This window comes from Falco peregrinus, chromosome 3 (genome assembly GCF_023634155.1).
Source record: "Falco peregrinus isolate bFalPer1 chromosome 3, bFalPer1.pri, whole genome shotgun sequence".
Classification (NCBI taxonomy): domain Eukaryota; kingdom Metazoa; phylum Chordata; class Aves; order Falconiformes; family Falconidae; genus Falco; species Falco peregrinus.
The window spans coordinates 17,611,965-17,684,053 of NC_073723.1; positions in this window are offsets into that span (position 1 = coordinate 17,611,965).

The following is a 72,089-nucleotide window of genomic DNA, read 5'->3' on the forward strand; positions in this document are numbered from 1 at the left end:
ATGTTTCGTGGCTATTTAAAAAATATTGTCATTCAGAAAACATCTCTTATTACTTAGGTAGGAATTGATTCCTTCTCTACAACTTCTAAAAATGACTTCTTTTTTTTTAAATGTCAACATCTGCCCAGCCAAATGCTGAAGCATGTACAGTGTTGTGTGGGCAAAGGTGAAACTGGCCAATAGCATCAATGTTGACTAGAGGACTATCAGTCCCTCCAAGTCCTCTTAAAAAAAAATGAGAATGTCATAGAATGGTTTGGGTTGGAAAGGACCTTTAAAGGTCATCCAGTCCAACCCACTGCAGTGAGCAGGGACATCTTCAACTCGACCAGACTGCTCAGAGCCCCGTCCAACCCGACCTTGAGTGTTTCCAGGGATGGGCCATCTATAACCTCCCTGGGTAACTTGTTCTGGTGTTTCACCACCCTCACTGTAAAAAATCTCTTCCTTAGAGCTGGTCTAAATATACCCGCTTTTACTTTAAAACATTAGCCCTCCTCCTATCGGAACAGGCCCTGCTAAAAAGTCTGTTCCCATCTTTCTTACAAGCCCCCTTTTAAGTTCTTAAAGGCTTAAGACTAAGGTGTCCCCAGAGCATTCTCTTTCTCTCCAGGCTGAGCAACCCAAACTCTCTCAGGCTTTCCTTATAGGAGAGGTGACCCAGCCCTCTACTCATCTTTGTGCCCCTCCTCTGGACTCACTCCAACAGGTTCAGGTCTTTATTAAGGTAGAGGCCCTATAGCTGGATGCAGTACTCCAGGTGGCATCTCATGAGAGCGGAGTAGAGGGGCAAAATCACCTCCCTCAACCAGCTGGCCACGCTTCCTTTGATGCAGGCCAGGACACGTTGGCTTTCTGGGCTGCAGGTGCACGTTGTCTGGCTCATGTCCAGCTTTTCATTCACCAATACCTCCAAGCTCTTCTCCACAGGGTTGCTCTTAATCTCTTCATCCCTTGGCCTATGTTCATACTGGAGGTTGCCCCAACCCAGGTGCAGGACATTGCACTTGGCCTTGTTGAACCTCATGAGGCTCACATGGGCCCGCTTCTTGAGCTTATCCAGGTCCACCTCTAGATGGCCTCCCATCCATCAGGTGTGTCAACCACACCACTCAGCTTGGTGCTGTCTGCAGGCTTGCTGAGGGTGCACTTGATCCCACTATCCATGTCATTGATGAAGATACTGAACATTACTGGTCCCAATACTGCTCCCTGAGAGACACCACTGGTCACTGATCTCCACTTGAACATTGAGCTGTTGACCACTACCCTCTGGATGCAACCATCCAACCAGTTCCTTATCCATGACACAGTCAATCCACCAAATCCATATCTCTCCAATTTAGAGAGAACAATGTTGTGGAGGACTGTGTCAAAGGACTTATGGAAGTCCAGAAAAATGACATCTGTATCTCTTGCCTTGTCCACTGACACAGTTACTGCATCATAGAAGGCCATTGGATTGGTCAGGCAAGACTTGCCCTTGGTGAAGCCATGTTGGATGTCTCAAATCACCTCTCTGTCCCCCATGTGTCTTAGCATAGCTTCTAGGAGGAGCTGTTCCATGTTCTTCCTAGGCAAAGAGTTGAGGCTGACAGGTTGTTAGTTCCCAGGGCCTTCCTTTCTACCCTAAAATAGGTGCAATGTTTCCCTTTTTCCAACCACCAGGGTCTTCACCTGACTCCCACGACTTTTCAAATATCACAGAAACTGTCTTGGCAACTGCATTAGCCATTCCCTCAGAGTTCTGTGAGGCATCTTGTCAGGTCCCACAGACTTAGGGGTTCAGGTTCCTCAGGTGGTCACGAACCTGATCTTCTTTTCCAGTGGGAGGAACTTTGCTCCCTCAGTCCCTGCCTTGCAGTCGATCTATCTACCTGGCAGCATAACTGGTCTGTGAAATCTACAGCCATCTTTCAACTGTGTGTCTGGGAGTATATTAGTGAGTCTGGCACTTGCTGTTGGGCTTCTTGGTGAAAGTCAGGATGGCTTTTAGAACAGTTGTATTGGATGGTGCTGGGTCAGTGGGAGAAATTGTTTCCAGCACAGTGCTTACCAAAAATAACTGCACAGTCCTGGCTACTGTTTCAGCCTGGGTTTCTGTAATTCAATTATCTGAAACAGTCCAGAAAAGGTGACCCATGCGATGACCCAACACAAACGTTGTCACCCTGCACTGGTGATTCAAATCCCACCTTGCTAACAGGCAGCTTGGATCTGTTACAAGTCCTAAGAAGGAAGCAAAGGGTAAAGGATAGTTGTGTCAGTCCTCCCATTTGAAAGAAAACTTACGGTTCTCCACAACTTTGATTGGCTGCAACTTTGATGGAGATGCAAAAATGGCCTTGGTTACTTAGGTTCTGGTCATTAGGAAGTATTGGAATCAAGAGAGGCTTTCCAAGCAAAGGCTTGACAAGCAGACATTTAAGACCTTCAGTCCTCTTCCCATCTTTTAAAGGAGAAGGGATATCTCTGTGAGGGATGATTTTACAAAAAATAATAATAAGAAGAAAAAAATGGAGCTGTAGAATGATTAAAAGGAAAAATAGCCATGAATCATCAGGAAAAACAAACAAATTACTTTTACTGTGTGTGGTCACTGCTGAACATCTACAACACAGTGTAGACCACTGTCCAATACATCATGTCCTGTCCTGAGCCATAAAAAGCTTTGAATTATCCTAGTTAGTTTTCTTCCTCCGAGTTCTCTATGGCCTCTATTAAGGCAAACTCATGTTGTGGAGGATGAGATATTTTTCCATGAGCCACCTCTCTCCTCTATAGGATCCTCTCAGGGCATCTGTAACTCATCCTGCAAAGGCTGAATATATAAGCTCTGATGTCAGAGTATATTCACAGAAGTGTTTAGCAACATAAAATCATCTGAAGATGTTATACAAGAATAATAAGTTGTGATAATATTTTCCAAATAAGACCATTCAGGATAAAAATAACTGGTTTTTTTACAATGTCAAATTAAAGGACGAGCATTGCATCAGCAGACTTTCACAACACATTAAAAATCCCAGAGAAACGATACATCATACATGAAGAGCTTCCTACCAGATTCATGCAGCTAATGAAATTCTATGCAACTTCTTCCAGGAAAATAGCTTGCGTACTCTGAAGCTATATCCAGGATTTTTACAAACTGTTCTTCATGATTCATTCAGTGCTCAGTAGATTAGATGTTATTGAATTCACATGAGTTCACATTAAATAAATAAAGTGAAATACAACAGCTGGGGCTACTCATCACTCAAGCACATGACATCCATTGCCAAACCCAGGAGAGACTCAGTAGTGTTGTAATTACCAAACTGGGTCAGTGGTGAAATAGAAAGGGGGACTGTTATAACACCAACTCCTTGGATTACCTGTGGTCAGAACAAAATGTCAGAGATGTATGTAGTATATTGCAAGCAGCAGTGACCTGGGCCTGTGCACAAGGAGTCTCTACATGAAGGACCAGCATTTCACCATGTAAAATTCCATTACGTGGAAAAGGGTAAGCTGGAGCCGTCTCATGCCACACATCACACTGGATTGAATCATCTATGTTGCAATTGCCACGCGTGCAGCAATCCAACAGAGATCAGGGAGCACAGGTTTCTCTGCTTTAAACTTCCAGCAATTTCTCCTCAGAAGGCTGTTCACAGGGCTCTGCTTGCTCTGTTTCACCAAGGCCAGGCACAGGAGCAGAAGCAGAGGCAGTGAAAAAAGAGGAGGTATGACTACAGAGTAAGTCTCTGTCAAGGAAGAGCAAGGGCTTGAGATCGATGTGTGCCAGGCACAAGCAGGACTCAGTTCACACTACAGGAGGGAGAGAGACTGCAGCTCTGGGCTTTTCAAAGTCATTTTATTCACGTTAGCTCAGCCTCTGTGACAAAGGTCTCAAGCCTATACACAATGCAGGCTAGAAATATTAATGTACATCAAGAGGAGTCAGGGGAACTATGCGACTAGCTCAGCATCTGGCTTGTTTGAACTTTTCTATCCTGAAAGTCCAATAACAGCTAGGGAAAAGAAGAGAGTAGCCTTTGGCATGAGCCTGCTGCAAGACTCAGACTCAGAGTTTCCATTCCACAAGACACCTTCACCACTCAGCACCCCACCCCTGGCATGTGCATACTCATTCTTTGTTTTGATAAGCAAATCAGTACGTACTTTAATGTATCATACCTGGGGGAATTTAACTCAGTACGCTGTGCTGAGTTTCCAAGAGGATGTAGTTATTTTTGACGCCAGTAATTTGTTTTTTGTTTCTTTTCCAAATAGGACAAAAAAAAAAAGAAAAAAAAAGCTAGGTCTGGATTTTTGCCTGGTTTCCAGTTCTAAATCACCATTCATCCCCTTGCTCAGCTGACATCAGTGGAAACGTTAGAAAATCTTCCTCTTCCAAACTATCATAAGAAGTACAGATACACAGAAAACAAAGATAACTGAAGAGGACACAGGAATCACTACTCAGCTCTTGCTTTCATCCTTGTCACTGCATTCTGCAATGCCCAAACATTTGCCTTCAGGAATGGCAGATAGCCCTGCCTCACAGCCACCAAAGGATGCATAGACCGGATCCCACCTAGGGGTCAGTTCACACCCTCTGCTCAGCTGTCATCCACCTAGGAGCATCTAAAACTATACATGCCTCAATTTTGACCTAGGAAGTCACTTAAAATCAGCTTTTGTACGTACGGAAATGCACCCTTCTTTCAAGAGATAAGCAGCGAGGGGTTATAAATACTTCAGAAATTACTTGATTCTCACTTAAGTGAGTAAAAAGTCTCATTCAGAAATCTGAATTGTGCCCAAAATGAAGTAACGGCCACGCATTCTTGTAAGACTCTCCCATGGGATGCTGAGCTTTGGTGTGGGTGAATGTGACAGGGGAATTAAAGAAGCTGGGTGACAATGTCAATATAAGCAGTCTCTCATAGTTCAAGTCAGTAGCTAATAGTTGACATTAGCAGTCGTACAGAAACACTGAGACCCATTTTCCTACCTCCCAGACTCTCTTAATGCTTCTTAAACTTACCTGCTGTTATAGTACAGGCTTGAGGCCACTCCCAGCTCTCATTTCCAGTTACTCACCCCCTAAGAACACAATGCCAAAAGGAAGACTTCATCAGGTTCTTTTAGGCAAAATCTTAGAAATTTTGATGGCAAGGAGATTTAGGGGCACAGATGTCAAATGTTATCTGTGACACCTTTCTTGGGGAGCTATTTTTAATGCAACCAACTCAGCTGGCATGAGTGGGACAGAGCCACAGAATAGAAAGGTCCACTTAATGCTGAGCCTGTCACTTTATAAGGCCACACCAGGTCAGGAAAGAGGGAGAGAGAGCCTCCACAAACAGCAAAAGTCTCACGGCTTAAAAATCGTGACAAGTCTTGCATTTGAAGCAACTGCAAGGAGGGTGCTGAGAAGACTGAAACTCTGAATATCCCTTGTTCAGCAAGCTGCCTTGCTGGGCTAGGGACGTGTTGGAGCTTGCAGTCTTGGAGTTTAACATGCTCCTTCTCTTCGTCTGCTCAGTCTTCCATGATTTTATAGCTGCCTTATATAACAAGCACACAGGCACCTTACGCTGCTGGGTGTGTGCAGTAGTAAGATTTTAGCTGCCACACCACACGGCAGCTGGTATTTTTTAAAAAGTTGCAACTTTTTCCTCTCAGTTTTCACTATCCCTCGAGGCTAATTCTGGCATTGCCGGGGCAAAAGAAGCTGCAGAGCACCCAGATGAAGCATTTTTGAGTGCTCTTGATTTTACAGAAGAGCATTTGTGCCACACCCCAGAAGATTTTCACCAGAGCCAAGCAGTGTCCTCAGATATGTCATATACAGGCAGCATTCAGCTCCCTTCAAGATCTGCCAAGACTCATGTGCCAAGTGTGAGATTCACACAGCCAGATCCTCCTCCCCCAGATATTGTTGCCTCTTGGCATCTCTGTCTGTGCCTCCTGCGTTTACAGCACAGCACCTCTCTCTCAGTGCCTCTCTCCTGCTTCAGGACCCGGTTAGTCCAGTTTGTGGACTATCCAGTCTGCTCCAGCTCAGTGATGGGGCCCCGCTGCCTGAGTGCATGTTCTGCAGTGATTTATTTATTTTTTCCCACTCTGAGTAGTCATTCACTCATCAGTGAGCCTTTCCCTGTGATTTGACAACAGATAGCACTGCCTTGTGCGTCAAAGGCGAGCTCTGCATTTGGTTGCTGGAAATGACAGCTAGCATGACAGCTAGATTACAGCTTTCTCTACGTGTGCTGTTACTAATCCAGTTTCATTCAGGTCAGTATTTGGCCAATTTTGTCAGGTCCAGCTGTCCTAGCATGAGGTACAAGCCTTACATGTGAAGCTAAGGTGTGCAAGGGCCTCAGAGCTCCTTTGACTGAGCCTTGCATCCCAAACGACTCTGCAGATTTAAGGGCAGAGGGGTGGCTTTGGCCATCAGGTCTGACTTGAATGAAGGAAGACATAGAAATTCATGTGGTCATTTCCTCATTCAGCACTGTCATGAATCATCTGTCTGTGCAAGAAGTGAAAAGCAAACGGTATAGATCGGATGACTGGACCATGGAGAGGTATCAACACAGCAGAGAACAGTGTGATCCATTGCTTCCACCCCTCTAGCTTTTGCCCTCTGAGACTGCAGTTAATTGAGTTTAATGCCCTTGGATCTAAGCAGCTGCTGTAAGACACATTCCCCCAGCCCTCAGAGTTCAGGGGGGAATTCAGGATGGCTCCTGTGTGATCCTGCTTTTGGCAGCCACTTCTGATAGACTGGAGGGTGGCAGCAGATGAGGAAGCAAGGGGCAGGCTGGACTACTGCCCAGGGGCAGAAGAGAGCATTCCTTCATGTTGTTATAAGCACAAATGGTAATTACAGGATGATTTGGATTGGCTTTCAAACTGCACTAAAACCCCTTTCTGTGGCTTTGGCAACATAAGGTGACCTGGATGAGGGGACAGAAACAGCTTGCAAGAAGATGGCTGTGGCAAGGGCATGGGCAAGGAAGAATATACTGACCCTTTCAATGCCTGGCTAAAGGGCAGGGTTAGGACCAATATACCCAAGTGCTGCTGGCTGCTGCTATCTCCTGGCAGCAAAACAGGTTTGCTGTGTGCTCTGGGATGACAGGTTGAGTTGTGGTCACTCGTGCGCAAAAAAGTGCCAGTGCCAGCTACAAGGGGGGAATGAGGGGTAGCTGACGCAGGTCCTGCCCAGCACAGCACTCCTGTTGTAGGGTGCTGAGTGACCCAAGGACAGAGCTGATGCTAGGCAGTTTTGCTCCTCGCCTCACGTTGGGAAGGCCCGGAGGCAGGCTGGGGGCAGAGGGAGCTGCAGCTGCAGCGCGGCCTGCTCTGCCTAATCTCCCCTCAGAGCTCCCCTGCGATCTGGGCAGCCCCGGGCCGCCTAAGAGCAAGGGGAGAGGAAAGGTTACAGCAAGGCCTGTGTGTTCTCTTCCCTCCTTCTTGCCCCAAGCGCAAGAAGGAGACTCAGGCCTGCTGGGTTGCTACAAGCAGGGCACATTTCTTTTGGAGCAACCCTGGCCCTCCGCTCCATAGCAGGGTTTAGGAGAACAGCCATCCCCGCTGGCGCCGGCGTGCCGGGGCAGGGGGCTGCGTGGCAGGCTCACCCCACTCCCGCAAGCTCAGGGGCTGCGAGCGATGGGGGAGCAACCACAGGAGACCCCAGCCGGGGCTGGGGGGGTGCCGTGACCAAAGATCTGCCACATGCGTTGGCTCTTTTGTTTCATGATACTTAACACTGATTGCCTAAAAAAAAAAAAAAAAAAAAAAAAAGAAAAAGATAATTAAAAAATAAATTAGATATCTAGAGCAATTATCTTTCCGTTCTGCTTTTAAGGAGGACTTTGGCAAAGGAAGGCACTCACTTTTGCCTTTTTTATTCCTTCCCCCTCCTTCCCGCCTCCCCGGCCGGCGGTGGGAGGGAGGAGGGCGGGCGGCCCGGCCGCGGCCGGCGGGGCCATGCTGCCATCCAGCGGCCCCGGCGGGGCCGACCCCGCACCCCGCGGCCCCGCGCCGCCGCCCCTGCCGCTCCCTTCGCGGGGCGGGACGGCTGCGGGGAGGCGGGAGGCGCCGAGGGGCCGGCGGAGGCCGCGGGGACCCCCCACCTCCGCAGCACCCCGGCAGGCGGCGGCGGGCGCGGTGCCCACCGGCCTAGCGGGACCCTCTGCGGCCTGTGTCGCCCCTTCGTGCCCGATGCAGCCTCCCGCCCAGCTGCCCTCACAGCAGAAGGGAAAGGGCAGCACGCCTTTCCTGCCTGTATCCCCTTATCTGCTTCTTTTTCCTCCTGCCCCTCTGGCAAGGATGAGCAAGCTATTTCAGGTGATGCCAACTCCTCCTCTTCAGAGCTGCTGACCCCCCCAAATCAGCAGGAGTTTAGCAGCGGTGGAGGACATACACGAAGGATAGCTGGGGCGTTTAAATAAAATACCTGCAGAATCATGGCCTCAAACATTCATCCACAACTGTGGATGTGGGCATAAGCATCCCCCCGTTTATGCCTTTCCTGCAGAATGGAGGTCACTATGCAGGACAAGCTTGCCAGTACCCGGCACCATGGAACCATGTGCATCCCATCACCGGAGCTGGTGACACCGACTCAGGCATTCCGGCCCCACTTGATCCAGCCCTTTCTGCTTCCCTGTCTGCAGCCTGACCCTTAGGTGTGTCAATCTGTTTTATTTGCAAACAGGTTTCTTCCTGAATCTGGGTCACCAGGTAACTGCACTGGGAGCGATGCCAGCTTGACTGAAGAGGTAACAGGATGTATCAGGGCAGGAACCAAACCGTATCCTGTGACACACAGTGTTGGGGATGCATTTGCTACGTTGGCTTACATGGGAACTCATGGTGAGGTATAGGATGGTGTCCTGCAACAGGGATCTTAGGTACAAGGACCTTTAAAGTGGCAGACGTCCAGCATCAGCTAGGTAGATTGAGCTATCTCCAACTTCATGATCAAATTTGCTGTCCAACAGAGCATGACATAGGAGTAGATGCCATATTGCCTTGCTGGGAAGATGTGAGGTGGTGCCTTACCTGCAAGTGTGAGGTAATAGTCAGATGGATCTTGCATGTCCATTGCAAGAGGGCATTCCTGACAGTCCTGCATGACACAATGGATGTCAGTGTTCCCTGTAACTGTACATACACATGAAAACAAACCTTCTTGATGAGCCAAGATCTCAAACGAAATGCAAAGTGCAGGTAACGGAGGTCAGGAATTTTCTGTGACTGCTGAATAAAGAAAGGGGTTTTTTTCCCCCATCTGTGAGCTCTGAACAGTTTTCAGAGCAAGACTAAACCTGGAGACAGTGACAAACTACTAATTGTGAACTCCAGCTAATATGCTGGCAGATTCCATCCTGCAGCTCTGTGCGTGTATGTCAGGGAGGAAAGCAGAGTGTGCCTCACCCAGACCAGACCACCCAGCAAGTAGCAAACCCGTTGCAACACAATGGGAAGGAAGCCTCTACTGAGGGGAGTAAGAGGCAAGGTGGGACAAAGGGATTTGGGGCCATCAGTTGTGCCGTGGGGTGTGCTGGTGTTTCATGGAGTGGAATTTGCTGGAGGTGAGCTGTGCTCATTCCATATTCCAGGTGGGTATTGTGTAGCCCTACACAGGAGGAATGCTCCCCAGTGCAGGAAATTGTACCTTATTTTTAAAATCCTTCATCAGGAAGGAATCTTGAATGCCTCCTCTGAAGGACTCAGTTGTCCAAACACTGGGTTCTCTGTGTTAAAGGATCCATTGAGCTGCAGTCTGAGATGGTCTTTCTGTTCTGCATTTTCCTTTGCTTGTCAGGGCGTGGTGATGAGGGGCTTCAAGGTCGAGGACTGAAGACTCACAGGAACTTCAAAATGCAAACAAATTTGTATGGAGAGTTTCCAGCTAGGTTGACTTATGGTTTGCCCTTTTTTTAATGAGAACCCTCAAAACTGCTGCCCGGCTCCACAATGTCTCTGGGGGTTTAAAAGCAGGCCCGTTGTCCTTTAGGGCTCTCAAATGAGTGGGGAAGATGGAGGACACAGGAAGACCCTGTTCACGGTGGCTAAATTAGACTCATCCTCCCACAGCAGTTCTCCTGGGCAGAGTGGGACTTTCAGGGAGAAAGTGGGGAATGCCTCGAAGCAAGCGGAGATCTGATGGGATCATTTCTTTTCACAGACAGTGTTGATGGGAATGAAGAAACCAGGAGCTGAGTTATCTCCTCACTATCTAATCCTATCTGATCCTTGGGGACGACCACACAGAAATGTATGGAAACCTCTAACCCTGCTGAACTCAAAAGTAAGAGTGAGGGCTGGGGGATTTCAGCAGTTTACAGACGGGTGATGATTGTCTTTCAGTTTCTGCTCATTTTCAAATGCATGTATCTGAAAATCTGCTGATCCCGGTTCTATTAGTTTTCTCTCTGAGGAATAACACTGTCACGTTTGGGAACAGGAGAACAGGACACCCTACACCGCCTCAAAAGGGCAGAGGGAGGGGGCTGTTTTCGCCACCAATTTTTTCTCCTCCAGCCAGTTTAACGGGGGTGCTGATGGGCCTGGTGATCAAAAGAGAAGTTAATTCTCTGGCTTTATGTCAAAAATCACCTCCCTCTGTTGTATCACCCCCTCTGCCTCTCCCCACCTCACTGTGTATCTGAATCCGTTTGCAAGCCCTTTCCACCCCACTTAATCCCCCCTCTTCTTCTCATGGTAAAATCAGCCCTCCACACTAGGCTTCAGCTGTTTTTCAGAGCTTGTCTGTTCACATCACTGAGCAAGGGATGAAGTAATGAAAATTACAAGCTGTGGAAATTTGATCTCTCTATTCTGTAATTACTGCTCTCTGAAATCTGAGAATATATATTTACTTTAATATTCTTGCAGAGGAGGGGAAGTATCCCCAAGGCATAAAGCAAAGAGACAGAGTGCTAGGAAGAAGGAATAGCATGAACCCATTTGTACTTGATTAAATGTTATATACAGTAGTGAGTGGATCTTGCCTTTAAGGCTGACACAAAATCACAGCATTCAACTCATCTTGGTATTTAGAAGCAGTTAACACTTCCTTTTTTGCAACGTGCGTTTATATATAGTAATTTGAAGGTGAGGAGTCCCCATCTGCTTTCCCAATGCGTAATTACCAGTGTTTGCCATTTCATGATGATATATTGGCATCTTGCTTAATTGCTTAATACCATAGATCCTGGAGTCCTGTGAACACAGTAAGAGTTGTAATCATCATTCATAAAATGAAGTGGAAGAAACTCAATTTATTGCTTTTGAAATTGTCACAAAAAGCTGGAAAATATGAATAGAATAAACCCTAAAGGGTCAAAACCTGAAATAAATCAAAAGAACTGCAAGCATTTGTTTTAAGCTTGTCAAGAACTTCTAAAAATGACATGATTTGGGGAAAGCAAGCTGGCACATGCTATGTCAACACTACTATTGTTGTTACAGTAATTTCTAAAAAAGTCCAAAAGTAGCTGATTTGGTACGTCCTGTATAAAGTGAAGTCAGTCTCTGCCCTGAAAAGCTTAGACACTATCTTCTATGAGTTTACTGTTCAAATAAACCATGGAATAAACATGAAAGTCAAGTTCATTGATGACTAAAGGCCTAAAGAAACTCTGGTCTTCACTGGTGTAAATCTTCAACGTTTTCCTTTGCCGTGCCTAAAAAAGCTGTAAAGGAAAAGGTCCAGCAGTTGCCTTTCCAGAACTGTGTGGTTTTCCTTTCCCATAACATTCTTCCACGTATGTGTCCATTATGTCTATTGTCTTCCTGGATCTATTGTTCCTTGGATGTCTTTAATGAAGGGAAAAAAATTAAAATTAATTGCATAATCAAAAAACATACTGCTAGCAACTATCTTGCATGAAGTGTTCCAGAGCTATCTCAATGACAAGACCTTTTTTTTTCCTGATCCAATGTAGTCCAAGAGTAATTGCCTTCATCCACTTCATATACTTACAATAAATACAATCCTTGCTGAAGTATCCGTTGAGCAACTACAAAAGTCTGGCAGCTGAGTTAGTTTCAGAAGGGCAGTCAAATCAACCTCCCAAGGTTTTTTCTACTTTTTTTTCCCCTCCAGGAAAAGTATGTCATGAAGTCATATATCTTGCAGGATTTCAGAACCATACTTAAGCCCTATTGTTCCTGGTAACCTGGTATCACAAAGGCATGAGAATCAAAATAGGGAACGTTCTACGAGCACCAAGATGTCTACTGAATACAGGTTTCTGATTGTCAGATGGCGGTGACTGATGTATTTCTGGGATAAACACATTGTTCAAGCTATTCTGTAATTCTCTTACGCTTCTGCTTGGCATACTATGAGGGGTAGGGGCCTGAACAGATGCTGTCTGTCCTCTGTCATGTCCTTATTACTTTTTTAAGTGCTGAGAAGACTTCCTGAAGAAGTTTCTATGAAGAAAAGTGTGATTTTCTCATTTTTTCCCCCATAGATTATTAATTATATGAAAGAAGAATCTGTTATCTGTTTCCCACCATCCTTTTTCTCACTGTTCTCAGGACATTGATGGACCTAGCCAAGTTAATTAACACATGCAGTTGATTTAATTTCATGTTTGTTTGCTGCCTGAAACAAATTTACCCCCGTCAGCAGTAGGCCATCCCTAGAGGATATAGCTTATGCTACAGTTTTTGCTTTTATAATCTTCTGATGCTATTGAAAAGAAGGAATTTCTAAGTTATTAATTAAAGTTTTACAGACCAAAAGTAAGGTGCTCTAAGCATACTTCAAAGTATTCTGCCTAACTAAGGTCAGCCCACTCCCCACCCCCACCCCCCAACTGCTGCAGGGAATTCGGCCAATTGAACTACTAAGCTCAAAATCTAAAAAGAAGCAAACTTTTAAAAGTTTTAATTATCTAGCCAACAAAGCTGTAAGAAATTTAGGATTTCCCAGTATCTTAGCTTGCCTATGCTTGAAAGTTATCTGGAATTTGCCTGAACATTTTTTATAGCCTTGTGCTTAAACATATTTCTTGTGCCTCATCCCACCCTCTTCCACCTCAAAACAGGAAGCAAATTACTTTAAATGCAATATGCTTCTATCGGGTTGTGGCAACATCTTTTTAGTTTGAGTTATTAAAATCTATCATTGACTTTTCAATTAAGGCTAAAACCAGATGCCTAATCTCTCTCTGTCATCAGTGCAGAGAAAACAGACACCTCCAGAGAGAGGTTCTTGTCACCAGCCCTAGCTACCTGTCTCAGAAGGTCTGCAGGGAGTCTAGATGACTAACAAATTAGATGTTTAACTTGCAGATGGCTTAAATCAGGTGAGATGAGTCATATCATAAGAGTTCCCTAGACTTTTGATGGCTCATACCTAAATCCAAGCTAGGCTATATCCACTTCCACACATCCAGCTTTTTAACTGTTCAAGTAACGGTTCAAATAATTGGTCCTGTTAGGAGTAATACAAAAACCTATTCGTACCCGTATGCATCTAGCATTTTTCTTCAGCTGTGGACTGATGGAAATAAAACCATTTGTGAGATCTTTCCTAGAGCTCTCATCTGCTTCTGAAGTTCTTCAGGTGGACATGACAACAGTAAGCTAAAGAAATCCAAAGCACCCCAACAGCCCTAAGGATTTTGCTTTCACTGACTAATCCATGATAAAATGTCTAGAATAATACAGTGAAGAACAAGTTTATTATAAAAAGCTTAATACATTCTCCTGCCACTCCAGCGACAATGCACACCCAAGATGAACCCGAGAGATAAAAGGGCAAAACAGCCGTAGGCCACTTTTCTACCTCCTAGCTCTGTCCTTGTTTCTGACAGAAGTTAGGTGACAGTGCAAGTTAAAGCCAACATCACTGCAAGTTGCCTCCCTGTTTCAGGGAACCAGATACACTTCTTTTGCAGCTGCTCTGGTCCATCAGAGCAGGGCAGAACAATTGGGGTCTGTATCTGATATATGGATCCCTTTGTAAGGAAAGTCACGGTTAATAGAATCTTTTTTTGCGCATAAGACTCAATACTTTCTTCTGACCTTATTTATATTAGTCCAACAACTGATAGTGCTTCTACCTTCAGTGAAGCTGAATCTGGTTTTAATCCATACACGTGATCTCACAGTCATTGAAATCAGACGTAAAATACACCAAATAAATCACTTTCCTGACTAATTAGTATTACACTTTACTGTATATTCCAGTGCTCAGGCTGAATGCCTCTCTTCCACAAAGATCTAGTGTATATTAAAAGCTCAAGAGAAGTCATTCCAATCAATTGGATCAATGGCACACCAACTAAAACTACATTAAGTAGGGCCTTGATACAATAAACTATGACAACTAGGAAAGGAGTTGTTTGATTTTATTGGGACATTGATTCGTGAACTAAAGTTTCCCTAAGTTATCTGCTTTAATAGATTCTAACAGCTACTTTAGAGGCATTGCAAAGCTATTCTGGGTCAGTGATCTAAAAAGGCGTCTCTAAGCTGTAACCTTAAAAGAATATCCTTTCGTCACACAGCCACAGAAAAAAAGGTGTATTTAGTGGACTGCCTTCAGTTGTAATTGTTACTTTTCTTGAATTTACATGTGTTCCAGTTGAATAGGTCACTGTCTTCATACTGAATATTCTTCAAACACTATTCAGTATTTTTTGATCATCCTTCTTCAGGAGATCTAATACCCTAAAGCTGGTTGCCTAATCAAAGCTAATTGTCAAGGCTCCCACTATTTTAAAGAGAAAGTGAAGAACATCTACAGGGTGATTCATTTCACCTGCCTTATGGGCTGAATTGCTTTCTGGAAGTGGATTTCTATAAGAAAAGATAAGTGCTACCTTGGAGTGAATGCCTGCCTTTATATCTTCAGTTGCTTTTATCTCTTTATAGTCCTTCAATCTATTAACTCACAGCCTTGGCATTAACTTTGGGTCGTGAGTCATTGCCCTATTACTGTCCTCAAGTGCATATTAGGGTGTTGTTTATCTAAAGCATTGAGTTGCCTTCTTGCTTGGTACACTGTCCCTTTTTCTTCTACACAATCAATGCAGTGAACACAATACTTCCAACGGGCTTCAGAAAACCAGATTCCGTAACATTTGCTGAGTCACATAGCATATTCATTATATTATTATAGATCCATTTTCTTAGCTAGCAGCTCTGTGCATATAATGAGGGATCTCATCTGCATGGTCATAATGGATTTTGCAAGCTATCTTACACACCATGGTGACCAGGCCTTCAGTACCGACTGAATAGCAGTTCCTTGGATAATAAACCATAGCTGCTTGAAATGCATACAATTCTGCTTAGGTGTTAAAGTCAAATGAGACAGAGGACCTATATTTTGCCATATTTTCACAGATGAGTGAAAGAAAGGCTGGGCAGGGAAGTCTAGAATTATATTTTTCTTTCTCCCCCTCTGATTTCTTCAGTAAACACCAGGCCTATCTCTTGCTTGTAGCTGGTGGCAAATTCCCATAGGTGCATAACACATGGATTTGTTAAAGCAACAACATGGTGTGCGTTCAGGAGCACACCTGCATTTATTGATCAGTGGGCATCAGAGCAATAAGGAGGAGATGAGACAGTTCAGTGCAAGAGAATGCCCACCCATTAGTTGTGCTGACATGTGCCCCCAGGCAATGAGTAATAAGGCCTTTGAAAAGTCCACCTTAAGGGAATAGAGGGACTTTTAAAAAATAAATAAGGTTCATTACATATGTTATACCATGATCATTTCCACAACAGTTATTTTTCATCCTGAATAGTGTAGGGGACTCAGAAAGGGGGTATAAAAGAGTGACAGGAAGGGAAAGCTGCATGATAAATGGTTAGAAACAGCACAAATGTTTCCTACAGATCAGCAAGGATAGTTCACACCTTATGACTCTATGATGATAAAGCCTCACTCGTTACATAAACCACAGAGAATGATACTATCCTTAGATGAATATCCAGTCATAGCTTGTTTCATTGGCTTTGCCAAAAGGGGACAAAACTTTTCCAGCCACTTCGTTGTTCTATCAATCTCACAAGAAAAATCAAATGCTTTCGGATAAAGGACCCTGCAACAAAACTGGAATCTAAATATCCAATAACTGACAGCATCCTACTGTTTCCCTGATAATGCATCCCTCTCTGCAGGAAATGATACATAAACTGCTGAGAAAGAGACTTTAATAAAGTAATCTGGAGAAGAACAGGTGAATCTCTAGACGTAAAGAAGATGACACAGGATTCATGACTGAACTCTTCTCTCAATTGTGGTAACAGAAATAAATAATCTAGACAAATTCCAGTCAATCAATACAAACTGTAATAAAGTCACTTCACTGAACTGAGTTATCTTAGACTTATTTTTGTACATACAAGACCCAGAGTGCCCTGCAGGCTTCAAAAAACTAAGAGGACCTTGGTGTAAGCTTTATCCTCAGGCCTGTTCACCAGTTGGAGGACAGTGTTACAAATGCAGGGGTATCCATTGCAACTGTCTCTGAAGAAAGATTGAAGCAGAAAGGGGTTTAATCTGGTGATAGAGGGACATTTAATCATGGTGCATCAAAAAGACTTGTGCAAACATTATTTTAGTATTCAGCTTCTCTGCCTCAGTTTCAGGTTAGAAATAGAAAGGCAATAACCAGCAGCATCCACAGGAAAAGAGCAGCTGGACAACCTGTGCCCATGTAGCTAGTACTGTTAAATATATTTAATTCAGAGAGGCTATTGTTATTTTATTGTTGCTATTGTATTACAGGAGTGCCCACATATTTCCTCTGAGATTTGTCTACAGCTGTGTTAGATGATGTATATATAGGATAAGGTAGTCTCTGCTGAAATCAACAGAAAGATGCTTTGATAGAATTTAGATCAAACCACAGATGTGTTAAAGTTTCCAAGCAGTAGCTATTCATAATTCCTTTCTGTCTCTCTCTTTAAATTCACATGGGGGGAACTGACAAACAAAAATACCAATACAAGGGTTTACATGATGTGAGAGACATTAGAAAAGATGGTGGAAGAAGGAGGACAAAGGCAGGTGTATCCTGCAAAGACTGCTAGTAAGCCAGATGCTGCTTTTCGGTTTTAATGTATTTAACAGCCTGTGGAGCATCCACTTAGCCGGCAAGGTCACTCCATCTTTGAACTCATGTCAGCTCAAACACGGGAGTATTGCTTAGTTAAATTTCCATGTTCTTTTGTACTAATAGTGTAAACATTCTCCGCCCTCAAAACAGCCCCCAATGTTTGTCTTTATCATCTTCATATAAATGTCAGACGCTATTTGTTTACATTTGCATAGAGCCTCTCTGCTTGTCACTATGATTAAAGATCTGGTATCACAGCTGCACAGCACAACCTGAGGGGGAAGGAGGAAGAGTCAGTCTTTTCCACTCAGGCAGAAAATGTTGTGGAATTGTTGGCACGTTGGGTAGGTGCACTTGTTCTGGGGAAAGAAGGGAAAACGTGTTCATCAGATGAGTAAATTAAATAAAAGCAAGTTTAACAATAAACTATACTTAACAACCAAGGGTAGGAATCTGCACATCCTTTTGCTTTCTCTGTCACTGACTGATTTTGTAATTAGGCAAGTCACTTCACCCTCCTCCCCAGTGTTTCCTCTTCCATAATTTATTTTAGTCTGTTTACATCTTGATGTCTTCCAAGAAGAGCTTGCCTCCGAGTCTGTTTTCACATTGCACCTAGCACAAAGTGACAGCAGTCATTGTTTCAGTGTCTATTTGCTGTAATAAGAAATGATCTAGAAGGTTATTAAGAGAAGGAAGTTAAGATGCTTGTGGGAATAGATCCGTAATTAGGAAGGATATGAATACTTTGTATAAAGAATAGAATAGATGTTTCAGGATCCCTGTAATTGCTAGGTAAGGTCACTGAGTAGCAAAGGGAAGCTTATCTTCAAGTCTGTTACATTCCCCTTGCTTCTTGAAACACTCAGAGGGACAGTACTTGCACAGCCCAGTAACAGCTGAACTGTCAACGTTTTGACAAGTCTCCATCTTTTTGCTAACACCTTGCATTTATACAGTGCTTCTTATCAGTAAACTTCAAGTGCTTCCCATTCTGTGCTTAATACTTGAATACACTGAGGCTCAGACAGCTGGTGTGTGACTCCGCATGCCACAGCCAGCTAGCAAGGCAGCAAGGCCGTGCTGGTAATGGAGCACTGAGTAAGAGGTAACGAACTAGTAGCAAGCTAGTAACAGAGCACAGTGACAACAGGCTGTGCTATAGATGTTAGGGAATATGGCTGCACATGTAGCCAATTCTGTTCCTAAATAAACTCCTCCTTAACCCAGAACATGCTGGTTTGATATCTCAATGATGACTCTTCTTCTTTAGCAGAATTGACGATCATATCCTATCAAATTGCTTTTAGACCAGTATTCTTGGACAGATGTTAAAAATTCTAGTTAATGCAAACGCCTGAGCATAAATTCAAGTGCATAATTTCAAGCACACAGGATTAAAATGAGTCTATTTGTGTATGTACTGATTTCAATCTTGGCAGAGTCAGGGATGTCACATGATGCTGCCACTCTCCCTGTAACATTCAATATAACTTAGGAAAATGTTATTTTCTCAGCTGTAAACTGTCATTCCATGCCAGTGAAAGTCTGTATGCTGTTGACTAATAATAGTGGCAAGGAGCACCCATTTGCATTTTATTCCACATACTTTTTGCATATCTGTTATTCTGATGTCCTCCTTTCTCTCCAAGGGTCTGCACACGCTCCTTTCAGAGCCTATAGAAAGATGCTGGATGACATCCTTTGTGAATCTGTACCTCCATTCCCGTGTGGATTATTTTCTATGCCTTTGATAATTTTTTAAACTTATCTCTGCCTCTCCCATATCCATCTTTTGCCATGTCTAGCTACTGCTGGATGGAGACTTCCAGGTGAGGAAGTAATATTTGCTGTAGTATTTTCTGCTCTCTTTCATGCTGTTGCTTTCTGCCAGCTTGGCTTTCAGCTACCAGCCCGGGGAGAGAAGGCAGTACACCAGTAAGCCAAGGTTGCTTTCTTCAAGTTAAAAGTCTCTGGGCATGTGCTTGCAGCATCCTTGAAGTGCCTCTGTCTTCTGGTTTATCCATGGGACTTTAAAGAAATGGGATTCAGCCATGATGCCTTTTCAAAGCAATTGAGCTACCAAAAAGAGTAACTTCTTTGCTTTGACTTCCTGGGGAAGCTCAAGTGATATCAGGGAGAAGCTGTGTGTTCTGACTTTCACTGCTATGTGTTTGTGTTAGTCCCAATTTGCATGGTATTATTCATGTTTCTTTATTAGCTGTTTACATCCTGGACATCCTCCTCCTGGCTGCCCGTCTCCGACTGCTTTCTGATTGTTGCTTGTGCATTGCTGCACTGTTGTGTCGCACTGGAGTGGCCAAGTGCTTCTGCTGGCAAACTGCACGAAGTGTGACTCTTGGGAGCTCCTTTAGAGAAAATTAAAGTGCTTCATGGCACGCTATCAGTTCTTGCCAGAGTTTTAATCAGTGACTGAACACAAAACTGACAGCACTGAGGCTGCTGCGGGACTGTGGCTGCTGCCCACCAGTCACCTCATGATACCAAATGAGCCTCCCTGATAATCAATGGGAGCATATCTCATCTGACTTTATCCACCTAAAACTTAGCTCTCTGTTCTCAGCTAACCCATTAGGTTCTTTTGACAGCCAACAGAAAGCTTTTGGTGGTTTAGTCAGCCTATACATCTTCAGCACCAAAATTAGATGTACATATAATTAAATATTCCGGGGTTTCTGTATTGTTGAGGCCAAGTGGCACATAAGAGGCCTTGTGCCAACTCTCAAAAGCTCCAGAACAGAGTAGCTGCATCTAAACTTTACCTAGCACCAGTGTGGAGACCCAAGTCCCATTGCCTGGGTACATGACTTAGCTTTCCTTCATGGACTCATGTTGATGGAGCCCTGGAGTCCAGAAGGACCTTGGGTGTGTTGGAGCTGTGCAGCTTGGCCTCTGCTTCAAGATTAAGTCCCACCAGGGAAAAAGTGCTCCTCACCCTAGCTTTTATGGCACAGTTTTTCTGAGGACAACAGATCCCTGTAGTCTTCAGGCTAGGAGTTATTTTGGAGCTGACATATTATTCCTGCTTCCTGTTGAAGCTGGACCACTGTATGGAGGAGAATTCAAGACTCTTAGGTGAAGTAAAGGAAGCAGAAGCCTGGCTCCACAGCCTTGTGAGATCACTTACTTGGCAGAGAAGTCCTGAGTTCCAGTCTTTTCTTTTAGGGATTATTCATGCTTTTTTTGCCAGTGGAGTACTCAGTGTAAAATGCATAGACAAACACATGGAGCAAGCTCTGTAGTTCAGAAGTCACCACCTAGGTATATGCACTAACCACTTTGCCAGGCATTGCAATGCCCAAGTCCCCTCTAGGGTCTAGTCTGCACTTGGTATTATATAAGGAGCCTTTAAATTAATGGATAAACAGAGCCATCCAGTCACGAAAGAAAGACCCACCCTATAGGCTACATGATAGAAAAGTATCTGGGACCTGGGCAACTTCCCATGCCTGCTGTCACAGCACCAGCCCTTTGGTGTCCCTTGCTGCCATCAGTAAAGGCACAGTCACCCTCCTCTGAAGGATTTGTCTCTGACAAGTCCACAGGAGATGTCCTCCAGCACAACCAGCCTGACCACTGGAACTGTCAGTCCAGCAAAAATCCACCCCGATAAGGTCATTGTATCCTATTATAAAAGAATTTTTGGCTTCTTCTTGTGGTTCGTGAATACTAATCATTTGGTAATTGTCTGTCTCTTTGATGGAATGCTGAACTCTGCCAAGAGGCATTGCTCTAGGCACTGCTTTTCACTTAATATGAGAATCCAAAGCCAAAACTGCTCCTTATAGATTCCCCATGGAAATTCATCAGTTTTAATGACATTGTGTTGTTTCTGAATAGGGGAAGATTTTGGCCTTGAAATTCTGATTGTATTGATTCATAAGCTAATAACTATAAAGGACCATTATGCCATTCTAGGCATTAACAATTACTCAGGAAAGAAAATAAACTTCCTGGAAGTGATGTCGTTGATCTGATTCATCTTTGGAAAGATGTGCCAGTTAAAGAGAAACTGTCTGGCATGCAGTGCTTTCTGAACTGCTGTTCGTAAGAGGCTCTGGGCAAGCAGACCACCTTGCTTATCCGCAGCAGTGGACCTGTGGCAAACTGGGCTTTAGCATGGGCTTCTAGCAGCCAGCTCAGAAGCGGGAAAGCTGGCTTGCCCTAAGTTGGCAGCAGGGCTCACAGTTCAGGCTTACCTACACTGCAGTCACACGGAATCTACCAGTCGTCAGCATGCTACATTGCTTTTGCTTCACCACGCCATACCTGTGCATCTCCACCCCCCAGTTACTTCAACTTGCCATGCATTGTTCCTTCTTCAAAATGCATTTCCTTCTCACAGTTTTCCCTTTAAAACCAGAGGCAGGACCTGAGAGTGTCTGTACATATGGCTTCACTTTTCTAGTCACTTACGGAATGGCTGAAGGCTGATAACTTCCCTTTTCACATCTTAATTTAGGTGAGGAGCTCTTTGCTAGAGACAGTGACCTTTACTTCTCTGAAAATGCTATTCACAATTATGCCGCTGTCTAAGTAATGTCTGTGGTTATATTGAGGTGAACTAGGCACCTTGTAAATAATTTCATCATTACTGTTGAAACAAAGAATAAACGTATTTACAGGAGAGCTTTTAGATTTGAGATGCTGCCTCATTTATTCTCCTTCCTTCTCCTGGCCCACAGTAGGAGGAGAAATACATCACTCAGACAAAAAAAAAACCCAAGCTTTCCAAAAATGATAGCTTCATCTTCACTCTATATATGCAAGAAAATGCATTAGAAAGTCAGAGTATTTTAAGAAATTAAGTTGTGCAGAAATAGATTTATCTAGGACAAGTGCATTTCATGCATTTTATCAGATATAAAATGCCAAACTCAGAAGAACTTGCCTATTGGGGAAAAAAATGCACCCAATGATACTCTGCAGAAGTTTGAAATGGTATTAATGAAGAACAATGAAACTCAAGGACAACAAATGTACTTCTAAGCAAATGAAATGCTACTTATGCATATTTTTCTCTGGACTTAAAAGAAAAAATCATTAAAAATGCTGGAATATATGATTTTATTGTTACTTTGAAACATGAGTCATTAAAAGCAAGCACACTAGCTAAGAAAATGAGTGGTCTTTGAAGTTATCAAAAAGACTTATGCTAAAGATAAAGACTTATCTGCAGTTATAAGGCTTAATTTACTTCTTGCTTACCACCATTTTTCAGTAGTTTAATTTCAGCAGTTCCTTCACAAAACACAGTATAGATTTTGCCCAGCTCCATTTAAAATGCTTCAGGGAGTGAGTTAATTTCCAGAACTGCGCAGATCATTCTGAGTCTTTTTGTGAGTGATAATAGTAGTTAGAAAGAACTTTTGTTTATTATTATTATTATTATTATTATTATTATTATTATTATTAATTATTATTATTATTATTATATTGTTAAGGTAATCATACCTGTCATTCAGAACAAAATAACTAAGAGCCGACCAATTTTCTTAATGACTAATGATTAATGTTTGACTGCAGCCTAAAGACTTCATGGACAAATGCACGGATGCAACAGCTGCTTTGTACATGACTTTTTCTTTGGTTATGTCTCCCCTTTGGAGATGAACTCTGATTTTTGAGGATCAGAATCTCTGTCATGTCAGAATGCAATTAATATCTACTTGTGGTTATGGATTGTCTGAGGGGAAAAAATCCTTTGTGAAGTCACCTACATCTACTAGTACAAATCTGCTGGGTTGGAGAAAACAGATGACTTCTCATAGAGTAGATCTGCAGCTAGGACACCACCATAAGAAGAACCCAGGACCTTTTGGATGGATCAAGATGACCACAAACTGGAGTAATTGACCTGTGAAAAGAGGCTTGCTCAGCCTGGGGAAAAAGAGGCATCGGGAGGATCTAATAGCAGCTTTGCAGTGCTTGCAGGAAGGTTAGGGATAAAACAGTCATTCATGGTGGAAGCACAAGAGACAACAGGGAGAGGTTGAAATGAGAGAAGTGCAGATAAGGGATAGGAAACCTCTTCCATGATAAGGACAGTAAAGCAGGCAAACAGGTTGCCCAGCAAGGTTGTGCAGCTTCCTCCTAGCGGTTTTCAAGAACAGGACAGATAAAGCCCTGAGCAACCCTACCAGACATTGTAGCTGCTCCTGCTTTAAGCAGGAGATTAGTCTAGACGACCTGCAGAAGACTCATCCAGCCTGAATTTTCCTGTGATCCTATGACCCTATGAATTGGTGCTCCTAAGTACCTTCTATCTGAGAAGACTCAGCCTGTAGCTCAATTTAGCATCACACTTCTTGGTCTTTCTCTCTTTCCCCCCCAAGATTATCCTCCCTGCTCTAGGGGAGTACTTCAAGGACAGAAGTGTAGCTGGCTGTGAAGTTTAGCACTAGATATCTATCCATCTCTGCACAATGGAGGCTACTATAGCTTCATTTAAGCAGGAGTTACATCCCCAGTGTAGTTTATCAGTGACCTCAAACCACACTGGTTCCTTGCGGTAGTGATTTCAGGATCAGCTCTGCAGCAAAGTGTACACCAAAACACTAGGACACGTGAGTGTACACTCAGTGTTTGCCTGGGTCCTGCTCTTCCTGCTTGGCATAGTTACCTTTAGGTATCCTACCAACATCTGGCAACAGACCAGGAAGTCCAAGGTCCTTCCTACAAGAGCTCCCATATCACTTGTGGGGATTTCTGTGGAGGCTGAATTCAGATTTCACAAAATTTTAAAAATTCTGTTTGAGCTTTCCATATAAGCTCCATGAGCTCCCTCTGCTTCTAGATGCTTGTATTTATTTTTAGTTTTATCTGGCTCATTTGGGGAAATAGAGAGAAAATACAGGTAAGTGTGAGTCCCAGAAACCACCTGAGTGTGATGAACAAAAAACATCAGGGCACTGTGGAAGAACATCACATCAGCTTTGTCATCAGCTCCCCACATTCAAATAAGTCCAGTTCAACCAGGTACCCAAGGATCTCCATCATCTTTCTGGGAATCTGGATCTACCTCTAGATTCAGTAACTTCAGTCAGCCACCTTCAGAACTGCATCTAGAGCTGAAAAAGACCCTGCCAAATGAAATAAAAATCTGAAAGCTACCTTATCATTCTGGAATTACCTCAAACTGGATTTCTTTGGCATTGAAATGCCAGACTAATTCTCTTCCTGAAAGGCTGCTGCTGGATCCAGACCTAAATGCCACTGCAGTTTCTGAGTGAAGATTTTTATCCAACACTGAAAGTGGTGGTCATCTGGGACTTCATTATGCTGCTGACTGCAGCCTTTGGAAAGGCGATGCGTTTCCACAGGTCCACTTCTGATGCTGTCCATTGATAACTGCAGGAAACCGTTATTGATGGAGTGTGTGGGATACAGAGCTGAATTGTTCTGATTCTGTCCAATGCAGAAGATATGTCCTTCATATGTTAATGTCCTTCATGCAAGTTAATTTACGATGTGGGCACAGTAGTGACTACTTGGTGTTGAACTTAGAGAACGGCATATGCTGTCTCTGAAGTTGCAAAATGACCACTATTTGCTTCTAGTATATACAGACTGATTATAACAATTGTTAGCAGATCCAGAGTTTTCTACACTTCATAAAGAACATAAAATAAAAAGTTGTCAGGAGGGTAAAATTGTATCTGCAGATACAGGCTAGCATTATGGTAGCTTTCTAGGGGAGTCCCAGCACTTACTTTTTTAAATAGTGGTTAAAATGTCTCTCTCAAACAATTTCTTTATAAATGCACATACTCTAAAGGTCAAGCCAGAGCTGTTGTGAAATGGGCTTTAAGAGAAGCATAAAACTCCTGCCTGACACAGAGTCAGTGGCAACTGGAAAAGCAAAGACTGGGAGGGTTAAAGGCTAATTACTGGAAGAAATCTGGCCGGGTGGTCTATGGTCTTTTGAGTGGGAGCACAGTCAAACGGGAGTTGTGGGATTAATTGGGTAAAAGACATTGTCACCTTGACATTCATGAAAGTACTTGGGAAGAGCACTGTTTGCTGATGTACTGCGGACAGTTCATTTGGACCATGGAGGTACGATATCTCTTTTCCACAAAGACTTCACCTTTGCTTTTTAATTGGTGTCAAATATGAAAATTAAAATCTCCAGTGTGAGAAGCCCTTCCACATATTTTCTAAAGTTTGTAAATGTCTCTTCCTTTTCCCACTATAATAATGAAAAGTAAGTGGATATCCCAAGGACAAAATTTTCAGGCCCTTGGCTAGCAATATGAAGAGAGTAAAACTTACAAGCTGTAAGTCCCTTTGGAGCTCCTTGTGCTAGTGGGAACATAATGAGCAGTTCTTTGTGCTTCTTATAAATAACTCCGACATCCACTGATCAGCAGCATGACCTCAAGCCAGGCAATTCAGCTCTCTACTTCACTCTACTCAGTAATTGTAAAACCATGCAATAGGTATCTTATGGTCAAGGATGACAGTCTGGCTGCAGGGGAATCAGGTAGAGTCCTGTGCATAATAAATACTGTTTGCTGCAAAATTTCACTGCAGTCATATTATATCAATGCAAAAAAATTGTCCTTTCCTTCTGCTCCATCATTTAGTTAGTATAATTCTTCTGCCCCATGGCATAAGGTATCTATTCATGAAAGTTTATACTTCTGGTGATTTTTTTTGTACTTAAGAGGTCAAAATAGCTCCTGAGCAATTTGTATTCAGCCTTCAGGATACTTTTGAAGCACTGTATAGGAGATGCTTTTTTGTGAACGGTTTTTTGAACTGGAAGTATAAATTAGCACATCTGACCCTTCCTTATTAATACTTCAGAAAACCTCAGTCTTCTGATAAAGGGTAGCCAGTACAGTGCAGGTCTCTCTCATTGATCAGCTTGTCAATTTTCACCTCAGCATCACACTGTAGTAGAAAATAAAGATAATTTCAAAAGAAATTCCCCAGCTCACAAATCTCAATCCTGTCCAGCATGCAAGTCGCACTTCTGTGAGTGTGCAGCATGATAAACATGAAAGCCTGGTGAACTTCAGCCAAGAGAGCACAGATTTGTGCTTCAGTGCACTTTATAAAGTGTGCACTGGATTTCTGTGTGGTACAATAAACCAGTAATTCCCACAGAATCATACCAAGCACTTCCAAGGTGGCAAAAACTTTGCACAACTGGAAATTTAGTTTGGTCAAGTGTTACTGAAGGACTGGTTGACACAGTCTCCCCCAAACTGGCCACAGTAGTTCCCTGATTCCAAAATGGAAGAAATTATTCTCCAGTCTGTTTTTCAAGCTACTTAAAGACATAGACATAAAAAGTGCATTAGAAGAGATAACCATCCTCCAAATCCTTAATTGAGTTACGATTCTAGTGAAAGGGACTGGTCATTTTTATGAGAGACATAATTACCATGCAGTGTTCACATCTGTTAAACCTGCAGTATGAAATATTCACTGTATTGAAGCTAATCAGCATTTCACTGCGGATGGATGTAAGACCAGGATTTCAGGCACAAAATATCAATGGCAAGTAATGTGGCTGGGTAAGTGAGGCACAGCCAAAGATCCTTCACTTTCTTTTGAATTCACAAGGGAATATGCATCCAACGTTGCATTTTAGTAAAAGGAAATGCCTAAGTGAGCATTTCGAACAGGGTGACTTTTACCTTACAGTGGAAGGGAAGAAGCAAAACCATACCCGAGTAAGAATAGTTCTGTCAATTCAAAATCTTCAGGAAATGAAACATGTTCAGTCTGTGCTGCTCTAAGAGTGTTTTCACTATTTCCCACACAGAGGAAGCCAGCAATTTTATAATAGGAATGAATTCTCAGATTGTCAATTTAGATTGAAGTTTGTGGTTGCAGTTCAAGTTCAAAGGAACACATTCTTGAGCCAGAGATTCACCCCCATAAAGTGTTCTATTCAGTCCCAGCCTGCAGATCTAACTTACTGTAGCAGCTCTATTGAAATTGGGCTGACATGGGGTGACAAGAAAAAGCAAGAGTAGTCTTTGATGCACCAAAAAATCAAGGATGCACAAAAGCCAGCACCAAAAATCAGGGATGGACAAAATCCACTTAAGCTAAAAGATAATATTCATCATAACAACAAATGCATGCAAATTGTGCCTAGATATATTTAGTTAGAAAGCAGAAGCAAGTTTCTGCTGTCAAAGGAGTAAGTTTGTTTAGCAACTTCCTAAGTATGAAAAATGGGAATAAACTTAAGATGGAGTTTGAGCAAGGTATAAATTGGATCAGGGGCAGCTTCAGGTACACACAAAGTATGCAGTTGTTAGCGTAGGTGCTAGAGCCATTGGAGCAGCAAAAAAAAAAAATTAGTAGACTCCCCAGGCATCACTATTTCAGAGTGGATTATGGAGTCAAACACATGTAAACTTTCCATCCTTGCTAAGAAACAGCCTCATTCCATCATCCATTTGGTGCTTTGCCTCCATGACCCCTCCTGTCCCCATTGCCAAGGTAGACCAGCTGTACCGATGCTGCCTCAGCACAAGGGAAGCAGGGTTGAGCCATGTATTCCCACAGCCATGGACCTTAGTCTTGAACATGGTGTTGAGTAGACATAGTGCCAGCTAGCAGCGCTGGAAGGTCATGTTTAGGGAAAGAGAGGGCATGTGTCTTAAGTGCTCAGGAACAGTGGTGTTACAGAGCAACTATCAAAGCAAAAGCTGCCTACACTAATGAGAAACGGGGGCTGCCTGTGGTGGTCTCCAGTTCTGTATTTGGTTTTCAGTTCACATTCCTGACTTCAGTCCTCATCAAGTCAGTTCTGCCCCAGCCTCTTGCATTATGAAAACTGATTTACATATCCAAACAAACGGCCCTCGAAGGGGAAATTCAGGCTGACAAAACATAACTCATGCTCATCCTTTTTTGAGCTATCTTTGCATTAAAGAAAAGATTAACAAACAAAACCAAGGAGATAAAGAAAGAAATGTCATAGAACCACTGGGATTTTTGAGAAACTGTTCAACCATCCATGTACATTCGTGAAGATGGGGTTGGGGGGCAGGAGATTTCCCAGTTGACACGTTTCTCCACTTGTGAACATGTTGAAAGATCACTCATATGTTTTCAATGAAGTCACTGACAGTCAAGAATGCTGGAGGCAACAGCTGTTGGAGATTGATTTACCCCAAGGCTATTTAATCTCTCAGCCTCTCATAAGGATGCTTGCTAGGGGGAAGGTAAAGAAGCACAACTAAAAATTGTATTGCTTTCAGCAGCTGTTGTTATTCCTGAAAGCCAAGAATGGGTCAAAAAAATGTGATGAAAGTCTTGGATTGTTATCAGCTATAGGGGTGGCCAAAGCTTAGTGCTTCCTTTGGGGGTAGAGTTTCCTTTGTGGAATGAAATACAGTAAAATTACTAACTCCAAGAGGGCTTAGTTGCCTAGGAGTTACCGTGAAGCGTATATATGCCTTGGAATTTCCAGAATTATAAGTATATTATGTCAGTCTGGAGTGACACAGGTTGTGAAAAGCGGTCCTTGTGTTCAGTAACAGGAGCTGCAACAATCGGGCAGCAAGAAAAGATAACATAAAACATTCATTAAAATGGTGGAAAAAAAATGACTGAAAAGCAGAGTGCAGCTGCTGTACATTGTCAGTTACTATTTCAGAATGATCTCCCTCTGTGAACTTTTGGATTCTTATTAAATCACATTACCCCACCATCTATTAGACCCCTACCTTGTAAGACATTTGCCTACGTAGTTGAAAATGCAACACATGCATCTTCCAGCAGAGCTTCTTTTTGTAACCGTGCATTTTCCACAGTTTGCTAGTAGAACTTTTGAGAAAAGAAAACTAACATGGGCGGCATCTTCAATGGGGAAGGAAATAGGTGAACATCTTTGGTTCACTGGGGACTTCATTGCTGTGAGTACGTAGGATGCCTTGTAGCTTTTCAGAGGGCATCATTGAGCATAGAACTTATGTCTGTTCCCTCCAGTAATGCAAGCTGTTTGAGACAGTGTTTCATCCTAGGCATTAGCTGTCTATGGCCTGACACCTCATTCACCCCTTCCAAATCCTTCCAGTAGATCATTCAGGATGTATCTACACCAGGGCTTTAGTTTGGATCAAGAGTACACTTTTGAAGCAAATCTCCATTTATCCCCACTCACTGTGCTTTGGTTTGTACCATGAATCTCTCTTGGAGACCATGAGCCAGATACATGTCAGATGAAACTGAAGTGGAAAGTATGCTTTAGGAGCATACCTCATTGCACTGCACCACAAAGGGCTCTGCAAGACCAGACTAGAGCTAGTTCAGAGCAGAACAGTATGAACATTAGGTCCTTAGTACTGTTTCATTATGCAGATTCACTCCTACCGGTCCACAAACCTTGCTGGTACCCACAGAGCCATATAAATGCACCAGTTAATTAAATGAAAAAGCCTCTTTGTAAAGGGGGGGGGGGGGGGGGGGGGGGGGGAAAGACAGACAAAAGAAAAAAAAAGAAGAAGGAAATGAAAAGAAGAAAAGAAAAAACAGTGAAAAGCATTAGGTAGTGGGCGAATGGATTATGGATATGAAAGTCAAAGTTATCCTGAAAATTGCTATGATAAGAGGAGGATGAGTATTTTTCATACTTTGCTGTCTCTTAACATTAGAAGAGTTCTAAGGAACAGCACACAAGGCAGCAAAGACAGAAGAATCCAAAGATGGCAACTTTTGGTTAGCATGGACCTAAAATTGCTTTAAGTATTCTTTAGGTGCTGAAAAAATGGCAAAGCCATAAAAAAGATTGTAATGCTAAAAAACAGGTAGTGTGCTCTTGTAAAGGATCTACATATGATTTCCTCCTGTTATAACAGTTGATCATGCAGTGTATATAGACACGCCACTCTAGGACAGGACTGCTTAGGAGCTCATCACAGGGCCTTGGGGTTATTCCTTAGTCCTGTGAACCTGGTGCATAACTGAAGTTCATCCAACCTATTCAAAACTTTTGGCTTTGAGAAAACTAGTGAAGGGCCATTTTTGGTGAGTGGTTTGGGACTACATGGAAGAAATCATCAAATTACTGAAAATACCTGCCCACAAGTACTTAAAATAATAGAAAAGTAATTTTTGTTGTAGCTTTTTCAGCAGTTCTCCCTCTGGGACAAAGTGGAAATGGGAAAAAGGAGTAATGCAGAAATTAAGAAAGACAAATTATGGATTGTGTCCAACAGAGTCCAATAACAATTCTGCTGTTTAGACCAAAGTCTGGATCAGGCAGTTTTGGTACTGTAGTCTTCAGAACATTCGGCAGCTTTACAGTGGTCTGAACTAGATAGATATGCAATTCCCTTCTTTATCCACTTGCCACCAAGCTGACAGGTTTTTTTACGCTAGTGATAGAATATGCACGTCCTGTAGCATGATGGCCTTCCTAAACAAGAAGTGTCATACAAAGATTATTTTATTTATTTTTCTAATTGCAATCTTAAAACAAAAAACAAAAAACCAAAAACCAACAAAACCCACAAAACCCACACCCAAACCCAAAACAGCCTAAAGCTTTTGAGCTAGGGAATTAGATGGTAACAGTATTCTGTGGAAAAACAGAATAATGAAAATATTTGACATTTGCATGCTTTTTACTCTATGACACTCTACAATATATGCTTGTACTTATCAAAAGTTCCACTGAAGTGCACTGCTTCTTGTCCATGGATAACCCTTGTCCTCAGAGGACCACCAGCACAGATGTCTGTGCTCTTCTTTGCAGTAACATTTGGTGCAAAGCAAGGCTTGCAAGGACCTGACCAAAGCTCCTGCTAATCTCACTAGCTGTAGATCACAGCCTTTTCAGGGGGCTGCTCCCCAAGAACTGAAAGATAAGGGATTTGTTCATTTTCAGCTTCAACGTTTATAGTTTGTGTATATATGTATATATGTATTTATGATCCAGCCAAAATCCATCCTTGCAGGTATTCAGTTTTCTTTTCCCTGTCTATTTGAACCTATCTTTTAGCATCTTCCAGACACTTGAAGAAGCCCTGGTGCAGCTGGTTGCCCTGGCACCTTGCAACAGCACAAAAGTGGTTGTGTTTTTTTCAGCCACCAAATAAACTTCTATACTTGAAAATGGCTTTCCCTTTTTTTTTTTTTTTTTATTTTTCTTTTTTGAAACCCAAGTTTGTCATTTCTATTTGTTCAGGGAAGCATTTATATTCCTCCAGCAGATACACCCTAGAAATGCTTTGCACACTGAGTATTCACAGACAAACCTTGCTTCAGGAAAGCTTTTGTGCTGACAGATAATGAAGCGCCAGCACTGAAGGTATGAAGATGCTGTCATGTAAGCCTGTTCGTAGAACTATCTGAGTTCATATTCACCTCACATACATGCTGTTTCAAAAGAAGCCTCCTCAAACAGAGTAACCAGAGGAGGAAAGCAGAAGCTCTCACACTCCATCAGCCTGCAGCCAGCTGTGGCAATGCACCCTGGGCACAGCTGGGGTACAGCCATGGCCATCCTAGCTGAGTCCTTCATTCCTACCTCACATCAGCCTTTGCAATCAGCATCACATGTTCAATACAGAGCAGAGGAGTGGACTGGGATCTTTCCTACAAGGGCTCAGTGTAAAGGGAGCTGTAGGCAACAGAGCCACTGGCCTCGTGTTGTGTTGCTGCCTTAATGACACATGCACCTCAGGTCAAAGGGATAGTACCAATGACAGTGAGAAACAGATGTAGACTTAGGAGGGACCCATTCATATTATGGAATACTTTAGTACGTTTGTTCCCTGGTAAGTTACGCTAATAGCTGATGCCATTACAAATATGTAAGTTCAAGATGTTACAAATCAGTTAAAGAACACACTTCTCAGCCCTATCTGTTTCCTTCCTTAGACCTATCCCATAAAGCTTGGCGCTATAATACAACTGCCTTGATCACTGCTAGAGCATATGGAAAAAAATTTAACTCAGTTTCATGCAGGGGGTCAAGATCAAGACATAATCTGGCAAGTCTCTCTGGTCATTTTAAAGCCTTCCCATATACAATCACCCTCCTACTCTAGATGGAAATCTTGGGGGCAATAGACAGTTGCTTCTGTCTTGTTCTTAGGTGTGAAAATCAGTAGGGGAATGTGCCAGGCATAGACCATACCATCCCAGAGCAATAAGTTTCAACTTGCAAAGGAGACTCTAGTTGGGCAATGACAGATTCCTTCCTCTCATTAGAGACAAGTTCCTCAGCATCAGGAGCCTTCCCTGGAATGTGTCTTTGATATCCAAGGTCATTCTAATGATGGAAAAAGGAGATCTTGATGGTCTAAAGCAAAAGCCTGCAAAGCAGCTTTCTCAGACCGCACAAGTGACTTGTGAAGGAATGAGCAGCCGACTGTTGGAGACCTTGTGAAGCTGTGAGCTGTGTTCTTAGAGTGCATGCAGAGGTCAGCTCCTGGGGCAAAACACAAAGGGCCAGATAAGAAATCACCCACATCAGCTGCCATTTCAAAACTGGTATCCGTGCAAACCAGTGTTTTCCACAAAACAGCCAAAAAGAAAGGAGAAACTTTTGTGGCCCTTTCCAGTGGTAAGGATGCATTGGGTAATGACAGAAGGGGAGGAAGCAGATGCAGTTCCCGGGCTTTGTGGTACAGCACCTTCCTACAGTCTCTAAGGGACAGCGATATAAACACAACAAATGAGAAAAAATACAGAAAAAGGGTAAAAATAATAATTTTGATTCACTCAACCTTGTCACCTATGAATGAGAGGAACATGGAAACTCAAAGAATAACCCTAAAAATGTTTTTTATTAATTTGTCTGTCCCCCTGCATTCAAAGACCATAAGCAACTCAGAGTCACCAGGTACAGCTATGACAAAAAGCAAGGGATAGGAGGGAGGATTAGTCTTGGTCTTGAAGTAGAACATCATCCCTACAGAAAAAGATTACAATAATCAAGGTTTTGTAGTAAACATTGTTGAACTGACTCTTGGAAACTTAGCTACTTTTATTTTCAAGGCCAAGGAATACAGTTCAGCTGAATTTAGAAAAATTATCTGTACTTATTTGCATGTAAGTGCCTAATTAATTGCCTATTACAAAAGTTTTACACTTACTTCTAACACAGGAAAGTTTTGTTTTCTATTGGCAATGGCTGAACTTCAGACTAGACAACCTAAACATCTGAGGGCAAATCTAAGTTTGGAAATGTTCCCCTCATCTCCTGGGATGTCTTGGTCAAAAGAAGAAAATACCAGATCTCCCACCTTCTGTATTAGCTGATCCCTTTTTACTGAGTGAAGCGTTTTGCTGCTGAAAACAAAAAGCCACATTAAATGTATGTATAAGCACAAAGTGGAAACTTAAACAGATGCATGTTCATTTATATGTTACCTTCTTATAGTCAGCACTAGCCCCAAGCTGCCAGCAATGCCCTTTAAAAACAATCGATCAGACTGTTGTGTGAAGATAGGTGTGGAGATCTTCCTCCAAAATACTTCTTCATAAAGATGTCTTGATGGAGAGATGAGTTAAGTGTGTGTTTGTGTGTACATGTGTCTGCACACGTGATTTCAGACTGGAGGAAGGGGGGAACGTTCTGTTGCACTGGGAAATTTCTGTGTCCCAGATTATTGCAAATGGGGTGAAAAATGATAAAAATTAGTATGATGCCTGGTCCTATTTCTCAATTCCTCATGGAGCCTGGAGGCACAAACTGTTCAGCAGCTGGGTTGGGAAAGAAAATTTCCCCTCCATGAAACATTATAACACAGTTGAGCACATTTACGGTTGCACAAAACTTTTCATGGCATCAGCTATTTTCTTTTGGGAAAGACAAAATACTTGAAAGCACAGCCCTGTTCTGTTGCTGTAATTTTCTAAAGAAATTTTCTCTTTTGCCCAAAAGATTAGCCAGTCATGAATATGCATGCATATGCAGGCACTGGGCAAGCCAGGAGAATGGAGTGTTTTTCCCGGGGAGCCTGCCTGCAGGATGTTCTGGAGGGTCTGGCCACTTCCAGCGCCCATCAGTTTAGCCTCCCACTGGGTCTCAGCACAAACTAATGGCCTGTCGGAGGTGATCTGAACAAATGTACCTACCCACAGTGCAGAAGGGCATTGCCCTAAAGAATCAGTTTTAACAGCTTTACATTTCTCCTTACCCTCTGTCAGGAAAATCACAATGAGACAGACGGATAAAAAGAGACAAAATGCAGGAAGCCTTTTATGTTTTAATATCTGGAGACTAGAAGTGAGGACTGGTTTGGTTTTTTGTTTGGTTTTTTGTTGTTGTTGTTGTTGTTTTTCTTTTTTTAATATTGCTGTCATTTCTTTATTACTTCTGAAATTATGTTTCCTATGTTGGATGTGGTAAAGAAATACATTTATTTGTCTTTCACTTTTCCTTATGTTGAACTCAGTGTGACTTCAGGGATGCTGCATAACAAGAAGGTAGTCCTCTGCCAGGTCTGTGTTGACTCTATAAGCAGGAGGACCATAAATGCCTCAGCTCTTTGCATGTTCTCTACAGAATCAAAAGAATAACCAAGAGCATTTATATAGTGTGAGTCAGGAAAGAGCACGTATCATGGGGGTCAGAAGAAGAAGCCCCTTTCCAAGACAGTGTTAACTCTGGGGGGCTTTCTAGCATGCACCAAGATTTTAGGAAGCGTGTCTGAAGACTGAGTTTGTCTTGCTCTTCCTCATCTAAATGGGGCTTGGGTTGGGAGTCACTAGTTTGTATGATTTGCCTTTCTACCGCAGTATCATCCCAATTCAAAATCACTGATTCATGAAGCCACAACATACCATCCTGAAGCAGGGAGTGGCATGGAGGTTTTAGGATGGTGGGTTGGTGAGGAGATTTTCAGTAATTTTTGTTTACACAGTGCCTGATTTTGGCTACATGGCTCAAGATGCTAATTTCTAGAGTGCCAATAGAAGTTGCAGGTACTCAGGATTTCTCGAAAATAGGTCCCAATATGCCTCGTCATATTTTCTCAAATTTTAGAAGCTGGTTTTGAGCCTACATTTTCAGAACAGCTTCTTGAACTGGGTCCATTTTCTGCCATCAACATCTTAACATCTTAACTCTTGTTCTATCTTATCACCAAAGTTGTTTATGTAGAAATAAAGTCCAGAGGCCATGTTCTGAGATTTCTAGTTCTAAAGTGAGCCAATCCATTGACGTCAGTTGGTCAATGGAAATTTTATCTGCATCTGCACATAGGCAAGACAACAGACACCCTTACCTAGCCTACAGGATATTACAAGACTGTCCTGTTCTATTCGTTTATGTTCAGCATGTTTTTTTTTCTCCAAGTGGAATCCACACAATCAGAAAAAGTGCAGCCAATATCCTCCCAGGAATAAGCAAGCCTGAGATACCAGGAAAAGAGTTAGTCTTATTTTCTTCGGAAGGAATGCTTCAAGATACGAACTGATAGATATCATCTTCCTGTCTGCAATCAACTGTCATGTCCATTACCAGCATCTGTGTGGGTAGAGAAAAGTATTGGAAAAGTCAGAAGGTTAAAAACGCAGCAAAACAGACAACTTAGCCTGCTGGACAAGCTGGGCAAGTGACCGCTTGTAGAACTTTGTCTACCCTTGAGAAAAGACAGGCTCTACCTAGAAATGAACCATTTTGGTGAGCACAAGGGTCAAGCGTCCAGGTTGCCTTTCCATCTTGCAATGGTACTGGGAGTGAACCAGCATCCTGCTTTTTTTTTGCTAGGTATGACATTGTAACTTAGAGGAGTAAGGGTCTGAGGTCACGGTGCTCGACTTCTCACACATTGTATGACTTTCATGTATGCCAACCCTTCAATTCCCAATTCTTAGTCTTGAAAGGTATTTTGCATACTACGTGGAAATGGGTAGATGGCTGCTCTGGGCTTTGAAAGATGTTTGGGTGGTTGAATTAACCTGGATTTCAGCAGTGTAGATCCACTGAAGACATAATTTTTTGATAGTATGTAGGGAAGAGAATGAGGATGTCAGAATCAAAGCCAAGACCTAACAATTCAAGCTCTCTGTTCAAGAGGTCTCTTTTTAAAAAATCTTTTTCAGTTACAAAGATCATTATAGATATAGTTATGGCTCAGATTTCGGAGCTTACCAGACTCATGCAAGTGGGATCCTGTCCTTTGAGGTCTGTCTTTGATTTGAGTGCTGTCTAAGCACCCGAATTTAGACTACATTTTTGAAACATCTAACCTCCAGCCACAGTATCCTTAGTAATGATCTTCCTCTGTAATGTTTTTGACACTATTATTTAAACTGTACTGTGAAACTGATGTGTAAGAAATACTGAAAACATTTTCTAGCATTGATGGTTTAGCCTTTCTTCCAAACAAGCAGCTTCATAGATACTAAAAGCAGGCTTCATCAAAATAGATGTGACTTAACAGTGTAAACATCTAAGTTTCTATTCATTGACTAAGCAGTTTTTAGTCACTAGTGAGTTACTTGATGTAATTTGGAGTATGTTTTCATAGTAAAATACACTCTTACATCTGATCCAGTGAATCACATCTCAGATACAATTGACTTTACTGACTAGATCTCCACCGAATTTCAGAGGAGCTTGGAGACTTCCCCCATATACCTTGTCGACACCTAAAATTAGCAGATATAAATCCTACCTTAGGTACTCACTTTCATCAAAACACCAAAGAAAGGACACTTTCTAGATAAATCTTTTGTTATACTCAAGGGTAAAGCTTGTCATTTGGATTCTTGTTAGAAATAGCTGAAATGTAAATTTCCATCATTCCTTGCACTCGGGTACACTTAACTGAGTCCCAACACCATTGCATCCCACACTTCCCTCTCGCCTCCTCTACACATTGTTAGTTGCAGCTTTATGAGGAAAGACAGTCCTTCCCCAAAGAGGTATGTTTCAGCACTAAAAATTCAGCTGGGATTAACATAAGTTCTTCAGAGTTTCTCAGAGATGCTCATGCAATGCTGGTTCTTTTTCTTCTTTTCCTTTTTTAAAGAAGTTGGCACTGCTTTATCTCGCATACCCACAAGAAGGAAAGCAAGGGAAAAAGCTCCCAAACACTGTGATGAGTTCCCCTCTTCAAAGAATACCAGTGTCAACATCACACTTTGATCCTCACAGCCAGCCAGAAATGTTTCAGAAATATCTCTTTATTCAAATATTTAAGAACATACAGAGAAGATGCACGGCAGGTGACATAATTTAGAGGTTGTACAACTCAGTTCCATAATAAAACACGCTGCTCTCCTTTCGCTTAGCTGCACCAGATTCTTCCCTCATTGCGGAGCCAAAGGACCTTTCACCCTGGTATAGATTTGGGATAACCCTGCCAAACCCAACAGAATTAAAAGTCTGTGAAATAGAGTAAATCACAGCCACAGCAACTCATTTAATTTTAGCAGAGCTACTCCAGGTTCCCAGCAGTCTAACTAATTGCTTGGCCTTGTTCTGCTTTCCCTAAAGACAGAAGCATCCATTTTTTTTCCTATCAAATATTAACAGGAGCCTATGTATCACTTGTCAGAAGATGCTTAACAAACTGAGCATCCTTCAGCATCTCCTCTGCAGCCTAACCCCAACTGCAGGCTCTAGGCTTTGTCTCTGCCCTAACCATAATCCTGACTCAAGGCTTTGACTGAATCTTAGCCCAAGATCCTCAGCCATGGCCAGGTGGAAAGGTTTTCATGGGAGACTTCTCTGTGCAGCCTACTTCTTCCTTTGGCAGCCCCCTGCAGCCCCACGCCAACTTAATTAAGCTGGTTTTTATTCAGGAAGGAACTAAAAAGTATACGGTGAGCAAAACAACAGAAACAGAAAAATGCACCCAAGAGTAAGGTGACCAAAGTAAAACACAGACAAATAGCAGCAAATGTGAGTAGTAGCTGAGAAGGGTAACTGTAAGGGTAACAGCAGTGAGGCAGTGTCCTAACAGCTGTGCTCCGTCTCCACTCCCATATTTTTCAGCCTATTTATCTTTTAATAGGTGACATTCCCTGTCATGCCCTTCAAACCTCACAAGTTTATTGCTGTTTGCACAGTGTAGCTTCCATCCCCAAAGGCTATATGCCTGACAGGGGAGGAAATGTATGTAAATAAGATTTTCTTTGTGTTCCCCCTAGCAGGCGGCTGCACATCTTCCATTCTGAAATCTGACAGTTATGAAAACTTGCCAGATACACTGGTGGGATTTGGGGCCAAAACGGTAGCAGTGTAGTGGAGGACACTGAGACACAAGTTTGACTGCAAAATCATTTGAGTTGTGGCTAGACGGTTCAGGGCTCAGGCTGTGTGCAGGCTGGGTACAAATCCTGGACTCCTGGGAGAAAAGGTAGCTTGTAAAGTGATTTGGTGCCCTCTAATGGCAAGGATGCTTGTTACCAAAATCGTTACCAAAATGTGTTACAAACACACTTCAACCCCAAAACGGTCACTGTCCTTACTAGCAAGCTCGGTTCAACTGGCATAGTCCCATTTTCAAGCATTAGTTTAGTTCTCTCGCTTGACTGATAGGACCCCTCTCCCACTGGCTAATTTGTATCTCCGTTTATCACCTGGGTTTTGTAGAGGCTGAAGCATCTCAGGAATTTGTATAATTGAGAGCCTACTAAGCTTTAAGCACGCTGTGAGGCTGTGAGGACACTGCTACCCTGTCAACAGCACAGAATTGTTTCCATACAAGAAACAATTAAACAGTCAAAGATGCACAGAATCATGGAAGATGGGGAGAGAATAGTTGAGAGGGACTGTCTGCTGGTTTTCACAGCACAAGAAATAGGGGCACAAAATTCTTTTAAGCCACAGGTTTAAAACTAGAAAGTCATCCTTTTTCTCACACTCCTACACCCCCCATTAAATGATGAAATTAATTGCTGCAGGATATTTTGGGTTAAAGATGAGCTGGACCTATGCCTGAAGGATGGATCCATCACGATTTATGGAAAGATTATAGACCTTGAGTTCAGGGATTTCCTATCACCCACAGCTAGAAGCCAGGAGGACAAAGAGAGGAGTTGTTCATGGCAGCAAGGAAAAGGAAAGGTAGCCAGGTATTTGATTTAGAGACATACAGCTCTGCAGATATTGCAACACCGTCTGCCTTAGTACTGCTGAATATGAGAAAAACAGCATGTGAGGGAGTGACCTCTGTCCAGTGGTGACACAGGGGAACAGGTTATCCAGAGCAGCTGTGGATGCCCCATCCCTGGCAGTGTTCAAGGCCAGGCTGGATGGGGCTCTGAGCAACCTGGTCTGGTGGGAGGTGTCCCTGCCCATGGCAAGGGGGTGGAACTAGATGATCTTTAAGGTCCCTTCCAACCTAAACCATTCTACCATTTTTTCTATGCCTTTTTCTATAAAAGACACTTCTAAACCTGAGGTTTTTCTCACTTTGGAGTTGATCACATGCTCCAACCATGTCTCTTGCTGTGGTGCTATGTGCAGAGCCATGGACAGAAAGCTCTGTGAAGTGCAGCGTGGCTTCCACCCTCTTGCCTCTTCATCAGTTAATGTGTTTCCCTGACTGAGCCCTTTAGAAGGATGCTCTGTCAGGACTCTCAGTCTCATTTTGGATAAACTAAAGAAACAGAGCTCTTCAAATCTACCAAGTATCATTCTTCATCTTTTGAATAGCCTTTATGGTTCCTTACTACCTTGTCTCACTTAACACTCTTTTTAAAACCCTGATAACTGAAATGAATGCAGGATCCCTGTAGCATTACGAAAGGTGCCAGAGGCAAAATGCTTCTACTCCTACACTAGTTATTTTTATACTAGACTATTACACCAGGACTTCATGCCTGATTTCTTGCCCAATACCCCCTCCTTCTAGCCCATTTTTTTCCTCAGAGTGCCTGTTGTGGAGAATGTGGTCCCTGTTTGTTAACTCTGACCCAAACACCCTGCTCACAACTCTGTGAAAGTCAGTTAGTGCACAGTAGCTTCACCAGGTCCATAACTTCCCAAAAATTCAATATACAGGTTGGAAAGTATCCCAAAAAATAAATTGATTTTGGATAGTCTGAGTCTTGGTATGCTTCCATGGGATTTACACTTAACCTCTGACCCAGCTGAAGGCTATGGAGCAGGGGTCCTCAAACTAGGGCCCGCGGGCCAGATACGGCCCCCCAGGGTCCTCAATCCGGCCCCCAGTATTTACAGACCCCCCCCGCCCCCCCCCCCCTCCCCCTGCCAGGGGTTGGGGGGGGGAACCAAGCAGCCGCAGATGACTGCCTGCCACTTCATCTGTGCGCCGGCCCCCTGCTTAAAAAGTTTGAGGACCCCTGCTATGGAGGGACTATACACAAAAACAGTGCTTTAGTTCCTGTCCCATGTAATTTACATCCAAAATTAATGCCTGGTATCTGCAGGCACCACAAATTACAATTCAGAGAGCCACAGTGAAGTTCTTGGTGTCCTGAAGGAGCATCCTCCTCAGAGAGTCACTTAGAGGAAAACACAGCTGAGGTGGTATTGCCCTTCAAAGAGTTTTCTGTTCATGTCTGAGCACTTTTATTGCATTGTACCACTGCTGCAGAGAGAAAGAGATCTTAAGCTACTAGAGCAAAGAAAAGCTTCATTATGTCTCCACACCCTTAGGCATGTGAAAACCAAGTGCTTCAGCACCTTTCAGGATTAGACTGATAAAGATGAGAGGAAAATACATTCTGGAGCAATGAACCATTAAACGACCAGATTAATAATTTAAACAGAGGCATTTCTTGGTGTGGTTGAATATATTCCTGGAGCATGGTTACTTATCTCCTCTTTGCTGTTATACACCTGCAGAAGTGGTTAGTGTTTCAGGAGGCAAAAGTCCCTGCATGGCTCTGCTGCATGTCAGAGTGCGTCTCTGCTTAGAGACTCTTATACACCACGTAGTCTGAAATATAGCAACAGCTGCCTTACCCCGCTTCGCAGCTACGTCTGGATCCGTCAAGTGCCTTACCAAAGTATTTTACCAAGCTTCACATTCAGGGTTCATTGTAACTCCCAATAAAGAAGGGGTTGGGTTTGTGAGAAGAAGGGGAAGAATAAGACAAGGATCCAACAGCCTTCATTTTGCACAGACAGTTAAGGCCCAGAGCAGTCCCTCAAAATCAAGAGGAGTTTGGTACCTCTGCAGTTACTAATCATGAGAGACAACTGGCAGAAGTGAATATTGCAGAAGTTACTGTAAAGACTTTCCCTTCTGGAAAGTCCTACGGATCTGAGTAGGGGTGAAACCAATCATATGGCAAAAGCAGAATAAGGAATGAGATTCCTCCCGTTATGCAAATGAAAAGAAACAGGGCACAGCCTTGTGCACAGTGACCCCAGTGCTGTTTCAGAAAAGGATGTTTAAGGTCCTGCTTCCCATCCAGTCCTAAATGAAAGGGGCAACATCTTCAAACTCTCCTAGGTACCTCGCTGGAACATCTCTTCTACGCAAAAACTCCTCAAAATGAAGTAGAAACTCTACAGGAAAGCCAGAACAAATGTCATCCTTTGCTACATTCTGCAGCACTTTCCTCTAAAGCATCTATGTAAAAAATATTTTCTGAAGAAGACAATTTCTGTCTTGAGAAAAATGCCCCATGCTATTCCCGGGACATCCTTGTTACACTACTCTCAGTATGTGTCATGTCTCAGCCATACCAGAATCTACAACAGGTACATCCAGACAGGTTAAAATACTGAAATACTGCTTCATCTGATGGTGCATGAGTGCCTCCTCCGGTGCCTGGCTTTACTTCAGACCTGGAACAAGAATTTGGACCTGGAACAAGAGCTTGGACAAATCACAGATTTCCTGTGTCAGTGTTCACAGACACGTCTGTTATGTGCTCACATTGCAGCAGTGTTGGCGGCCAAGTGCTGTAAATTCTTCTGTTACCACAATAACTGCTCATCTCCCAAGTTTTGACACGTCAGCGCAAGTTGCTCCCAACTATTCACTGGCAGCTTATTTTCCGGGCAATGACCACATGGTGGTGATGTATCACCATGAGTTCGACGTTCAGGACTGACTCCCAGGAACCCAGTACTTGGTTAAAGGACCTGGAAATTTACAGCACAACACATTTACAAGGATGCTTGTAGAGTGAGCCTTCTAAGCGCACTTTACCTCAGAATTTATACTGGCTGCTTAGCTGCTTTGCTTATGGGGTTGTGTGGCTTTCCAGTCAAAAATATCCTACAGTTTTTCTAACAACAGATGTATCTCTCAGCAGGTATATCCAAATGCAGAAGTATTTGGAGTTACACACAGAGAATTCAATTTATTTCTCCATCTGATTCATCTCCCAACCTGTTGTGTGTGTTTGTTGTGTTTTTTTTAAATAAACCTTTGGTACTCTACCCACTTCGCAGGAAAAAAAAGTTTCTGAGAACTCTCTTTAGAGTCAGGCAATGTTTAATGCTCATTCTGTCGAATTTCTTCTGAAAAGCCTTCCTCCATAAAGTTTTTCAGCCATTCTTCACCAAAGGCAGGTGCTAAAAAGAATGTGTACTGCATTGTCATTGTGCTTTTCAGCCCATTCACAATATAGGCCTTAAATTAGCTACTGTATGTCCTTGACTGAATGCAGATGGTGACAGCCTGATCTAATACCCAGTGAAGTCAATGGGAGCCTTTCAGTTTTCCCTCGTTTGGCCCCAAATCAAGTTCAAAGTTGTCTGGTTCAGGAACCAGATCTTCTGTGTTTGTACAAAGATGATTATTCTCCAATATAGATGTAGGTTACAAAAAAATCCATTACGACATTGTGCACAAAAGGAGCTGTATGTAACAAAGACAGCATGTCTCAAACCAACAGAGAGATTAGCTCCAGTTTAATTGGTTTGAAACAAGGGCAGATCATCAACAGGGACAGGAGAACTGGTTTGGACTTAATGAGAAATGCGTCATTTCCCACTCACAAACTTTTACTGTAAGCTCACCCTGAACTTTTAGAGACAAAACTATTTTAATTATCTTTTTCCTTGCATTGTTGTGGGTCTTTCTGCTTTTGTTTTGTCAAGGACCAGAGAAATACACACCACCACAGAAAGAAGGTTCTTTCTGCAAAGGGAGTGACTACATAGAGGAAATAAAAGAAATGCCATGAAATATTGTATTCATGGATATTTTCTAGACCAAATGCACACAGGCTCTGACAGTTCAGGCAGGTCACTAATAACGTTTTACCTTCTGACTGGAAAATCCTTCTGTGTTTTGCTGATGTAGTGTGCTTGCTATCACAACCCTCTTTTGGTGTAGGCAAGTCTCAGCATGCCTTCTTAAAATCTTTGGAATTGGAGAATATATTAATCCACATCCACCTATTTCAAATACTTATTAGACACTTGAAGTGCCCATGCAGCTGCTGCTCACGCAGGAAGAACAGAACTCCCTAGACATCCGCCTTTTTTTTGCTGCTGAACATTTGTGGATCCACCCAAGTCCTCACAATACAAAGGAGATGGGTGTCTGCTTCCTCTGACTGTCCTGACTTTGGGGCCAGCCCCATTAGTGTTTTCAGAAAACACTTAGTGAATCAGGCCTGTCTGGAAGGCTGACATGCAGGACTTTCTGCCCTGCAGCTGGAGCTTTATGAGTTAGAGCTCTTACTGAGATCTGGGATCTTCTCTGTTTGCTTTGGATCAGTTATTGAATCAAAATCTTAACATTATAGAATCACAGAATGGTTTGGGTTGGAAGGGACATTTAAAGGTCATCCAGTCCAACCCACTGCAGTGAGCAGGGACATCTTCAACTCGACCAGGCTGCTCAGAGCCCTGTCCAACCCGACCTTGAGTGTTTCCAGGGATGGGCCATCTATAACCTCCCTGGGTAACTTGTTCTGGTATTTCACCACCCTCACTGTAAAAAATCTCTTCCTTAGAGCTAGTCTAAATATACCCGCTTTTACTTTAAAACCATTAGCTCTCCTTCTACTGGAACAGGCCCTGCTAAAAAGTCTGTTCCCATCTTTCTTACAAGCCCCCTTTTAAGTTCTTAAAGGCTTAAGACTAAGGTGTCCCCAGAGCATTCTCTTTCTCTCCAGGCTGAGCAACCCAAACTCTCTCAGGCTTTCCTTATAGGAGAGGTGACCCAGCCCTCTACTCATCTTTGTGCCCCTCCTCTGGACTCACTCCAACAGGTTCAGGTCTTTATTAAGGTAGAGGCCCTATAGCTGGATGCAGTACTCCAGGTGGCATCTCATGAGGGTGGAGTAGAGGGGCAAAACCACCTCCCCCGACCAGCTGGCCACGCTTCCTTTGATGCAGGCCAGGACACGTTGGCTTTCTGGGCTGCAGGTGCACATTGTCTGGCTCATGTCCAGCTTTTCATTCACCAATACCTCCAAGCTCTTCTCCACAGGGTTGCTCTTAATCTCTTCATCCCTTGGCCTATGTTCATACTGGAGGTTGCCCCAACCCAGGTGCAGGACATTGCACTTGGCCTTGTTGAACCTCATGAGGCTCACATGGGCCCGCTTCTTGAGCTTATCCAGGTCCACCTCTAGATGGCCTCCCATCCATCAGATGTGTCAACCACACCACTCAGCTTGGTGCTGTCTGCAGGCTTGCTGAGGGTGCACTTGATCCCACTATCCATGTCATTGATGAAGATACTGAACATTACTGGTCCCAATACTGCTCCCTGAGAGACACCACTGGTCACTGATCTCCACTTGAACATTGAGCTGTTGACCACTACCCTCTGGATGCAACCATCCAACCAGTTCCCCACCCACCAAATAGTCCATCCACCAAATCCATACCTCTCCAATTTAGAGAGAAGGATGTCATGGGGGACCGTGTCAAAGGCCTTACGGAAGTCCAGACAGATGCTGAACCTAGCCAATACAGCATTTTGAGGAGCTTTTCCCTGTTGAAACTGGTTTTTGCATAAATTACCTGAATATCCAGAAAAAGTACTAGAAGCATCCCTATAGCCTGTGGTTATTGTTTTCAGCTGAGAAAGCAAAGGACAAAGCTTAGATCTGCATTTCCCCCAAATCCATGGCAACTAAAGCAAGTGGGTTATTGGTATGGTTGGAGAGGAAGTATCACTTTGAAAATAGCAATAGATGCCTGATTCAGGTCTATCAAGGGTTCTAGAAGCTGGATGCTGCAAAACGGCTCAATTGTCTCTCAGTCCCTCAGCTTAGACAGAAAATATAACCTGTAAGTAGAATACAGCAGAAACGAGACTAGCCATACCTCTATCTAAATTTTCTTTTCCTAATATTCTGAAAACTGCCAGTCTTTCTAGAGTTTTGACATTAAGTTCAAATAAAAGCACTAGCTGTACTTAGAAGATAACAGGTGTTTGACCCTCTTCCTGCAGATACTCTGTCCTCTCAGTGTTCTAGAGTTGACCCTTCTCTAGGCATAATGTGACCACTGCAATGTTCAGAACATAAACTTCTCCCAGTGCTTGTACTACCCAGCCTAATAAAATAAACAGGGGTAATACCTGCAATGAATCCTCTCCTGACCATCCCATAATGCCTTACTGACAACGATTACCTCAGAGACACAAAGATATTCTCTTGGCTTTTCTGCTAATGACAGGACAATGTTTTACCTGGAATTACACAAGAAGACAAGTTAAGCTGGGATAAGACACATATTCCTCTGCTTAGTATCATTCAAGAGCACAAGCTTTTAACAGCGTTAACCAAAGCAGAGAGCTTAGAGGTCCTTACGTGCCTAGCACCAATCAGCACATCCTTGCCTCCACCTCTGCACCTGGCATCACGGACTGTCCTCCAGTAGCATGCCCATCCAGGAAGCACATGTTGCATCTGCTGCTTGTCCTTGCTTCTTCGGCTTGGGTAGACTGAAGCACCCCTTCTCTACCTCTAATTTCCTCTTGGCCCTCAACTGATCCGCTGGTATCTGACCAAAGGAAATCTCTTGGGGTGTCTTTTGCTGCTTTCAGTTATCACTGCCTATTGCGCTTATCGGGAACTGGATACCAAAGGTTCAGTGATCCCTTAACAGTGTGGGTGGAGGGAAGAAGTGGAACCAGGCAAAGCTGTGCTTTGATCCTGAAGGAGCCAAGGACAATTACGTGAAATCGCTTGACCCTTTGTGCCAGAGGCAACCCAGCTTGGAAACTGAGCAAAAAGAGCAATTTCACTGCAGATCAAATGTAGCGTGTGAGCTGGGCTCTCCTGGGCCAGTGAGTTACAGTGGCTAAACCAGCTCAGCTGAGCACAGGGTCTGATTAAAACCTGGGTATGGTGGTAGTATTAACAAAATGAGCTCTTTACAACGACACTTCGCAGAACCTAGGCTCAGAAACAGTGCTCTGTATGGGCAAAGCTAATCTTTTCAATACTGGGGCCTCTTTGCTGGGCACCTCCAGAGATCTTAGTGAGAAAGGTAAACTACTGCTTAACCATCAGACCTTGCCCTGGAGTAACATCATGCCAGCTCTCTCTTTCATTCTGCCGTAGGAAGTATCCCAGACTTGGGAGTGCGGATGTGCTAATGTGGACGAGCATTCATGGGGCTTTTCACATAGCCAACAGGAGCTTCCCTCTCACCTCTAGGTCCAGCATGACCATAAAAAAATGCAGCAGCTAAAAATGACTATTTAATCCCCAGTGTGCTTTATGCTGTCATGTGGCCCTGAGCATTTTCCTCAGAACTTCAGCATCTCTGTTAAGAAGTAGTTGTAAGCCACTATATCTGCTCCAGAGAAGTTCTGAGGTGCATACATAGCAGCCTGCTCTGATTGCAACCCATTTGAGATCTTCTTGGCCTAAACAGTGAAAACTGTCTCTCACCTTCCCTCAGTATCTTCCTCAGCATTGATAACAAGTCTTCATACCACTTACTTTCCATGGAAGAAACACACAGAGCAGGGTTCAATTAACCAAACAGAGGTGTTTCCAGCGTATTCACTTCAATTAAAATTAGAGTCAGAGTCAAAGACAACTAGACCAAAGTGAATCTTTAGTGAATATACATAAATCAAAGCCCAAGTCTTGCGCGGGGCTTATCTGGCCTAACATTCAGTGTCTCTGATACAAGTGTCTGTATCTCTGGTAGCATTTGGTCCATGGGTGGTCAATGGACATTTAGCCAGTACAGTCAACAGATACTTTGATGGGATTCACCTAACCAAACATAGAATGTAGGCATGCACAGAGGTGAACTGTATTCTAAACACCACTCAGTCTGTGAAGCAACTGCAGGGTGGCTTGCTCAGCTGTAGATACCCCCATCCAGGCACTGTCAGGATACATGAGTGACAGAAACTCTTGAGACCCCGGACTGTACTGAGCTTTAGACTGCCGTACTCATTCCTTTATACAGCTGTCAGTCAGGAATGATTGTAGCATGTTTCAAACCACACAGGCATATTTACTGAACAAAGTTTCAGCAGTGTTGAATAAGCCTGTCCTGTGTGACCGCTATAGCATCACTCAGAGGGGAGCCTTTACAGCATCCAAGATGTAACATTTTTAATGAAAAATAGAAATGGACAGTGACCACACACAGCATCTGTGGAACTTCTCTCTTTTTGCTGTTGTGGTAACTTCTTTTGGACACTCTATCACATGTTAAATGTAGTATCGGGAGGCAAGAGATTGACTTCAGAGCCCTAACACAGCCCCAGCTGAGCATCATGCGCTGCTCTGCAGAGTCCCTGATTGCTCCCTGGGTGCTACTGAGTATAGGGGATGAGCAGAGCAGTCGGTGCTTTCCCTTTAACATCTTGCTGGAACAACTCCTGCACATCAAGCCATTAGACTGTCTAATAGGAGTAATAAAGGTGATATCAGGTACATTTATTTTAACTATACAATAAGGCACAATGTTATAACTGCAAAGTGCCAGCCTGGTTTTCCGCAGTACATAATATGTCTTGCATTTTTTACAGTAACCAGCAAGGCATAAACATGTCAGAGAAACTACCCAGATGCAGAAATATTCTTTGCAAAACCACATAAGGAAAGGCAGACACCATTCTTTAAAACCAAGCATGCACAATTAACAAGAAAAATATTGCCAATAAAAAGGGGAAAGATGGCCAGTGAGTATAATTAGATGGGATAGTTCAGGGTGTGGGTTTGGCAGGAAAATGACAGCTAGGGGTAACAAAAGCACTTTCAAGAGAACCAGTGTTTGTAGCTGCAGCTTCACAGAACCTTGTTATGTGCAAATGGAACTTTACAGAGGCCTCTTGGCTGAAGCTCGTGGTGAGTGTGTTTCAGGGAAGAGTTGAGTGCGATCCCAGAATGGTCATAGATTTGGTTTTCTATGGGAAAGGATCTCTGTTATTATTTATCTCCAATGAAAGGTCAGACCAGAGGGTGTTTAGGTGCTGAGGTTTCAAAACTGGCATCTAAAATTTAGCTTGTCTAAATTCCCACTGTGCCAACTCAATGTCTAAATATTTCAGAGGATCTGGACCTAAGTGATTTGAAAAAGGACATAGGAAAGTAATATAGAGAGACAGAGAATACAACGCATATCATGGTGTCCGGTGTTTTGCATTACTCTTTACTCGTGCTCTGATCAGCTGGCACAGCTACCCACAGTCCTCATCTGATCCCTGTTTCACCAGAGACAGCCCCCTGGTCCTGACATGCCCAACCCCATGAAACCCCTCTGAGGAGGAGAACTTGAATTGCACCATTGGGAGCTAAGATGCAAATTCTTATGGCCATTTGGAAATGCTGTGGCAAAACGAGCACTGGACTGTGCCCCATGCCTTTGTTCAAAATCCTTTGTCACCAAACTGTTCATCACCTCGTCATATTTAGGAATAAAGATCATCTCTAATCTCTACATTGCCTCGTTAACAAACAGCTCAAACTCAGAGGGTTCAGCTCCAAAAAGCATCCATATGGAACATTCAATGAAATCCAAGGACTGTGTTGCAAACAGCTGGCAAATATACAGAACTGCAGGCAAGACTGCAAGCAATACAGCAGCGAGCACCACAAACTCAGTGTGGATAGTGTCTTTTATAATGTAAACGTCCTCTGTGCTTTGCAGCAAGAAGCTATAAATGTTTTATAACATTTTAATTGGAAGCACATAAAACTGAAATTATTTGAAAGAAAGAATCCATGAGTGCATAGTCAGTGTTGAAGAGACATAGAAACAGATTTGTGTCAAATACAATTTTAGAATATACATGGAATAGGTTGATCTGGAAAATCCTCAAATTGCACAAAATACGCCTCGAGGAGACCTCAAAGACTCATGTAGTCTGGTGGTCATGTCCCAGAGCAGGATTGAAGAAGCTCACAGGATTGTCTTAACCATTGTTTAAAGCCTCCAGTAAGAGTGTCCTGGGATTTTCTTAGGCAGAAAAAAAGCTCTTCTTCCATGGAGAAGCTCAAAAGCTCAAGGTCAAACTACAATACACCAAAAGGAAACTTAGTACGTGACGTACCTTCACCAAATCTCTTCCATCCCCATGCCTGACTTTTGTTGTCTCTACTCTGGGTTCAGAGTAGCCTTACTAAGCATTCATCAGCTGATGATCTAGCTTCACTGGTAGGCATACTTGGCCACAAGGCTTGCAGATCTTTTCAGCTGAGGACACCATACTAAGAAAAGGACTTTCTATCTAGAGAGGAATGTCTCTTGTCTGTAAACCTCAAAAAGCACAGTAACATTCAAAGCCAGTTTTCATCCCTGGAAGAAGCCTGTGGGGTCCCATGGGGAGGGGCAGGACAGATTAGGTCAGTGACAGGGAAGCACATCCACTTTCAGAAGCCGAAGGAAACTTTGCTGTATATAGGTGTCAGCTATCTGATACCTGTCACAACCTATCCTAAACAAAAAAAGGCATGCAGTGGTTACAAGGGCAGATTTTAAGCTAACTTGCATAGGATAGTCTGTGTTTTCTAATTTGAAAAATTAGTAATGATTATGTGTGTCAGAAAACAGAGCTGCCCTATAATTAACTATTTTATTATACAAAGTGCCCTTCTATTTTATTGAAGTAATAAGGGACAACAAACGACTCCAGCAAACATGCTGTGCTCTATTCTGATTGCCAGGTTTAATTGACGGTCTGGTTCTTGCCCTACCCCAGGGGCGTGCAGCTGTGCTCTCTCCTGTACCGGGCTGGATGGCAAGTTTAACTCTAGCCTGCTTAGTAACTGGTTATCGATGAGTTTAATATGGAAGTTCTGCTAGTGACTTCCCAAACGATGTGTGGTTTGCTCTTCAAGCAATTGTGGTGGGTAAGAAGACACAAACTGTATTACCTGTATTATGGACAGGCACCTTCACTGTGGACATCTTTACAGAACATTTTGCTAAGCATTTTGATTGTAGGACCTCAGGAATACCAGAGTATGTGAAAATAAGAGTCACTGTACTGAGTCAGATCACTTCTAGCAGTTTCCTGCCTTTGCAAGTGGCCAAGAGGGTTCTGAGGAAAAAGTTTTAAACATGGAGGATGAACATACAGTGCTATGTCCCCGAACATTTTACTATCTGCCAACAGTTAGCAGGACAAAACTTTTGTGAGGCAGCAGTCTCACCTCTATGTTCAGCAGCCCTCAATGGATTTTTCTTCCATAAACTCCTCCTGTTTCCTTCTGAATCCGCATCATTAGATGCCGCTAATCAGCTCTTAGATAAGAGCTGCTAGTCAGCTCTTGAATCCACAAAACACCCACAATAACCTGTGGCTCAACCATCAACACCTGAAGAGCCATCTCTTTCTGCACACTTCAAACTTGTCATCTGCTCGCTTCATTCAATGCCCACTAATCCTTTTCTTGGAAGAGACAGGGAATAATAATTACCTATGTACCCACTTCTGGTCACTCATGGGTTTATAGACCCCTATCATATATCTCCTTAATAGTCCCTAAAGTCTCCTAATCTGCTTAATTGTTCCTTGCAGATAAGTTGTTCCATACCTTTATCATTCTTGTTACCTTTCTCTGATTCTTGCTCAGTCTTATTATATCCCCTTTGAGACACAAGGAGCAGAACTGTACACCAAGATGTGGTATTTATGTAGGGACATACTGTGCTAATTTTGGCTGGGATAAAGTTAATTTTCTCCATAGCAGCTGGTATAGGCTGTGGTTTGGATTTGTGCTGGAAACAGTGTTGATAACACAGGGATGTTTTCGCTGCTGCTGAGCAGCGCTTACACAGCACCAAGGGCTTTTCTGCTTCTCACCCCACCCCACCAGAGAGCAGCTGGGGGGGCTCAAGGAGATGGGAGGGGACACAGCCGGGACAGCTGACCCCAGCTGGCCAAAGGGATATTCCATACCATAGGACGTCATGTTCAGCATATGAAGCTGGGGGAAGAAGGAAGGTGGCATGTTCAGAGCGATGGCGCTTGCCTGCCCAAGTAACCGTTACATGCGATGGAGCCCTGCTTTCCCGGGGGTGGCTGAGCACCTGCCTGCCCATGGGAAGCAGTGAATGAATTCCTTGTTTTCTTTGCTTGTGGCATGGCTTTTGCTTTGCCTATTAAACTGTCTGTATCTCAGCCTACAAGTTTCTCACTTTGGCTCTTCTGACTGTCTCCGCCATCCCACCACGGGACGAGTGAGCAAGCGGCTGCATAGGGCAGTTGCTGGCTGGGGTTAAACCACGACACATAGTCATCTACTCTGTTCATTATCCCTTTCCTAAAAACTCCTGGTTTTAGTTTATCCAAGTGTGTTGAACACTGAGATAATTTTTACGAGGATATTATCTATTATACCCTGAGATCTTCTTGCTGAGCGATAGAGTCATATCAGCTCATAATTTAATACAGAAAGCTCAGGACCATTTTTTACCCATGTATTATTTTTTCACACTGAATTTCATTTGCCATTTTATTGCCAGAGCAATCCCTTTTCCAGTTTTTCAGAGTCTGACTTTGTTTCTGTTATCTTAACTTTGTTGGCCTTTCTTTCCCAGATCGCTGATAAACACATTGAGCAGAATGGGTGATAGCACATCTTGTAGATCTCCACTGGTCATGTCCCTCTACTATGACAAATGATCATTTATTCCCATCTTGTGTTTCCTATCTTTTATCTAATCCTTTTTCAGAGAATTATGATGAAATTCTTGTGTCTATATGAGCATTTTTACAGATTATGTCAGCTAGAAGAGTTGATTTTCATCCCTAATTTCTACATAATATTACTTTTAAGTAAAGGCAAATCCAGCATTAGCTCTCAGAGGTTACTATCCAAATATCAGACGGTCTGGCAGATAGCATGTGAGCATTATCCTAAGATAAAGATCCTCGCCTTCCTCAATGCCATCCTCCTCTCCATCTCCTTCCTGTCTTTGGAGGAGTATCACAGAATAACTTAGGCTGGAAGGGACTTCAGGAGGCCACAGACCCTGCTCAAAGCAGGACTACTACTACTGTCAACATTTGATCAGCTTATTCAGGGGCTTGTCCGGCCAAGTTTTACATAGCTCTAAAGATGGAAACACTGGATATTGAACTGTATTATATATGAGAACTGGAGTCAGATTAATTGGACCATATATATTTGGGGTTTCTGTAACATAAGACACAGGTACATTTCCCTTTGTTTTTTGGGGGTACTGTACCTCTCCCATCTCACATTTGCTATTGTACTCGTGCTTTGATGCATACTAGGATGATGTTGGTGGGATTTGGTTGCCCTAGGGCAGGGGTCCTCAAACTACGGCCCGTGGGCTGGATACGGTCCCCCAGGGTCCTCAATCCGGCCCCCGGTATTTACGGACCCCCCCCGCTGGGGGTTGGGGGGGGAAACCAAGCAGCCGCAGATGGCTGCCTGCCACTGCATCCACGCACCAGCCCGCTGGTTAAAAAGTTTGAGGACCCCTGGCCTAGGGTATTCCTTTCAGCTTCCAACTCAGGCTTCTGAAAAACACAGGTGTCTTGTATATCCTGTATTATACTGGTCACCCGTGGGAGGATGTGTTCAATACCAAAAGGCATGCCAAATAGCACAGATGCTTATGTTTAGTCAGCTAAGTCATCTTAACTGAGCACAGTATTGCCCCCTCTCACCTTTCCGTTTGTTAAATTCACTCTAGGCAAAAATCATTTAGCTTTAGCTTTTCATCTGAAGTGAAGAGAAGACAATTCAGTCACACCTCTCTCCTTGCAACATTGCTACTATCAATAGATGCAGGCCAAAGATAAACTTCTTTCTCCCCCGGCGGAAGAGTATAGCTAGTCCACTGCAGCATACCCATGCATGTCACTCCCTTTTGCACCATAAAGCAAAGCGGCATGGTTCCTAGGGCAGTGGGAGTCTAGTGCCTAGCTCAGGGAGAACTAAGATCCTGCTTGGCCTTTCCCTGTGCAGATGCATCATTCTCAACAGGCATCTCAAGCTCAAGTCTTACATATAAATAATGTTATAATAAAAGAAACTATGGGGAGTGCCTCCCTTTGCTTCTGGATTACCTTATTTACAAGCTACAAATGCAAAGGTAAATGGGAAACTCAAAGACCACAGAGCAAATTGCTAATATAAAGTGAGCTGTTGGGTCCAAAATATTTCTTCTGATTTTCTTCAGGAGTTAAAATTTTCATTGATATCTCCTGCACACATTGTAAGCACAGCAGGAGCGTCGCCTTTCTTTTTAATTATGACAATCCACCTGAAAGTCTGCTCTACTTTACGAAAATAAAACCTCACTTCAAATTATATGTTAAATGAAGACTGTGTACTGTGAAAAGTGTTGTATTGGCCTCTGAGCAACAGGGAAACAATTTTGCATCAAATGGATTTAATTAAATGGAAGTATGTGTTTACTAATGTGAGTTGATCTGTGAAAGAGTGAAAGAGGGAAGTGTGAGTTTTGTTTCACTTGGGTTATGCTAACAGAAACTAACTTAGAAATGTTGGTCCTTTGACTAACTTAACTAGCTAAACAGGGCACTCCTTCCCATTTCTCACAGATCAGACAATCCCTTTCAGAGAGTAGCTGAATTGCCTCTTAAAACCATTGTTCTGTCCTCTTCCTATATGCATAGAACACTTCTATTTTCCAACATTAATTTATTCACGACCAGCCTTTGCCTGTTGTTTTCAAGACAGGGTTGTCATGAAGGCGAAACAGCATCTGTCCCCCTCCTGATGTTTGCCTTCATGCTGCATGTATGGACAGAAACTGTATCCTGTCAGCCTTCATGGTGCCTACAGAGCACACTGAGCTCTCTATGTCCGCAGACCTTTTCTGACCCTTCCCAGGCTGCATTCACCTTTTTTGACCATGGGTGACTGGCTCTTCTATCATAGTGTCCAAATCCCTTGGAATGAAGAGTGCTCCTAAAAGATAAGCAAATGCTTAAATCAGTGGAAAGAAAGGCAAAGGACAGTCGGATGTGATGATTGCTGTGTTGTAAAATGTTCCCACTTTGGCAGCTGAGAGCTGAGCTCTGGCAGCAGGTATGTCCCTGTCCCTTGCAATGCTAAGTTGGTGCACCTCTGTAGCTGTAGAACTTAAGCTTTATCCCGAGTTTTATTTCCCATTATAACACACTGGGATCATGGACAAGGTCATTTTCTGCAACTCGGCTGACACATCAATAGTTTTCAGTTCAGGGCCAGACTAGAATTTCCCCTCGCTCTCTTTAGAGAAGAAATGCTTTCAGGTTTCCAAGAAACTGCTTTGCAGGAGAGGCGAAGCAATCCACCTGCATGAGGATGGATAGTCAAGATCTATCCATATCTAATCCTGTTCTTAAACTCAGCAGGAGCCTACACTTTGGGGAAAAAGCAACCAGTATAAACCTAAGAAATTACTGACAAAGCAGAGGCACTAATGTGGAGAAGCCTGACACTGAGATTTGTTAGGCTCTTGAATCGTTTCCCAAGGTTAATGATAAAAACACCATCCATCACTTAGGTCTTCTAAAAGTAGTCAAAGCACTAGAAAAAATACACTTTAGAAAAACAATGCTCTATTATCAGGAAGATGGGCTAGATGACCTGATAAATCTTTTCCATCTCTGATCTTTTGTTCCGCTGAGATCACTGGGAGGTTTTTGTTTTGTTTTGTTTTTCCAGGGGTAGATCTACTCCTCCTCTGTTGGAAGAAGGAATTTTATTCTGGACACCTCTGAAGTGGTGTTGTCATAACTGATCCCATATAGAGAAGATTTTTTCAGCATCCTGTACTAATATGTCCATATTCTCTGTTGTAAATATTTGAAATTGTCTTTAAAAATATTAACATGCTCTGTTAGCCCCTCACCACGAGACCAGCAATTTTGCTGATAAATAACAAGATTTAGTTCTATACAATACGTGGCTATCTATGCTTATCAGTGCAGTAAGGGCAACAGTGAATGAACAGACACTCATCAATAATAGCATCTGCTAGGGAATCAGTGTAGAGATGACTCAACGACATTCCAAACCAGGATACAGGTCCTGGTTTTAAACAGCTGTACCAAAGTCATTCAGCGCAACAGACTTAATCCTTATTTGTGCCTATATGAAAGGCAAAGCAGGACCATGCCGTGCTAGTCACTCCATCAACAGCTCTGAAAACCATCCCAAGTGCTATCAATAGACCTGGTGCAGCATAAGACATGTTTCTAGCAAAGGCTTTTAGGCGATTAACTACTAAAGGAAGCAGACAAAAAAAGGGTTTCAGAAGAGGAGAAATAAAATGTTAGGTCCTTCTCTTGTCACAAACCTTTGCCTCAAGAATAATTTTGAGAAAGGTTCAGAATAATTCACTGTAAGATGCTGTTACGTTAACGTGGTGGTACTTAACAGCCTTATCTGTAATATCTAATAGAAAATTATCTCCTTGCTGCAGATCTGTAGAGGTGGTTCAAAAGTCCTGAAGAAAGGATAATGTTTTTCCATTTAGTACTTTAGACTTTTTTTGAGTAATTTTGATAGCTCTCCATTATACTGTTCTATTCTTTTCAAAGTGGATTACTCTAGGAATGTAGGTGGTTATTTTCAAAGCGATAGCAATCCTTTACATAAAAGGCATCAAGAACCAGACAGGGCTGAGGTACAGCTGTGTACATTGTGACTTTTTTCATCTGTAATAAAAAGATTTCCCCGTGCATATGCCATGTTTACTGATTTGCTGCTATAAAAAAAGTAAAACAAACTACCAATGAGACATCATCTTTGCTGGGATTGGTAGGACTAAATCCTGATTTACACAGCTGGCATCATTTAACACAGCAAACTACCCACACTAACACTCCCCAGCCTACTTGTCAGATGCTTCTTCCCTGAGCACCCTTCTTTTTCTCTTTCCTCTCCTTTATGAGTGTTTGCCTGATACTAAGTCCCACAAATCCAAATGTTCATTCTAAACTACATCAAGGAAAGAGGAATTTCTTTAGAGCAATTTTATTGTTTGCCAATACCTTGCTATAACTGGGCCCTCACAGGTTTTCTTACTAGCTTTGTAACCCTCCTGCAGCCTGTTTAGGGAAAGACTGTGATGATTTGGGTCGGCAAAGTCTCTGCTCAGATCCATTGATGACAGAAAGATCCCAGATCCTCTTCCTTACTTCCAAAAAGCTAAGCATGGTACCTACACGGTAACACATCTGTCACACAGTGCCCATCTGAACATTTGACACCATGCATAGTCATGCACAGTGGAGCTCAGGTTTAGCGACTAAGTGCACATAACCAGACAGGTATCACCAGCAAACACACACCCCCCAGCACCCACGGCAGACAGCAGAGGGCCTGTGAATGCCACCTCTGTTATCGCTGCTGGAAATATCTCTGCAGTGTGTTGCTGCAAAGACCGGGCAATCTGAGACGACCATTTCACAATAAGGAGGAGAATTCAGCAGCAATGCCGGTTTAGTGAGTTCCCAGTCAGCACAACTTTGGGGAGAAATGTTTTTTCTTGCACCAGCCAGTTCAGTAAGCCAGTTACAGCACAGCCCCTGAGTCAGGCACAAGGGAGAGACAGAGAGAGTATTTTCTGATGCTGGCCTTCCCCAACATGACTCTTGACCTGAGATGCTTCTGTTGTCTGTTGTTCCTAAGGTCTTTATTTCCTCAGCCTGATCCCTCTGGTAAAGAAATCCACTCGAATTCTGCTTGTGTCTACTACGGTGCAGTTAACAGGGAGTGAGTCGCAGGGCAGGGTTTCCATGCATCTGACCTGGTAACAGGATGGACCGAGAGACAGCATGAAAACTTTGCTCTTCTGTTGCCCACAGTCCCGGCGCTGCTCCTCAGCTTCTAGCGGGGCCCTGACGCCACTGAGCACAAACAGGAGCCCTCTCTCATACCGAGCTGCAATCATATCCATTACAACAAAGGCGAGTCTGCAATAAACCACGAGAACTGTATGGTTTATTTATCTGAAGATCAGGGATGAACGAAAGCCTAGAGTACCAAAGCTGCAACACTTCAGTACACAGCGGATCACTAACAGCAGCTACTACACCTTGAAACTGCAGTGTCCAACTGTGTGCCAGGCTCGTTGTTACAGCTGTGACAGTACCAGGAGAAATAGCTGCTAACATCTCTGAAGGCAAAGCTGTAAAGCACTGAGATGTGTTTAATGTGACAGGGACATCCTAACGCAGGGCTTGTGAGGGTAAATCATGCCTCCCTCGCCTCTTAGGGTGTTTTGAGAAGGCTGAGGAAGCAGCATGTGAAGAAGGGGGATGGGAGCTCGTCATGATCAGTCCTGGCAGGGATGCTTTAAAGGGCTGTCACAACGCTGGTCCTTGGCGTCATTGGCAGCTGCAGCACCGTGGTGAAGGGTGACCATCAGGACTGGCCCTGAAGGCTGCGCTCGAGGCATAGGACAATGGTGGGGGCTCGAGTCCAGCATTCACCATGTCCAATGTAATGGAGTTTGAGAGGAAAAAGTGACACCACCTCTCATTTTCTTGCTCATGGGCTGGGTTCCCTCCTCTGAGGGAGTTTTGGCCAGGACAACATGGTGGTAGCATTCCTGCCAGGGATGAGGCCAGAGCTGCTGATACTCTGCAGCAGAAGCATCTGTGCTTTGTACAGATGGCCCTGGCCTCTGTGTAGATCGAGTGAGATTTGCAAATGAGCCCCATGGCAAATTTTTCAACAGTGGGGGCTGTTCCAGCTGCTTTCATCTAGCACAGCCCTGACAACACCAGCAAAGCCAAATATCTCTGTACTCCCACACAAATTTTTGTCTGTCCCTTTTAGCAAACGCAGTGGAAGCAGTGGTATCAGAATTTGCTTTTTTAAACAAAAATTTGTCCCAAAACATTGGAAATGCATATTTATCTATGCCTATTTTAGCTCCAGAGTTTACTTCTTAGCATCGAAGCCCACTGTTTCTCTTCCATTTCTATACGCTTGCTACACAGCTGACATATTGCTAACCTCATGCCAAAGCACAAGCTGTAATAATGCTATCAGACCAGCATTTCAGAGAGTTTTTTCTCACTAACCTGTGTCTGACCTTTAATTGATAAACAGCAAAGTGGATCTGATAGCGGGGTGATGCAAAGGCCTTATATCTCTCTATAACTTCAATTGATTGCCCCTAAAATTGAGATAAAGTGATACAAGACTGCAGTATCTGATATAAGAAAACACATTACTTAGCACATGAACTGAATGCCGAGGCAGAGCATGGAAAGGTTAGATAAGTGGAAGGAACAGGAGGGAATATGGAACAAAAATCTCTGTGTTGAGAATCTCAGCCAGTCTATCAGAATTAGTCATGCCGTCTTATACAGATTAAAAACATCTTGTTTGATTAGTCTCAAATCTTACTAGGGAATTTAGCCACACAACTCATCAATTTCAATGAGCATCTTAGTGGCTAACTACCTTTGTTGACTCTCAAAAATTTGGAGTCTTGATACTACGATTTTCTTCCCATGAGTTTCTCATGGACTGAGAGCAGAAACAAAGGAGAAAAGTGCTACTACATGGATGAGTTTATCCAAAGGGATGCCTAATGTGGTGATTTTTTTTTTCAGCTGCTACTGCTGTTATTAAGAAGATGAATTTAGAAATATTGCTATAAATAGAAGGCCATGCTCATGACCATGTGCTGTGAGTCATCACTGTTAATTATTCAGATGTCTTTTCAAAGATACCTGGGGATTCGCAAAAATGAACGGTTGTAGAATTATAGTTATTCAGCATTGTTACTAACATATATAGATGTACATAGATCTGTAGCCATTTGGTTTTCTCCTGGTTTTAGTTTCTCTGTGTAAATAAAGAGAAGGAATTGTATCACATGTTAGAAATGGCTAGTCACACGATACAGTGAATAATGAACCACGTGTGCAAACCAGCTGACAAATCCCCCACGCTAAACTTTATTGTATGCAAACCATTTGTCAGATGCCTCTGACTAACAGACTGATTTTTCTAGAAGTCATGACCAGTTAGTGGACAGCTGATCAATCAAAACAAGGATATTTCTTATGCATGTTCTTAGGAATAAATTGCTTTCACAGCTTTATTAACTAGAATGATCAAACAGGGGGCTGTTTTACCAGTTTTAGTTGTTGGGTCCAGGGTTTTTCAAAGAGCAGCAGCAACAACATAAGAGCAAGAGTGTACAGGAATAAGGGTCCTCTTTGAGGCTGGTTCTATCAAACCAAGGATAGCCTCAGGAATCATTACTTCATTCAACAAATAAACAATACAGGCAATATCCCCAGCCTGGAATGGAGTTGTCTGTGCTGTTAAATGATTACAGTAGCTCCTGGCCTGGTTCAGATCTGGGGCAGCAAACACCTTCCCAAACCATTCCCAAACCAATGCAGCTCAGCCATTAGCAGCAACCAGGGACCATTCCTGGTAGGTTTTGTACAAGGAGCCACACAGTTTCAGAGACTTGGAGGCCAAGACATCAGCAGGATGGATGTGAAATGTCCCACACCAGCTGTTCTCACTGCCTGACGATACAACATAAAGTTTCTCACTGTTCAGTAACTACTCTGTTTCCCAGACAGGTGGGACAACACTTCCTTGCTATCCTCATTCCATGCCGCTGGGGTGGTCGTGGTTTCATCTGCACCTTTATCTGTCCTTGCTTTCTTGCTTACTGTGGTCTTCCTTAGCTAGGTCTCTTGCTAAGCCAACATTCAGCCCCACAGATGATTCACCTGCAGATGTTGCAAGAGGGACTCTGCAGCTGTCATCTGTCTCACTCTCAGTGAAATGTTTGCTGGCTCCCCCTTCCAAAACTTTATGTCTTCCAATTCATATTTCCTTGTTTCTTAAGACTAATATCCAATACGGTTTTAAACATCAACCTGGGACCTACCAGCACCTTATTTCAGTCCCAAAGTGCCCCCACTGAAGGCAGCAAATCACCAACTCATCTTCACTCAGCTCATTAGCTCTAGCAGGCACAGACCACCTCTGTTTTGCTCATTATTTCACCTTTCTACCACCCCCATAGCAAATGCCAGGCTTCTTCCTCCAGAGTACAGCCTAGCTGAGCTTTATCACAGATGTGCCAATATCAAAAATATATGACAAAAATCACAAGTAAGCAAAAGCAAATCTGTACTCCCTGCTATTAACTACTGTTGTGGTGTCTGATAAGTCGTGTGGACCATGCACACGATGAATGGCACATTTTGGAAGCACAATTTTCCTCTGCGATCATAGGGCAGCCAGTGCTCTTGAACATATGATTCAATGAAGAATTTGCTGGAATCCAGCTGCACTGATATCCTCAGCTTCCTCAGTGTTTATAAAAACCCCTCTTGCATTCACGTTTGTAGGGAAACTGTTCACCACGTACCTCCAGAGGGCCGGAATTGCCTTTGATGCACAACACCAGTGGTGCTCAAGGTGAGGGATGGCGTGTGTAAATGCCAAATCTCTGACCCAGATCCTCCCTTCTCATCTCCACCTCTTCTCCAGGACAAGCAGAGAGGCTGCAGAAGGGGAAGGAATCAGGCAGCTGTGGAGATCTCTGTGCATATACAGAAGAAGGAAAATCAGTTCTCCTCACTCCTTGGACCTCTTGCAATCTCTGCCCATGCTCTGACAGCTCAGTTAAGAAAGGTCTGATGAACTATAGATGTAACAGAGCCTTGCCTTCACACCAGTTGCCCGTGTCCTTAGGGGGATTGATTTGAATCCCTCACAGCACTCGGTGTAAGGGAGACCACTGTGCTGCCCAGTATTTGCTTACCGTGATAAAACTTCAGAGAGCCTGGAAGCACACCTGCCACCTCCTCCTGGTGCACTCCTCAAAATGTCTGTGTCATGACTGCTGGAGATCTTGGCAGGAACAGAGCCTTTCTGCAAAGAGCGGTTGTCACCCAGCCAACACAGATGCAATGTCTTGCTTCTTTACAGCTCACGTTAGTCCACAAAACCCACCAATTTACGCCTTGCAATGGGTGAGGTAATAGCAAAAGCAACGTGTCTTGTTAAATCCTTGCCCATAAGGCAGATGCCAGTGGGTTTAGTGCAATAATCTCCCCTATATAGAAATGTCAGGTGCCAGGTGTCCCACCAGCAGCAGGCTGGGCAGTGCTCTGCCGTGACTCCCTTTCCAGTGTTTGTTCAGAGCCTCCACAGTCAGAGTCATCACCAACAGGAGCTGCTTGTCTTTGCCAAGGCAGCTCCCAAAAGGGTCGGTACAAAGAAACACCAATAAAACCTGAATGCAGGAGTTTGTGACCCTCTTTGCCCTTTTTTTTTTTTTTTTTTTTTTTTTGTGAGCAGAGCAACTGACTGAAGAGCTGGTATTCATTTCCCTGCATCTTGGAAATCTGTGCCATTGAGCAGGGTTTACTTCTGGGGTTAAATTCTCATCTTGCCACCCTGGAGCAAATTTGGAAGGCCTCCATGAAAACTAAGGGGTCATACTTGGCTTACATCCTTATTAAGGAGAACAGAATTTCTCTCCTGGGCATTTTATAACATACATAATATTTTCTTGCCCTTTTTTTTTTCTTTCTTCTTCTTCCTTTGGTAACTTGAGGCATTTGGAATCTTCTAGTAATTTTTTCATCAGAACAATTTAAAGGAACCAAATCAGCCTGTAAGTTGCTACAGATTGTTGCTATGAATTATCCCAAAGCCTTTGTGCCAGCATATTGATTGCTTTAAAGTCAAGTGAAAATAGATGCACAGCTTAGAAGAGCCATAAAAAACCCTCCACAAGAGCAAAGAGTTTATTCATCCATACCATTTAAAAATGTAGCTTGTGGGTACATGGGTATGATTAGTGAATAAGAATAAGTGCAGCTCTGACAGTTTCAAAATTGTGACACATGCACGCAGCCAACCGTCTGCCAATTCCTTAAATAAACTGATTGTGTAGAAGGAAGCTTTTCTGATTAGTCACAGAAGATTCAGGTAAGGATTTTTTTTTTTTTTGGGGGGGGGAGTGTAGGGGGGAAGGTATAAGGAGTTGATTTATAGTCAGATTTTATAACACTAACCAAATCAAGGCATCGTTTCTAGTATTTATTAGAATTGTTACTGTGGCTGTGTCCTTATTCCACAGTGAGCTGTTTTACAATTTGTGATTTATAATTGTATAGATTCTCAATGTGCTGGAGCCAGACTTTGTTCCTCTCTCTGCCTGTCAACTCAATTGGTTGCTATCTCTTCCATGCTAGATTAGCGCTTATTAGTTCTGATAGATGTTATCCTTTCAAGTTTTCCCTAGTTTGACTTTATATCTAGGTTAGGAGGAAAATGTTTATCAAAACCAGAACTGAGAGCAAGCCCTTCCATGCAGATTTTCAACTCTCAGGGCTGTTGCTGGTTGTTAGACTGCTCTGTTCGCCGGTGGTGAGCTGCTGCTGAAACGGGCACTGAGGAAGGGCTGCTCTGCAGTTGCTCCGAAGCAGCCACTTCCACCCAGCCTCTACAACCCAGCCTCACCAGCTGTGAGTCACGTTTTGGCTAACATCTGAGAGCTGTTTGGCAACCTCCTTGAAATGAGACCAGCCCTTGTGAAGAGCTTGTCTACTCTGCCTAGAGATGTCCTTTCAGTTACACCTGGCATGCCTACAAAACTGATGGGTGGCCCAAGACGAAGAGGAAGGCAACCTTGTCACTACCAGCATGGTCCTTTCTGCTTGGGGATGCAAATCGATGACTAGATCTCCTTTAACTTCAGTGGGAGCTCCAACAACAGATGCATGTGGAGACACTCACCTGTAGATGTGGTGATCTGGAGTCATGCCCCACCGCCAGTTTCCCTTTTTTATCAGGAAAGACATGGGGGCATCAAGGGCTGGTTCATCCCAACCTGCTCTCTAGGAGAAATTGGGTCAGTCACTGTCTGGAGGTACCTGTGCCTGTGCACTGCCTCAAGAGGACACCCAGAATGTCAGCTTAGACTGGATACCAGTTCCTACAAGGATAAAATTAGATGAGAGCAATCTTATCCCAGCAGTCCACTTAACCGAGCATCCTAGCAAAAGCTGCAGCCAGCACCATCAGTTTCAGAGGGAAGGGGCAAGAGATTTATCCAGAAGGAAGGTTCAAAATTTGTGGGGAAAATGTACAACTAGCATGAAAATTAGGTTTGAGCCCTTCTAAAGCAACTGCCATTAATTCTGGATATTACTGTCTTCTGAACAAACAATCTGTTTCTGAATTTCATGACACTCTTTAAAGTTTATATGTTATGGTAATGAGTTCCTCAGGCTAATTGTGCATTGTCTGAGAAAAAAAATCTCCTTGCGTCATTTTTTCTGAATATATTTGTTATACCAATTAAAGGGCTTCACTTCCCACAACGTTTTCTTTAATATTAATGTCAGCTTGACTTCCCCAGATTGGAGACAGCTGTTGCATACATAGGGGAGTGGGTTAATCACAGCACTGTATATAAGGAATTTAGGAGTTCCTTAAAGCTCCTCTAATATCAATTGCCCAGGAAAGGCTCTTTATCAATCATTCATTTGCCTCTCTGTTTTGCTCAATCTGCATTAATTCTACATGCACAGGCATGTACTCTTCTGTCAGCACCGAGCAAGGACAGGACCACTGGGCACTGGTGGGTGCAGATACCTTTTTCCTCTGAAACCCATTTACCAGCTGGATTTACTGGTGTAGGAAGTCTGCCTTCCAGGGGAGGAATCAAACCCCTGTCATTTTTTCGATCTGTGAGTTTACTGTTAAACTGATCACACTGACAACTCCTACGTGCTGGAAGATGCTCCTGGGAAAGGCCCAGTTTGGTGTCCAGAGACAGCAGTGAGAACCAGTTCAGCTGGTTTGCTGCCATGGATTAAACAAACACAGACCGGTATTTGTTTTCCTTCACATTAATGTGTTTAGTGGGGCTCAAAATCAATCAGGAAAGAGCTGTTTGGGGCTAAAATACAGGATCTTTTCTTTTTGGTTTATGTTGGGAATTTCTGCATTAGAAAAAGCCTTTTGGCTTTGAAACCTGGCTGCCTCAGCTCTATAGGAATATCAGGAGGGAATCTGCCAGAAAAAAATGGACATTTGGCAGGGAAAATTTTTAAAGTAAGACATAGTAATTAATCTTGATTAGGTTTGCTACAGTCTCAAGAAGGGTAAGTATTTATTCCATGCATTCTTTAGAGGAGTTTATTTGCTGTGTGTTCTGGTCTGGTTTTGCTTTGCTTCTCCTAGCTTTCTAAACTTCAATTTATGTGACATCAGGCAATTACCTAACTGTGCTGCCTTAACCTTTCTTTGTGCTGATCCACTCAAGAGCAGAGATAGTTACTCTGCAATAGATCATTGTGCTTCCAGAAGAGCCGTTGTAAACCAAATGATGCTGCATTGTATGTTCCCTTCAGCATCTTCTGGCATCGCTGATAATGGGTTATCACTTGCCCTGGGCTGCCAGTATCTCTGCCACGCTTAACATTTAGGCAAGATAGCAGATAATCTTTGGGGCACGATCCTACACCTAGAATTGCCAAAGGCACCAAGAGGTGGTTCTGCTTCATGCTGAGCTGTGGAAACTGGATGTCAACAACCTCTGAATTTAGATTTAGAGCCCACAAGTGCTGAATAAGCTTGAGGCAGCTGTGGTACTGCCTAGCTTACTAAAGGGCTGCACCCCAAACCAGTTCCTAGCACTGGCGGAAAGCAGCTTTCAGTTCCTTCTGCACCTGTATGAATCTGGATTGAAGACAGACATATCTAAAGCTGGCATCTCTAGAGTGTGGAGGTGTCCAGGAAGGGCATTGCCAGTGGCAGCCCCTGCCTGATGCTCCAGCCCTACAAGCCTGACTGCAGTGGGGCAAGTAGTGACAATCATGGCTGAATTCTTCAAGCTGGTTAGGAAAGCAGAGAAACAGTCAAGAATCTGTGGATTATTATGGTTTGTGATTGTCCCAAACCCTTGAAAGCACAAGTTAGTTCTCATTTATCTGCCACCTTGATTTTGGAAATCTAAAAGCACATCATTCCTGGGAAATAACAGGCTGTCCTTGCTTTGGCTGCAGTAGCCAGAGCAGCACCTACAGTGGGTTTCTCATGGGGACCCAGGCTGTGTCCCAAAACTCTAGGCTTAGACTGACACAGCACATCTCTGTGCAAGATTTTTGCCATTCCTCAAAGAACTGGGAAGGAGCCAGCAAATGAGTTTGTTCTGGGGCCTCCAGTTAACATTTCTTCACTGTTTGATCCGGAAAGGGAGTGCAGGATAAGCAAAAAAGCAGGTTTGCCTGTCAGCAGTGACTGGAGGAGGGTTTTTGGAGGAGCCTACAGGCTAGTTTCCTCCCCCAGCATTCCTGTCCCTGTTATGGTTTCAGCATCTCAGACAAATGGTCAGATACACTTGAGTGCACAGCCTTGCCGAGCAAAGGGGATGCTGCCCTCATCATGACTCTTGTGTTTAGGTATTTCCAGGAGGAAGAGGAGGGGATGTGAGGGAGAAAAGACATAAGAATGTGTGAACCGCTTTTTTCTTTTTTTTTTTTTTTCTTCTTACGGAGTCTTTGTTAGAAAAGCTGGCAGCTGTGCAACACTTTATGCCAAACAGCTTTGCAAATCCCATTGCATGGACAGCAAGGTCCTGTTGCAAACACTGAGAAGATCCAGCTGGAGCATTATGATCAGCTTTCCTCAAAAACCGGTAACGATTTGCTCAAAACTGTGGCACAGGCGCTATTGCTGCAGCCCAAGTTTTGGCTTTGGTCACATGTGTGAAACCTCATTAAGGCTGTATGACTGTAAATGAAGGCAGGGCTTGGTCAGAAAGGTGATCTGCAAAACCGACCACTGCTAGCTTCTTGTGACTGACTGGGGTCAGCCCTTGGGTTTTGCACCAAGGCATTGCAATCCTTACACAACCCTCTGTGTGTGCTCTGAACCTGCAAGAAATCTGTGAGTGGTATAGTTCACAAGCCTCTAAAAATGCAGACATCGTGCGAGGTCTGAGTACGACTGAGTAAGCCTTTGTGCTCAGCGGTGACTGGAAATAGAGAGGGGATATGTGCCATTCTTCGTGATTTTCATTTTCTTGGCGAAGCGAGGTAACAAGTCAGGTGTCAAATGCAAACAAGGGCTATTGCCTCACGCTGTTCCCCTCAGCAGCTGAGCACTGGGCTGAAACTTGAGTGAAGGGACAGGCTCAGTTTGCCAGAGAACCAGTTGAAATCTGAAGTTATTCAGTTGAAAACAATAAAGAGACTGGGATCAAAATCTGGCCTGATGCCTGGCTGTAGAGTCCTTTCCGAACAGACTAAGGAAAAAATAACTGTGGACTGCAGACCATGTCGGCAGCAAAAAGTGGAATTTGCTAGTGAAGCAAACGTCTCATTTATAAAGCTTTTGAGCAACTTGCTGTCAGATATTCGCGGTGCCTTTAAATAAACACCTAAACTGTAATGAGCTTATGCGTTAAATGAACAAGTGTGGAAATTAGGACAAGAGATATTTGCATAGGAGCCAGGAGATAATTATTGCTGATAGTCCAAGCTGAAGAATAGTATCTGTTGTTTCCAGCAAACTAGTTTTCATAAAACAACATGGGCTTCCTGTACTCAAAACACTTGCATCAGCAATGCCTACAATTGTATGTAACAAAACTATTAACGAGTCAAGTACATGGGGGAAAATATTCAATCCTAGACAAACTGTAAAGGATTAAACCTAATCTGCAATATACCTATATGTTAAAAGGTCTCTGAGCTGTATATCTTTCTATCTAGCATTAAGTAAGTGCAAATGTATACTGATGAAAGACACTGGATTTTCATTTCAGAATGACTATATTTTATGCATATTTTTACACATGCAGAAATGTAGACATTAATTAAAGACCTCCTTGGGTCAGGAGGCCTGCAATAGCTAGGAACCCCATTAGAGGGCATGACCATGAATAGTTCAAAGTTTAGTCTAACAGGGTTGGCTTGTAATATGCACTACGTAACATAATTAGTCACTAGCAGAGAAATTCATCCTTACTTTGCCACCATGTGAGTCAGTTTCTTCAGTGTGAAATGTAGCCACCCAGACAGAAATCTCTGGGACTGCTTTTGTTCAGTGAAACAATAATTAATGCTGCATAAGAAAAAAAAAGTTAAAAAGCAATGATGGTAAAGTGGTAAATGCCACAGGGAGTTTTAGGTCAGTAAGCAGAGAGGACATGCCTGCCAGGTCTGCCTCATTTGTAAGCTTAACCTCTTGACTGTCAAAAAAGATGCTCTTCAGTGAAAATTTTCTGGTGAGGTAAGCAAACAGGATAATGAAACCCAAACTGGTATTTATACTTCGAGTCATATGGAAGTTGTGAGGCTGTCAAGGGGAAGTAAAAAACATTATTTGCTTTGTCTTACATTTCTCCCTATGCATCTGCTCTGGGCCACTGCTGGAGACAAATGCATGGACTGCGTTCACCCGGGGCTGACATGCTCTGCTCATCCTCTTGTTCCTGTGACCCCTGACAAATAACAAACTGCTGCAGAAATGGTGCTGCATGGTTTCAGAGACAGACATCCGGAAGGCCAGGTCTCAGTTATACCCTGGACTTACTATTAAATCAACTTAATCAGAAATCAAGGCTCAGTGTCTTAAACAGGTGTGTGGACACCAGGGACCCCACTCCTCCCAACTTTCCTAAAACTCCTCATGAATTCTCCAGGACCTCTGTGCCAGTGAGAACGGAGCAAGGTGTTGAGCGTTTGCTGAATGCTCTTTTTGTCCTCCCTGTCATTCTGTGTCACACCAGCAGATGCTGGGAGCAAAAGGCCAGGCCCCGTGTGGTCTCAGCTACAGTAGCTCCATGGCAGCAAGCAGAGCAGTGCCAGACTAAATCACTTCACAGATTGCATCTCCAGGACTGGAGAGGATTATTATATGTGTAATTTTTTATCCTGCTGGCCAGGAAACCTCCCTGATTTTTCTTTATGTTAGTTTCCTCTTTCTTTTTACTCTTCCAAGGTCATCTTTTGATAGGGAACAAGTGATCAGATAATGTATGGTATGTGTGATAGAAAAAGGCAGGACCAGAGATGCCATAATATGGCTGTACATGAAGGCAAAATATTATTTTCCAGGGAAAATGGTGTTTGCTATTCAACCCTGATCATCTACTCTGCCCACTCCCACCAAATACAGAGATCTTCTCCTTACAGTCTTTTCATGTCTCTCTGCTTTTACTCACAACATCTTATCTTGCAACAGCTCTGGGAAAAAACCACTATCACCCCCTTTTAATCCACTGAGAAGTGGAAAGAGGTCCAGAGCCTCGGAGGCACACAAGCAACTACCTCTACCTTTGAAGAGCCCTTGGAGAGCCACACCAGATCTGTCTATAGAGAGGAACAAGAAAGGTTTGGGACAGTTCTGGGAACTAGTCCCAAGTTCTCTAATACTTGAACAAGTGCATGATTTGTCCCATTTGTCAGCTTCTCATAGAGGTGGCTCCTTCCCTGGGACCACGCAAGGGCTAGTCCCTCAGGCTGTAATTGCAGTAGTAAAATAATTCATTAAAGAAGGGACGGCTGCCTCATGTGCAAGGTAGCTGCAAAGCAGGGGAAGGAAGGAGGGTCCAGAAGGAGATTTTCCTCCCCATCTACTTGCTTCTTGTTAAGGTTTGCAGGTTAAATCGCTTTGGGTTCAATTAAACTTTTTAAAGCCTAACAGATATTATGGCTTTCCTTCTTTTCAGATTTGAAGGCAGGAGAGTAAAGCACACATATCCACCCAACACAAAGTTTCAGTGCTCTGAGCAGACAGGTTTCAGTGATTATTATTATGGGAAAGGTGTGTGGGTGTGCATCTCAGTGTGCGAGTGCATGTAGGAGAGCACAGTGCAGGAATATAATAAGGAAGACTGAATAAGCTAAGTAAGTCAGCTAGAATAAGCTGACTAGGATGGGAAGAGGGCAGAGGGTCCCAGAACAGAGATACTGGGCTGGGAGTGCTGAGCTGGCACTGGAAACTGTCTCTGATTACTTCCATGCTCAGGGATAACAGGCTTAGTACATTTTTGTAAATACACAGAACTGCATTCAAGTTCCCTAGACCCAGTTTCTCCTTCTAATTAAAACTGCCTATAATAGTCAAGGTTGTGGCGGTCTATACAGATCAGAATGGATCAGACGTGTTTCTATTTCAAAACGAATGTATCTAAACATGTCATAATTGGTCAAGTTGGCAATTTACCATTTTATCCTCCCAGTTCATATCTAGATGCTAATTTCTGCTCTTCGGTTATTCAACCAGGAAAAAGCACTGACAAGATTTTCAAAAAGACAGTCTTGGGACAGCCTTGCCCTTAGACCATCAATATCTCATCTTGTGCACCATGCAAGCACTGTACTCAGAAGGAAAGGTAGGAAATATAATCTATTCTTCCTCATACCGCTGTGCCATAGGGAATCAAGCAGTGCAAACCTGCATTCCAGGCCCTTTCGCTGAAAACAGTCTCTAGGAGACTTATCAAACTGGGCCTGCTTCTCCAGTGCCTTAGGCGATTAATGCAACTTCTTTACATTCCTAAGGATCCCTCACAGCAATCTCTGACACAGACACACACAAACACACGTATTCAAAGGGGTTTACTCGCCTATCGATTGATGCATAAAGATGGGCAGATGAGAAAAAGACAGTGTTAAGAGACGACAGCAATGATGACAGAGAGGTGTGTTGATGCCAGGGGATGATACCTGGCACAGCTGAATACAGCTAGTATATCCTGCTGCATTGCATTGGAGACATGGTAAAGACACATGTACATGAAATAACATCATGTTATATGTAAGGATATTTCATCGCTTTGCGATGAAGCAAACCCAGTGAACTAAGCAAACCCTCCAAACGGCTTGTAGACAGCTTTGTTGATAAAGAAAATGGAATGGAAGTGCCTTGTAAATTATTGATACCACATATTGCATGTGAACTTTTGACATGGCTGTCTCCCTGCTGTCGTTCGCTGCATGCCATAATCCCCTCCTTTCCTGCCAGATTTCAATCTGTTCCACGTAACCCTTGCTATTCCTCCAGCAAGGGAATTCAGCAGCATCATAGATTTTGTACAAGAATTGCATTTTATAAATCATTCCTGCAGTTAGCCTTCTGGCAAGCAATCTCTTAACATGTTTTAACCTCTCACATCGATTTGCAGGAGTCTTCAGGTCTCAGCCTCAGTAACAGGATCTTGTCTTTGGATAAAGAACAAGAATCCACTGAAAAGTGGAGAAGCCAGACCCCCAGGAGTCTTCAGGTATGAACAAATTTTTCAGAAGAGCTCAACTGTCTTTTAAGCCTCTGTGCAGGGCTCAGATGTTCAAAAGTGCCCAACGCTTTAATAGCTCTCACTATAATCCTTTTAGGTAGAATTTAAAAGTCCACGTGCTGATTTATTTGGAGCCTCTGGACTCAGTAGCAAGAGCTGGGTGCTCTGAAAAATGCAGCCATATTTACCTACTAAAGAAGAAATATTACTTTCTGAAACTAAGAAAGAAAGAGAAACAGAGAGAAAAAAAGAAAGAAAGAAAGAGAGAGAAAGAAAGAGAGAAAGAGAGAAAGAAAGAAAGAAAGGAAGAAAGAAAGAAGGAAAGAAAGGAAGAAAGAAAGAGAGAAAGAGAGAAAAAGAAAGAAAGAAAGAAAGAAAGAAAGAAAGAAGGAAAGAAAGGAAGAAAGAAAAGAAAGAAAAAGACCTAACATGGTGACTTCCCTTGTTACCTTTTCTGTTTCAGTTTGCTTGGAGCTGCACCAAAATAGTACTACTAAGAAAAAACATTGACTGGAAATTTTCTATCAATATTTGAATAAGTGAAAAAAATAAATTGTTAGTTTCCAGCTTAACATATATGTAGTTGCAATGACTTTAAAATTTCATCTTAGACAAAAACTCAAGTATTGACTTTGCTTGAAACAGGAATCTTAAAGGCTATTATTGCTTGTTGCAACCACATTACCTTGCAGGGCTTATATCCCTGCTTTGCTTCCACAGATGAAATTAAGTCCTACCAGTTGGTTTGGCTGCAAGCTATTCTAAATCATTTGATAAATACTCAAGTGCTACTCTGTGTTTTCATTGTTGTATGCAATAGAGCAGACTGACCAAAAGATAAGAGGAGCTTGGACTGAAGAATAAAGTTCAAAGAACCACTAATGATCTGGTATCAGATTGATAACCAAAAGTACACATGACACAAGTTCGATAACCAGGTTTGTTGCTACCCCTCTTGCCCCAGGATGCCATGACCCAAATTTATTACATTTGTGAGTGTGAATATAAGAGTCTTAGGTTATACTTAGGGTAATAAAAATTAATTTGGTTCAGAATTTTAATAATTTCTGTTGTATGTACCATTGTTTTACATCTACACATCTTAAAATCAGCAGGTGACCTTGAAATGGGGTAGAGGACAACCTAATGTTTTATCTCCTCACACCAAGGATACAAGTGATTGAGTAATGCCTCGGACATCTGTGGCTGAGCATCATCAAGGGCCCCTATAAAACAAGAAAGTTCTGTAGGTTCAAAACAAAATGACAACTTGTATCACCACTGCAAAGAAGCTAGAAAGGGATGGAAGTCAGACAATTCCCTCACAATCCCAGGAAAATGGCTGAGGCAAAAAAACGTCTTGTAAATAACAAAAGTCTGAAACTCAGTTTCAAGTATTTGTGTGAGTAACATAT